We start from the raw sequence: 72,089 nt of genomic DNA, 5'->3' as shown, positions 1-72,089 counted from the left end.
TGGGAACGCCCTCGGAGGACCGAAGTGCACAGTGTTGGAGATCCAGGAACACGTTCATGATGCGTGTGTGCATGTGTGTCTTAGAGCGAGGGGACCTCCCTTGAGTCCAGGTGGCCTGGTCATTTTAGAAGCAACATCTACAAATGGAAACGAAGAGGAGTGCTCCCTGCTCTCCTTCCATTGAAGCTTAGTGCTGGGCTCTCCAAGCGAACATATCCCTTTAGCAGAGAGGGGCAGTCACCAGGTTATTGCTTTAGCCAGACAGGGGGGCTTGGGGAGGGAGGATAGGAGAGGGCCGGGGACCAGGTTATTTCTTTAGCCAGACAGGGGGGCTTGGGGAGGATAGGAGAGGGCCGGGGACCAGGTTATTTCTTTAGCCAGACAGGGGGGCTTGGGGAGGGAGGATAGGAGAGGGCCGGGGACCAGGTTATTGCTTTAGCCAGACAGCGGGGCTTGGGGAGGGAGGATAGGAGAGGGCCGGGGACCAGGTTATTGCTTTAGCCAAACAGCGGGGCTTGGGGAGGGAGGATAGGAGAGGGCCGGGGACCAGGTTATTCCTTTAGCCAGACAGGGGGGCTTGGGGAGGGAGGATAGGAGAGGGCCGGGGACCAGGTTATTGCTTTAGCCAGACAGCGGGGCTTGGGGAGGGAGAATAGGAGAGGGCCGGGGACCAGGTTATTCCTTTAGCCAGACAGGGGGGCTTGGGGAGGGAGGATAGGAGAGGGCCGGGGACCAGGTTATTGCTTTAGCCAGACAGGGGGGCTTGGGGAGGGAGGATAGGAGAGGGCCGGGGACCAGGTTATTGCTTTAGCCAGACAGCGGGGCTTGGGGAGGGAGGATAGGAGAGGGCCGGGGACCAGGTTATTGCTTTAGCCAGACAGCGGGGCTTGGGGAGGGAGGATAGGAGAGGGCCGGGGACCAGGTTATTGCTTTAGCCAGACAGCGGGGCTTGGGGAGGGAGGATAGGAGAGGGCCGGGGACCAGGTTATTGCTTTAGCCAGACAGCGGGGCTTGGGGAGGGAGGATAGGAGAGGGCCGGGGACCAGGTTATTGCTTTAGCCAGACAGGGGGGCTTGGGGAGGGAGGATAGGAGAGGGCCGGGGACCAGGTTATTGCTTTAGCCAGACAGGGGGGCTTGGGGAGGGAGGATAGGAGAGGGCCGGGGACCAGGTTATTGCTTTAGCCAGACAGCGGGGCTTGGGGAGGGAGGATAGGAGAGGGCCGGGGACCAGGTTATTGCTTTAGCCAGACAGCAGGGCTTGGGGAGGGAGGATAGGAGAGGGCCGGGGACCAGGTTATTGCTTTAGCCAGACAGCAGGGCTTGGGGAGGGAGGATAGCAGAGGGCCGGGGACCAGTTTATTGCTTTCGCCAGACAGCGGGGCTTGGGGAGGGAGGATAGGAGAGGGGCGGGACCAGGTTATTCCTTTAGCCAGACAGCGGGGCTTGGGGAGGGAGGATAGGAGAGGGGCGGGGCTCAGGTTATTCCTTTAGCCAGACAGCGGGGCTTGGGGAGGGAGGATAGGAGAGGGGCGGGTACCAGGTTATTGCTTTCGCCAGACAGCGTGGCTTGGGGAGGGAGGATAGGAGAGGGGCAGGACCAGGTTATTCCTTTAGCCAGACAGCAGTGCTTGGGGAGCGAGGATAGGAGAGGGGCAGGGACCAGGTTATTCCTTTAGCCAGACAGCAGGGCTTGAGGAGGGAGGATAGGAGAGAGGCAGGGACCAGGTTATTCCTTTAGCCAGACAGCAGTGCTTGGGGAGGGAGGATAGGAGAGGGGCAGAGACCAGGTTATTCCTTTAGCCAGACAGCAGAGCTTGAGGAGGGAGGATAGGAGAGGGGCAGGGACCAGGTTATTCCTTTAGCCAGACAGCAGTGCTTGGGGAGGGAGGATAGGAGAGGGGCAGGGACCAGGTTATTCCTTTAGCCAGACAGCAGAGCTTGAGGAGGGAGGATAGGAGAGGGGCAGGGACCAGGTTATTCCTTTAGCCAGACAGCAGGGCTTGGGGAGGGAGGATAGGAGAGGGGCAGGGACCAGGTTATTCCTTTAGCCAGACAGCAGGGCTTGGGGAGGGAGGATAGGAGAGAACTGTCAGCCCAAGACATCTCTTTTCTACTCTTCTTCTCACCGCACTCCATCGTTTGTACTTGTGTTTATTTGAAGACCAGGAATGTCAATTTCGAGCGGAAATGACTTACAATAACGCACTAACACATGGCGGAGGCATTCCCACAAGGGGTGCCTGTCCATTAGCACATACATGCGAACGAGTGGGGATCCAGTTTGATACTCCATCATTTCTAACTGACGGCCAGACTTCTCTCGCACCCCATTTCCCCTTCCTTACCACTCTAACATTAAAGCACATTGGTGTTCTCTTTCTTATCTCAAATAATCTTACTTTGTATTAATCGGCATGTCTTGCGTTTGTCAATCATTGCTTTTCTTCGTCTGCCCTTGTTTTCAATATATTGTATTTTATTTTTTGTATACTGAAATTTATTTCACAAAGCTCCATTAGCCATGGGTTAGGAAGTGCTTTACAAAATGTATAAATAGATTAGTTCCCACCTGGTCTTCCCAATAAGCACTTTAAAGCCATCTGAAGGCAGTGTTAAGCAATGCACATACAAATAGTACTTTGGCAAATAACTTCTTCCATTGTTATAATTGTATTTACACTCGGGTTTGAAGGCGCGTGTGCTCATCTCCAAACACAGGCGTCCTTGGCATATTCAAAGTACAGATTTAGGCAGGTGGCATTGTGAAATGTGACACCTGGATAACACCAGCTAAGGGGTAAATACCTGTGAGCAGGCCGGCCCCTAGAAACATCTGAGTAGTGATATAGCCACACAGTGGCCCCAAGATGATACCCGTTCAATGTTTAAAGACCTGCAAGCAGGCCTCATCTGCATGCTGCATGCGCCGAGCTTGGGAAAGTGAGTCCTAAACCAAGGTTTAAAGACCTGCGAGCAGGCCTCATCTTCATTATGCATGAGCCGAGTTTGGGAAAGTGGGTCCTATACCCCGGTTTAAATTCCTGCAAGCAGGCTTCATCTTCATACTGCATGCGCCGAGCTTGGGAAAGTGAGTCCTATACCAAGGTTTAAAGTCTTGCGAGCAGGCCTCATCTTCATACTGCATGCGCCGAGCTTGGGAAAGTGGGTCCTATACCAAGGTTTAAAGACCTACGAGCAGGCCTCATCTTCATACTGCATGCGCCGAGCTTGGGAAAGTGAGTCCGATACCAAGGTTTAAAGTCCTTTGAGCAGTCGTCCTCTTCATACTGCATGCGCCGAGCTTGGGAAAGTGGCTCCTATAACAAGGTTTAAAGACCTGCGAGCAGGCCTCATTTTCATACTGCATGTAGTAAGCCTGGGTAAGTGGGTCCTATATCATTGTTTAAAGATCTGCTAGCAGCCTCATCTTCATACTGCATGTGCCGAGCTTGGGAAAGTGGGTCCTATACCAAGGTTTAAAGACCTGCGAGCAGGCCTCATCTTCATACTGCATGCGCCGAGCTTGGGAAAGTGAGTCCGATACCAAGGTTTAAAGACATGCGAGCAGGCCTCATCTTCATACTGCATGAGCCGAGCTTTGGAAAGTGGGTCATATACCAAGGTTTAAAGACCTGCGATCAGGTCTCAACTTCATACTGCATGCGCTGAGCTTGGGAAAGTGGGTCCTATACCAAGGTTTAAAGTCCTGCGAGCAGTCCTCATCTTCATACTGCATGCGCCGAGCTTGGGAAAGGTTTAAAGACCTGCGAGCAGGCCTCATTTTCATACTGCATATAGTAAGCTTGGGTAATTGGGTCCTATATCAAGGTTTAAAGATCTACGAGCAGGCCTCATCTTCATACTGCATGTGCCGAGCTTGAGTAAGTGGGTTCTTTACCAAGGTTTAAAGACCTGAGATCAGGCCTCATTTCCATACTGTACGTAGCGAGCTTGGGTAAGTGGGTTCTATACTAAGGTTTAAAGACCTGCGAGCAGGCCTAATTTTCATACTGCATGTAGCGAGCTTGGGTAAGTGGGTCCTATACCAAGGTTTAAAGACCTGCGAGCAGGCCTCATCTTCATACTGCATGTGCCAAGCTTGAGTATGTGGGTCCTATACCAAGGTTTAAAGGCCTGGGAGCAGGCCTCATCTTCATTCTGCATTTGCCAAGCTTGGGAAAACTGGTCCTTTACCAAGGTTTAAAGACCTGGGAGCAGGTCTCATCTTCATACTGCATGTGCCGAGCTTGAGTAAGTGGGTCCTATACCAAGGTTTAAAGTCTTGCGAGCAGGCCTCATCTTCATACTGCATGCGCCGAGCTTGGGAAAGTGGGTCCTATACCAAGGTTTAAAGACCTATGAGCAGGCCTCATCTTCATACTGCATGCGCCGAGCTTGGGAAAGTGAGTCCGATACCAAGGTTTAAAGTCCTTTGAGCAGTCGTCCTCTTCATACTGCATGCGCCGAGCTTGGAAAAGTGGCTCCTATAACAAGGTTTAAAGACCTGCGAGCAGGCCTCATTTTCATACTGCATGTAGTAAGCCTGGGTAAGTGGGTCCTATATCAATGTTTAAAGATCTGCTAGCAGCCTCATCTTCATACTGCATGTGCCAAGCTTGGGAAAACTGGTCCTTTACCAAGGTTTAAAGACCTGGGAGCAGGTCTCATCTTCATACTGCATGTGCCGAGCTTGAGTAAGTGGGTCCTATACCAAGGTTTAAAGTCTTGCGAGCAGGCCTCATCTTCATACTGCATGCGCCAAGCTTGGGAAAGTGGGTCCTATACCAAGGTTTAAAGACCTACGAGCAGGCCTCATCTTCATACTGCATGCGCCGAGCTTGGGAAAGTGAGTCCGATACCAAGGTTTAAAGTCCTTTGAGCAGTCGTCCTCTTCATACTGCATGCGCCGAGCTTGGGAAAGTGGCTCCTATAACAAGGTTTAAAGACCTGTGAGCAGGCCTCATTTTCATACTGCATGTAGTAAGCCTGGGTAAGTGGGTCCTATATCAATGTTTAAAGATCTGCTAGCAGCCTCATCTTCATACTGCATGTGCCGAGCTTGGGAAAGTGGGTCCTATACCAAGGTTTAAAGACCTGCAAGCAGGCCTCATCTTCATACTGCATGCGCCGAGCTTGGGAAAGTGAGTCCGATACCAAGGTTTAAAGACATGCGAGCAGGCCTCATCTTCATACTGCATGAGCCGAGCTTTGGAAAGAGGGTCATATACCAAGGTTTAAAGACCTGCGATCAGGTCTCATCTTCATACTGCATGCGCTGAGCTTGGGAAAGTGGGTCCTATACCAAGGTTTAAAGTCCTGCGAGCAGTCCTCATCTTCATACTGCATGGGCCGAGCTTGGGAAAGTGGCTCCTATACCAAGGTTTAAAGACCTGCGAGCAGACCTCATTTTCATACTGCATATAGTAAGCTTGGGTAATTGGGTCCTATATCAAGGTTTAAAGATCTACGAGCAGGCCTCATCTTCATACTGCATGTGCCGAGCTTGAGTAAGTGGGTTCTTTACCAAGGTTTAAAGACCTGAGATCAGGCCTCATTTCCATACTGTACGTAGCGAGCTTGGGTAAGTGGGTCCTATACCAAGGTTTAAAGACCTGCGAGCAGGCCTAATTTTCATACTGCATGTAGCGAGCTTGGGTAAGTGGGTCCTATACCAAGGTTTAAAGACCTGCGAGCAGGCCTCATCTTCATACTGCATGTGCCAAGCTTGAGTATGTGGGTCCTATACCAAGGTTTAAAGGCCTGGGAGCAGGCCTCATCTTCATTCTGCATTTGCCAAGCTTGGGAAAACTGGTCCTTTACCAAGGTTTAAAGACCTGGGAGCAGGTCTCATCTTCATACTGCATGTGCCGAGCTTGAGTAAGTGGGTCCTTTACCAAGGTTTAAAGACCTGAGATCAGGCCTCATTTCCATACTGCATGTAATGAGCTTGGGTAAGTGGGCCCTATACCAAGGTTAGCAGGCTTCATTTTCATACTGCGTGTAGCGAGCTTGGGCAGGTGGGTCCTTTACCAAGGCTTGTAGGCCTCATCTTCATACTGAATATGATCAGGTAGGGTAAATGGATCCTACACCAAGGCTGAAAAATCAGTGGGCAGGCCTCTTCTTCATGCTGCATATGAGGAGCTGGGGTAAATGAATCCTACACCATGGCTGGAAGACCAGCCAGCAGGCCTCATCTTCATAATTCATATACCGAGCTGGAGTAAGTGGATCCTACCCCAAGGTTTAAAGACCTGCGAGCAGGCCTAATCCTCATATTAGATATACCTGGCTCCCGTCAGTTGGCGTAACCGTATGTTGCCACCAGATCATACACAGCCTAGGTTTAAAGAGCTATGAAACATACTGCTTATTCATATTACATGCACAGAGCTGGGGCATGTGATATAATACACTTCCACCAACAACCTACCTTGCCATGGTTTAAGGATCTGACAAGAGGCCTCCTTTCACATTGCGTATACAGAGCTTGGTCAGGTGACATTAACATATACTGTCATCTGGCTCATACACAGCCCGGGTTTAAGGACCTGCCAGCACGCCTCCTCTATAGAATTCATATCCAGAGCTTGGTCAGAGGAACAAACAGTGTACTGCCAACAGGATCCAACCCAGCCAAGGTTTATTGTACAAGTGACATATCCATATGCTGCCACCAGAGCCTTGATTTTGTATTTTATTTGAGTTTGATATAGCGCTTTACACCAAAGATGCAGATGCATTGAGCCCGGTGGAGACCAATTTGAAAAGGATGTTTGGGGTCCCCCTTACCTACAGTTGGGAAATCCTGTATACATTTGTGGTGCATAGGTTAGAACGGAGAGGCTTCCTAATGCAGTCTCCAATGAGCGATTCCCCGGGTGTTATCAATGAGGGGGTATACCATGACCCCCACCTTGAACTGCATACATCTCCACGCATTTACACTGCCCCGAACCAAAGAGCTGAAAGCAGGGTAAACATGTCTCTAATAAGTTAACACCTTTTAAAGAGATCTGTGTGGCAACATCCTAGATAGAACTGTGCAGGGCAGGGGTAAACTGTGATGTATATTATCACAGATATAAGGAATTTGGTAGAACCTCTTACTTGCTGTGCTAAAGGACTATTCTTCTATTGATTCTGTAAGTAGTTGATAGATTGTGCTTGCTGCCTTGGTACACTGGACACTCTACCCAATGTCCACTTAGGATAAGAAAAATGGACACATGTTTCGACGCTGGGTCTTTTTCAAGGCATACAATATTTGTTGTCCTGTGACTTCAACGATTGGACTGCATTTTTTTGAAAGTGCAAAATTGCTTCAATTTGTGCTGTATCATTTGAAACGTGGTAGCCCTGTGCATTATTTCACTAGTTCTGTTTATAAGAATTCTCATTGGAAATGAGGGTCAGTTCATCTTGATTTCTGTATTAGGGGGATGTATTTCATTGCAGCCGTGTTCAGTGTCTTTTTGGCATGCGGCACAGGACCACAAATATCGTATGCCTTGAAAAAGGACCCAGTGTCGAAACACGTGTTTTGTAACAAAGGATAGTGGGCAACTTGCAATAGGAGCAGATGATATGTGATGAATGATGGCAATCTGGAAAAGAATATGATATTTATTTATGTTTTAGTTCAAATCAGAACTTTTCATATATTAACATACATCCTCAACCATAAAAACACAAAACAGCAACAATGAGATAAAAAACACAATCTGTAATAGGACAAAATAACAGGCTTCATAAATAGAAAGACAACACTGCACCTGATTAGGATCACACACACAATGCATAAAACATTTCATAATAACCATCATTTTATGTATGTAGTCAAACAATCCATACAATTCCCTAACAATTCTTCAATTTCCGTCCATACCTCGTAGAGTGCCACATGTGTAGATATAGAATCCATGTTCAAGCAACAATTCCAAAGACCCTTGGTTTTTATGCTGTCATAATCATGGACTAGCTTCCCAAGAGAGGTCATATAGAGGGGGCCCGATTGAGGACAACCGGTGAAAACATGCCTTGCTGTCTCCACATTAGTGGGGCACAACAAGTGCGACAATATCTACCCTTTTCAGCAAGTCCCCATCTGGCTATCCAGATGGCCCGTGATGGTAGTAAATTACAGCGCATCAGAATGCGCAGCTGGTGGATGCCTGATGGGGACACTCCACACCATACTCCTGGGACTTTTCCAAAGTATGGGTAACAGTAGTGACCGCTTGGTAACCTTTTAATATCGCTAGGTGAGTGCAAGTACAACACCAGTCCCATCTGTTGAATTTCCTGCAAAAGACCCCTTTTACTGTTTCAAAGTCTTTGCAGCGATTTAGATCAGGATACCACTGCATTCGTTTGAATTGTTCATTGTTTAACTTCATGTAGTTTGTACCTCTCAGTAGGGGCTCTTTGTGTAAACTACTACTAACACCATTAGTAATGTACACTGTGTAGATAGCAGAGATTTCATGCAAAGCACTCCTCTTCTTAGCGCCCGACCCATCGCAGATATCAGACCTAATTCTAGGCGTATCTATTCCATTGGGGTCGAACTTGGCAACCCCAATACACTACGCCCAAAATGCCCCTCCAGTCTATTTAGCCAACTTAGATTGCGCATTGCGAGGGCCTCCAATCCATATAAGGCAGAAGGGCAAAACCACTGCTTGCGCAGCGTGACAATCCCAACAAGGGAATAGCGCGCATGCTGACGGACAATTCTACGGCAGAGGGCACTTTATTGCTTGGCTTTTCTGGTTTTTAAATTGATGATATTAGAGTAATTGGCCTGATATGAGATAGTAAGGCCCAGATATTTGTAAGAGTCGGTATATTGAATCCCTCCCAAAGTTGCAACCATAAACAGGACGATTAATTTTCCCTGAGGAGAACAACAATCTTAGTCTTACTCAAATTCACAGCCGGCCCGTTAGCATTAGCATATCTCCCACATTCATTTAGCATATCCTTGAATCCGGGGAAGGTCTGGTCAAATATGACCAGATCATCCGCATAAAGCATAGAGGAATATGGCTTAGTTCCAATATTAGGTGGACATCTAGCTCGACTTTCTAAGTAGTCAGGTAACGCAACCTTGCTCGACTTCCCTGTTGATTCTCACTGGCCTGGACAAACTACCATTATTCCCCCTGGCAAACACACGCATGGTGTTGCTATGGAAGGCAATATGAATTTCCACTAGCCACTCAGGGCAGTTCTTTTCCCTTAGTTTTCTCCACAACCGAGTGTGATCAACATAGTCAAATCCTGCACGGAAGTCCAGAAACGCCACATATAGACGAGCACTCTGTTTTACCCTAGCTCTCGGCAACAATGCATCTAAGAGTCTAATACTGTGCAATGTGCTAGAGCCAGGGTGAAAACCTGTCTGGAAGGGGCCCAGAATGCCCCCACTTTCTACCGAGGATTGTAATGGAGACAGCACCGAGGTGGCAAACAGTTTCCCAGAGACATCCAGCATGGAGAATAGCCTGTAATTCTCTGGTCTCGGTCTGTCGCCGACAAAAGTGGCCATTTACTAGCACCCTCTTCCAGAATGTTGTACCTCTTGACTGGGCCTTTGGGGAAAACCTTTTCCCTTGTATAAACCACAGAAAATCTTGGTCCGCTATTGAACTTATCTTGGGCTGCTCCTTTGCAGTTCTCACCAGCGTCAATACTTGCCACATTGTACACAAGTTTTTACTGCAGATAGCTGCCATCATATTTTGCCAATCCCTATTTAGCCCTGACATTTATGATGCTTTGGCCAATTTCTATTGCAGTTTTTAGCCTTTTTTGTTTCTTTCAAGGTTCCTACTATAGGTTCATCTGCAATTTTAATTTGACGCAGGTGTTTTCTGAGTTTGGCTTTAGCCCTTCTAATTTAAGGGTCATATCTATGGGGTTTCAATTTGTCAATCAAGAAAAGAAAAGTATATAAGATTTAATTTTCTTGGTGTTGGCACCCAATGGTATACGCATATTCCTTTTTTCTAATCACGAGATATATTTATTGGTCTGTAAACAGCATAACATAGAAAGGCTACCAGCGGGGAGCTGAAACCCTGAATGACCACTACTTATAGACGCAATAAAAGAATAGTCCTTTGGACTACTAGCAAGTAAGAGCTTCTACCAACATCCTTATATTTCGTGATAATCTACAGCTGCTATTAGGCTCTCTTTGTTAGTCACAGAGGAGCCGTCAAGGTGTGGTGGCCTGTTCCAATTGAAAAAGTTGAAAGGCCTTTATTTTTTATTTAAATTTTTTATTGTGTTATTGGCTGTCCATACTCAACCTTTCACATTTTACAGAGATTGAGATAATTATTTGACACTACAAACAGTGCATTTCAATACATTTCTAAAACAGGACCAAATGCAAATTGTAATCAATTGCAAAGTAATACTTTTAGTATCACAAAAAAAAAAACAGGATTCTGCATTGATAGAAAAAATTGAAAAAAAACGAAAAAAATCCTAATCCTTGAGAAAGAAATGAAGAAAAAAAAGATTATAATCAAATTTCCTACATGTTCAACTGAAGGTGCATATGATAAAATGATATGAGAATAGCACAGGCAGTGTCCAGATAAACTACCCAATTACCACCCTAGCCTAAGCAAACGTGCTTGATGTAATAGCTTAAGGACAAATTTAACGGGAGATCGATAGCTTAGGATAACACAACAGTTATAAGCATTAAACATCAACTGCTATTTATGACACATTTAATATTTTAATAAAGACATAAAAAGTAATTTTACAAATTTGTTGTAAATCACTAAATAAAACACTCTAAAACAGTGACAATATCGTACCCTAATGGGTAGGATTGACATCAATGTTAATCTGATCAATGATAGTGCAGAGTATCTAGCTTTTTAGTTCTCTGGTATTGTCCTTATTTCGACATTTCTCTTATTACTATGGTCAAAAAATTACCATTGTATAGTCTCGACCTGTTTCTGTTCGATGTCAATTAATACAGAACTTTCATCAGGAGTATAGTCACTAAGTTTAAAAAAACCACAATCTAAACTTTGAATCTGTTAAGCCGAAGAATCTTCTGGCTGGATGTGGAAAGTGTACACGACAAATCTGACGTATTTTCAAATGGTTGTAACGTGTCCCCTCTGTGGAGTTAATGCAGAAGCTGGCTTGGTTAAGGCATATTTAAGGCTTCTGTAGGTGAAGAGACCGTTAATAATGGATAAACATCCTGGAGGTTTAGGATGATAGTAGCTCTATAATCCTTACAAAGCAGTCAATTGGGAAAACTTTTTCTGCAGAAGCCTTAAATATGCCTTAACCACCTACTGGATTTTGCTTGCAGGTATGACCATTCTGTCCCTGAGCAGCAGCAGATCTGAGTCCCCAAAACGCTAATTCGTCTTGGACCCTCAATACCTGTTCCAACGTTGTGCGGTTATCCTGAGTCCTTTTGCCAAAGCCTTCCCGAATAGTCTTCCACTCCCCTTTTTGAAGGGCTCCGCGGAGTCTCGGGAGCATAGCTCAGGAAGCAAGACGACACGGAGCAACACAGGTTCGGTAACCGGGTCCAAGCGTAGATACCTCTGGGTATTAAGCGCGTTATAAATAACCTATCTTATCATATCAAGGCTAAAACATTAATCGACTCTCGCTCAAACTCTTGTGCCAGTACTGCCCTGAGGTCAAACAGACTATTTCCGATGGAAGGGATGGATCAAAGAACACCATTGTGTCTTCAGCGTGAGGGCCATCTTCATGTCATTGAATGTGGCTTGCTTGAGAGGATCCCACTGCCAGGTGGTATCTTTTCTTGTTAAGCTCCTCAATGGCTCAGATCGTGGGGCCTGGTTCCTTATAAATCAGCAGCAACATATTACCATTCCCAGGAAACAGCAAACCTCTGTTACTGTCTCCGGGGGTCTGGCATCCATGATGTCGTCCTTAGCTTTGTGGGGGTAGGGTGCTTTACTTTTTTCATCACAGCAGGTGAGCATGATCTATGTGCAACTACCACCATCTGCCACCACCCGACTCTGAAGTGCTCCAAGGCACCCTGCCGCACGAAGCCTCGCGGCTGCAGCCCCTCGGCATGCAAAAGGTTGCTTAAAATGGAGCCTGATGTTGTTATTTATGGTTGCTAGGCAACCCACCTAATTGAATTAGATGCGCATCCACCGCAAGGCGGAAACCGGCCCTCTCGCACTAAGGCCTGCGAGAGTAAGGCCCTGTTTGCCCCTGTTCGCCACAGGGCACTGAGGGCTCACGGTGGATATAACTGTCATTGTGTAAAGCCCATGCCGCCGCTACAACATCACCAGACTTGTATCTCAGCACAACAGCAAAGATTGGCTTCCCGCATAGCGGCTGTGAGTATCCATCCCCATGAACTCCTATCTTTGACCTCACAATTTGTAAACCTGTTTGCCCAATCAAACTCTAATACACAGTTACTGAGGAAGCGGTTCACTCCTCGGCCACATTGTATCTAACTGCTCGCCTGAGACCCATTGCTCCCAGCCTATAACCTATCTGTCAGCCACCACTTTAGCCCACGCAATATACCGCAGTGCCCGAGTGCATGCCACCTATGCCGCAGTGCCATGTCCTTGCCTCATGCTCTATCCAGATCCTCACTGCTAATGCTACTATCCCTATTGTCCTACTGGCAAATTGTATCAGCTGTCTAGCCTGCATACTTGACCCAACTGCTAAATTGTCAATGCCGTTGATTTACGTATCTAGCCTATTGTGCCTTATCACTTGACCTATGCATCTAGCCTATTGTGCCTTATCACTTGACCTATGCATCTAGCCTATTGTGCCATATCACTTGACCTATGCATCTAGCCTATTGTGCCTTATCACTTGACCTATGTATCTAGCCTATTGTGCCTTATCACTTGACCTATGCATCTAGCCTATTGTGCCTTATCACTTGACCTATGGATCTGGCCTATTGTGCCTTATCACTTGACCTATGCATCTAGCCTATTGTGCCTTATCACTTGACCTATGGATCTAGCCTATTGTGCCTTATCACTGATACACTGCATTTCTAGTATACATTGTGTTTTGTATTTAGGTGGACCTTGCTGCTAAATTGTTCCACCCATTCACACCCTGCTTTTAGCACACACAGCGTTCCTGAACTTAGATAAACCCTGCCGCCAACTGTTCCCGCCTACTGCCCAGTATGGTATTCTAGATAGTCCACTTTTATATACCTATGTATCTACCAGCTATCTGCACAGTCCTACTGAGGACTACCCTACACTTGCTCATCATTTTAGATGTTAACCTACCTCACATCCTGCCTCCCTTGGTGTCTGCGACACACCTGAACTGTAACACTCCTGGCCAATACTTACATCCTAGTTACAGGTCCCCTGAGACAGTTACCTTTGTATCACTACCATGTGCTACACTTAGCAGAAACTTTAGACTTTGTGCCAGACTAACCAAATTGCACGAACCTCTCCGCATGTCTCTTCCCCCTATCAACATCAAAACTAACTATCAACAGGTTAGTAAACCGAGCTATACTAGGCTACCATTGCCACTCCCTGCACCCAATTCTAATGCCTCCCCAATTCACAATAACAAGCCTAAGCCACCCAATAAGAGCCAAGCTACAGATGTCACTAAGACCCCACCCATCGCAGGAGCACTCCTTAATGTGAGATCGCTCGTCGCCCATGCCCTTGACATAGCCGATCACAGAAGGTAATCTTGATTTTCTCGCGATTACTGAGACATGGCTACATAGTGCCGCAGGACCTTCACTTATGCTAGCCATCCCCGACGGTTACACGATAGTCAGACAAGACCGAGAAGGTGCAAGAGGTGGTGGTATCACCATAATTTCCAAAACGAGCCACTCCCTCAGACTAGTCCCTACCCAATTGTTTGAATCTTGCGAAACCTTATCTGCCAAACTCCAGATAAATAATAATCAATCTCTCATTATTCACCTATTATATAGACTTCCAGGCCCTTTAGGCAACTTTGAAGAGGATCTCCATAACCTACTCACTAACAACCTCAAACCGTGTTCCCTTCTTGGGGACTTTAACCTAGGTTTCCAGGACATTACGGATACTAATGCCTCAGTGGTAGCCAATATGATTCACACACTAGGCCTAACTCAAAAAGTTGACAAGCCCACGCACTTGAAGGGGAGAACGCTAGATTGGATAGCAGACTGCAACTGCTCAGCCACTATTTCTTCAATAATGCCCCTACCCTGGACTGACCACTCATTGGTGTCCTTTTTTTTGTTATTTATTTTTACATTTTTTTTTTATTTGTTTATGACTCAATGAGTCTTTACAAAATATAACAAAACAGACCAACAAAACAGATTTATATACATTTGAATATAAAATAAGACATTAGTGTCCTTTAACTTAGCCACCTCCAGACCCAACCCTATGGCCCCTCTGCTAGCGCCAGCATGTTTAACTAGAAATAAAAAATGCATTACTGCAGAGAAAGTTATCCAAGCTATATTACCCACCCTCAACGCAAAATCTAAATCCTAGTACCTTAGTGCATGAATTCAATAACATTATGCTCTCTACTCTAGATAAACTGGCACCTCTCAAACTTAGATCAAGCAAACCTAAAGCTCATCTAAACAAATGGTTTACACCACAGCTAAGAGACCTACGTATCCTGAAAAGAAAAAGCGAAACCACTTGGAGGCTCTGCCCTTCAGTTGATAACAAAGCTAAATTAACTTCTCTCTCTGCACTATACAAAAAAGAGGTTTGCCAGGCAAAACACAACTCGTACGACGATCGTATAGCCAAATCCAATTCTAACATGAAAGAGCTCTTCTCCATTCTAAAAGAACTTGAGTCTCCAATCGCCACACAGGACACCTGTACCAAGGACAAATCCTGGTGCACAGATATCCAACAAGCCCTAGCAAATAGAATTATCACACTCCAAAATAAAATTCTGCAAAAAAAAGAAACACTGAAAATTCAGGATTCGCCTAAAATGCCTCACACCAATAAATTATTGGCGCACAGCAATACCTTCCACTTTTCCAAAATGACCACCCTGGAAGTAGAAAAAATCATCCTTTTGCTCAAACCTTCCAACTGCAAAGGTGACATCTGCCATGCACAACTAATAAAAGACGCTGCCAGAGAATTATCTCCCTTCATCACGAAACTGATTAACGCCTCCTTTGCCTCAGGCACCATCCCTGCCAACCTTAAACAGTCCTGGGTGCTCCCCCTCCTTAAAAAGCAGACCTTAAACCCCCTCAGCCCCACACATTACCGCCCCATTACTACGGTACCGTTTCTTCTCAAGATACTGGACAAAGCTGCATATAACCAAATTCAAAAGCACCTAGAACTACACAACCTCTTAGGAGAGAGTCAATCGGGCTTCCGTCCTTTACATGGAATTGATTTGAAATCCCAAATTGATTTAGTGGATCATAAAGTCCTCTGCAGTCACCTGGACTCCACCGCCCACTTCTCCCCAGAGGCTATCAGATGGATCGAGTCATTCCTGAGCGAGAGAACCATGAGAGTCTTCTCTCCCTCAGCAGCAGCAGATCCCACCCCTATCTTGTGCGGTGTCCCTCAGGGCTCTTGTGTCTCCCCAACTCTATATAACATCTTCACCAAGCCCCTGTTTGAGGATCTGGACCTTCTAGGTATCACCCACACTAACTATGCAGATGATACAGAGACCCTCCTCCCGCTTTCTGGGGATCACTTGAAGGACACGGAATTGGTGAACAAGGTATATCTTATCATCCAGGCATGGATGGCCACTCATGGCCTCTGTCTGAACGATGATAAGACTGAGTTGATAATCTTGGGCACCCAAGCCAATATTAAAAAACTAGGCCAGGAATTCTCCTCCTTCAATATAGGTGGGAATATCATCCAAGTGTCCAAGGATGCAAAAACCATTGGATTCTATCTTGACTCAACCTTATCATTTGACAAACAGGTAAAATCCCTTGCCTCCTCTACGGCTTACACCTGCAAATTGATGAGCCGGTAAACCATTCCTTTCTAATAACAGTTGCTTAATCCTGGCTGGAGCCTTAATACTCTCCAGAATTGCTTACTGTAATGCACTATATTCCGGAGCCAATAAAACAATAACTCAAAGACTGCAAACATTACATAATAATGCCCTGAGAGCAGCAGTAGGCATAAACAAAAGATCCCATATCTCCTCTACCAGACGCCATCACAAATGGCTGACCACTGACAACAAAATACAACTCAAGATGCTATCTCTGACCCATAAAGCCCTCAATAACTCCACCCCCAGATACTTGATAGACAACTTCCACAGGAGAACCTCTCTCAGACCGACCAGAGCTGTCAATTCTACCTGTCTGATAATACCTAACTTCAGACTCACCATGATCGGTGGAAATAGCTTCCATGTAAATGCTTCAAAAACTTGGAATTCACTGCCACAAGACCTGAGAGTGGACCTGCCCTTCCTTCGCTTCAGAAAAAATGTCATTCAACTCCTAACCTCTACTGACCTTAGCTGTCCTGTGTCACCTATCTCCCACTGTAATCATTTGTGTCAAACTTTACTGTATATTTCTGTAACTCCGATTGACCATACCTTGAACATTGTATATTTTGTAATTATCTGTGATTTAGAGACCCTTATTGCACACTGCATATCATTCTATGTTGTAACCATGTAAGCTTTGCATTTTCTTACTGTTGCGCCCTGCTACCCATGGGTCTGGCGTGCATAAAAAGTGAATAAAAGAAACAAACACACAAACAAACACACCTCCTCCCTTGAACACAAAACCAAAGAATTCAATGCTGGTTTTTAGCAACTCACACTTTTCCTTGTGGAGCGTGAGGCCAGTGCCTGGATGCGTTCAAGAATATTGACCAAATGTGCCACATGTTCCACCTCTGACCTTGCGAACACCAAGGATGTCATTGCTGATAGTTATGACCTCCTTCAAGTCAGCTAAAGCGCCCCTGATGATGTTTTGAAACACCTCGGCAGCCGACGACACACCAAAGCTGAGACATTTGTACCGGTACAGGCCTCAGTTTGTCATGAAGGTGGTAATATACCTGCATTCAGGGTTTAGCACAACCAGGTGTCAACCCGCCCTCAGGTCAAGCTTTAAGAAAATGTTGCACCTTGCAACTCGGCTATAATGTCATCAATTGAGGTGGTTAGATGTATTTCCCTCTGTATAACCTTGTTGGGCAGCCGCATGTCCACACAGATTCAGATGGAGTCAGGTTGTTTGGGCTTCTGAGCAATGACGTTGGGTGATACCCAAGGCGTTGATCCTTCGACCTTCTCGATGATGTCAAGGTTGATGAGATTCTCCAGCTCTTGGTCCACCAACTCCCTTAGGTGAAAAGGGACCCTATGATGTTTCGGGGAGACTGGTCGGATGGAATCATTTATGTGTAGCCTGATCAGCTAACCCACCATCTGTCCAATTCTGATTAATACCTCTACAAACCTCTCAAGCACCTTCTGTACATCTTCCATGTACACACTGTATGCAAAACTCACGATTCCCAGGGCCTCAGCTGCAGCCCAGATCAATTGGCTGTTGGCACTCACGTCTGTGACGAAAAACCTGGCTTTGATTGAAATGGTACCATGTTCCACCTGTGAAATGAATGAACACATTAGCGGGATCAGTTGGTCTCCTCCAAACGTGAAAATGCATGCTTTCAGGCGCTTCAGTACCAGGGGATCCTTCATTGTGTCATACTGTACTCTCGCCATGATGTTGACAGACACGTGTGTCCACCAACACCAGAATTCGTTTTCCATCTACCCGCACCATACACTTCGGCTGTCTTCTGGCATTCCCTTTCAGCAAACTCACGCTAGAGATGAAATTTTTTTCGAATCATCATCGTCTTCTTCTTCAACTTCTTGGCTTACTCCTTCCTCCTCCTGGTCAACGAGGGCTACATTTGGTGGCCGCTGCTGCCTGAAGAATCCTGCTCTAACAGGACCTCTCTGGATCACCACTGGAAGAGGTGCTCTACACATACGTGTGTAGTGGTCGACATTCCCACACCTCACTCCCACACCTCCCACACGCCTTGCCCTTTGCTGGACACTGTTGGGTGTGTGGAAGGGCGTACCCACACTTGAGACACGACTCTGGTGTTCTGGCGCCTTTTTCCTTTGACAGCGCCGTGGCCCGCTGAGTCCCTCAGACACCCTTGGCCACAATTTATTGCACATACCTCGTCATTCTTGAGCATCCATCTCGGAAGCACGTGTTTTCGCCACTTCATGGAACTGTCCAGGTTCCAGGATTCGGCCCAAAGTTAGGCCTGGTTCCCGCAGCAATTGACGACACCCCTGGATCAACTGATTGCGTATCATGGCCTGCTCCCTTTTGGCATGGTGCTCGTGCTCTCACCTGTGCGGTTCCACCAGCAGTACTTCCATAATCTTGATTATCCTGCATGTTGGTGGCACTCACGGGTATACTTTGTTGAGTGCACTGGCCTACACCCTATTCCCAGGTGTGATCCACCACGCATGTGGGGGCACGAGCACCCCTCTCTGGTTAGAGGCCACAACCCATGGAGCGTCCCCCACCACTGGCCACTTGGAGTTCTCTTGCACAGACAGTGCCTCCTACACACGAAGCAGAGAATATGCACACCAATGGGGCGCACTGAGAAGAATGTTGGAGAAAATACCAATATGGCTATCTTCCCACTACCCCTCCTCCAGGTGCCCCGAGAAAAATTTAAAAAGTGTCTTTCCTTTGTGCCAAAAACAAACTTAAAAGCCGTTTTGCAGTATCTCAGTCTTTTTTTTTCTATGAAATGATCTCAGAAGAAAAGGAGAAAAACAAACACACCAGAAATATGGAAATACCCACGTATCCATGGATGGCCCAAAAATGAGGCAGGGAGGCACACAAGCACTCCCGTAGGCAGCCGCAACCTCTCTGACTCGAGCAACAAAGATGGCGATCGTTACAATGCATACGTCAGCTCCACGGCCAGTGAAAGCTCTCCTCCCCGGGCTGTGACTCAGAATCACTGCTGCCTGGTCCAGCGGGTCCGTGCAATTGTAGACAACCTCCTCATCACCAATGTTGTATAGATTCCTGTGGGGTCGTCCACACTGCACTCCCCACCCGGCCCCACAGATAACTCGGGACAAGCAGTTCTCTGTCCGGCGCTGCGCCCGTGCTCAGCCACATTACGGGACACGCCCCATTTATTAAATCTCATACGTGACAGAGGTACATCACTCCGCCGCGTCTTTTTCTTATAGGAAGACCACAACTGGATCAAAAACAAAATTTTTGACAACAATTGGACTCTGAAGCTACAGAGGCCTCCGTTTCAGAGTATCTTTATCAGCAGCCGAGGTATTTCTGGACCGAGCAAAAATCTTGTTTACCGAGAGCACCCTGTACCAGCTCCCCAAACTCGATATCCGCTGTAAAAGGTGAAGGATCGAAACTCAGTTGGGTTACCTGGTTCAAAATAACGGTCACGCCCACAGACTGAGAACTCCCCTATGGCGCCAGCAAGCCTTGCAAACGGCGAATGTCGAGATATATAAAAGCCACCTACTAAGAAGTGTTGCAATATTTCAAACTGGTTTTAGCCTGACCGCCATTGATTACTTCCAGACGTTTTCGAATAGCCGCCCAAAGGATTAGTGCTTAGAGGCAGAAGAGGTACTGAAGCGGTGCCACACTGACACCTGCGAGTTCTAATTTTGGGGTCCTGACCCTATGTACTTCAGTGATGCAGGACGTTACTCATTCAACCTCGGATTAGGATATATACATGGTTCTGTAGTGAACGGGGGTGGCAGAGATGGAGTGTGGCGGGGAGGCACAAGTCACTATTGGATGGGTCACTAAAAAGTAAAGCCCCCACCTTTGAACGTTGGGCAGCACATAGAATCTAACCATTCTGTTTCGCATCCACGTTTGGGGAAATGCTCTGCACACCAGGGGCGTTGCTAGGGGGGGGCTAAGGGGGCTATAGCCCCTGATCTTTTAGTTGTAGCCCCGGATAGAATCTCAGGAGCTACAGCCAAAAGACTAGCTAGCCCCCAGCCCCAACAGTTCCGACAGCAGCTTAGCCCCGGGTATTTTCCAGACCTAGCAACTCCCCTGCTGCACACATAGTCATCGTGCCCCATATCTAGATAAATATTGTGAATATTAGGGAGTGCCACACTTAGACAGAATTACGTAGATCAGCAACTTAGACAGAACTGTGAATGTGAGCATGTTAAATGTAATATAACCCACGGACCCACGAATATAAGGTCAAACTCTCTGCATACTTATCTCACAAAACCTCACACAACCATCTCTCGCACAACAAGCTGCACACACTCCACCACACCGCAACAACACCTAAGCCGCACCAACAGCACGCGCGGACTGACACCGATCCAACATTCACACCAAAGCTCAGCACCTGGTGTCTACCGAGTTGAAGCTGCCAATAGTACACCACTCCCCTCACTATCCTACTCCCTCTTCATCTTACTAACCCTTGCCACCTTCTCGTTTACAGATCCACCAGAGCGCCTGGGGACCAATACCATTGTGACAGGGCGCTATATAATACCTTAACATAACATGTGCATGTCGTTCACCCTTCTTTGCGGAGATGGGGCTACATGTCGTCATACTCCGAGTACCTGGTGTAACAATGGGGTGTTTGCCAGCCTTGAAATATCGGTGACATGATGGCATACATGCCAACATTGCGACATACCTGGGAGGGAGATTTCGCCAAGGAAATCGGGAGACATGCATTTTCCCATAGGAATGCATTGGGGCTAAGGATATTTTAGGCGGGAGAGCGTGAAAAATAGCAATATTTTTCACTGAAATATCGGGACTCCCCCCGTCTAAATCGGGAGGGTTGGCATGTATGTGATGGGGGTGTGCTTAACTCTAGCACTGGACACCTGACCCACACAAAGCGACGTCCTTTTATATTTCCGAAGTCAACAGAAGAAGCAGAGCGAGTTAGGTGATGGCCGCACCTGTTTATTTCCGCTCTTAGAAACTGCGCATGCGTGTTCCAAAAACCTGTTCTGGAATCATGCTGTTAAAACTTTGGGAGACAATGCTCCTGCGATTTTTATTTTTTTTCGCATGTGAAATGCAACACAACTAAATATACAATAACAGGGTGTGACGGTGACTGAACTACGCGCTATTCGAATTAAAAACCGACGAACATCACGTTGGGGTTTGGGGCGTTTCCCATCGAATGCAAACCAAACCCAAAGACTGTTTTTTTTGGCATTATGATAACTGTGCTTTGGGTCACGAAGTAACGCTACACTAGTCTTCTTCAGTCTGTATTAAAGATATCCCAGCTCAGTGTAAGAGAGGTGCGTGTGGGGCGGCCCTGAGCTCCCAGGACATGTCCACCAGGCCCGAAAATACGTGAGTTTGGGGCTTTTGTGTGAGATGGGCCTCCCGCCGAGGGGCATGGATAGCCATTCATAGGCATAGTTCAAGGCGTGGCCTCCCGAATGGGCGCTTCCCAGTGATGGCCCACGGGCCTCTCCCGGGCCCTTTCAGCTCCCATAATGCCGCTATTGCTTTGGTAATGGCCCTCTGAAAGGCCCTGTCTGGAAGCTGAACATCCTACCCTGGTTTGTGTATTGGCTGTCTGGTTTTCAGGCCCAGAAAGGGGATTCCAGGGGATACGGACAGTAGCCAGTGGGCCCAAGTGCCCAGTTCTAAAGGAGGCTTGTGGGCTTTTGGAAGTTGAACTATAGTGTGCTTACAGTATGCACCATGACTATAGCAGGCTGGGCAGTCATCATGAAACTGGACCAACAGGGTGGCTGTCCGCCAACTTTTCAGACTCCTCCCCACTCAGCAAGGCTTGTAAAGGAGGACCACCTGCCCCAAATAGTGCAAAGTACCCTCCCTAAATCCTGACATCAGAGGCTCTCAACAAGGCAGGCAGAGGAAGCACAGCGAAGCCCGGCCACTCTGTTGGTCCTGTCTTCACCGACATCTCTGCTGAGACAAGCGGGCCAGAAGAAAGGATGGCTGCTGAAGGACCTGCCTATACGGCTTGGATTACTTACTGGTGATCTGCATTACTCATAGTCACGCTCTTCCTCGTCACAGTACTCACATACGAAGCTCTGCCTCCCATACACGAACTTTTTTTGTGTGGAGGTATATACGCCCAATTTTTTTTCAACAATTCATTGCAAGTCCAGACAGATCATAGACACACCACAGAGGGGTGTGGAGGGTCGGCAGTACTGTGAGGAGGAAGAGGAGGATTAGGAGTAATGCAGAACCATCTCTGGTACATTAAGCCGGTAGTGAGTGGTAAAGGTATTCGGTCCGCCCAACTAGCGTCCCAGCAAATCTTGGACAGAGGGGCAGCATGAGCATCAGCCCAACAAGCAGCCATACCCCTGGTGGACCTCCCCTGCACCCTCAGAGGAACCAGAAGCCCAGCAGAAAAATAGGCCATGGAGATAAGCGTCTTAATCCAGCGACTGATGGAAACCACAGATGCTTTCCTCCCCGCCCCACAATCCCCAAAGGACACCTGAAGTTTGTCAGACTGCCGGAAGGCCTCCGTCCTGGCAAGGTACACCAAGACATCAACACAGTGCCAAACCACCTCCTGCGGGGAAAGGGGTTCCGTAAAGAAAACGGGAAGATCACATTCTAAGACAAATGAAACTTTGAGGCAACTTTAGGCAAGAACCAGGGATCAGACCGCAAAATCAGAGTGCGGGAGAACCCTGAGAAAAGGGGGACGACTGAAGATTGATAATCTCGCCCAACCGGCGAAACGACGTAATCGCTAGCAGGAAGGTAGCTTTGAGCGTGAGAAGTTTGATACCTCTAGGACAAAAGGCTCAAAAGGAGCCAATTGAAGAAACTGCAAAACTAAGGGCAGATCCTCCAGGGGGACACCAAAACACTGCAGAAGCTGAGAGGAGAGCAGTCTTTTAAGTAACCGGCCCACCAATCCCACATCATGCACGGGAAACCCCAAACCTTCCTTGAGAGCCCTCACAGCCACCCACTGGGCCTGAAGAGTAGCAACCACCAACCCCTAATCAAACCCAACTTGCAAAAACTGCAGAACCTCCGGGATACCACAACGAGGGGTGGCAGTATCAGACTCCTCGCACCAGCGGAGGGAATGAGGGCAGTGGCTATCATAAGCCACAAAGGCAGCAGGTCGGAAGAAGATGCCAGAATGGTCAGCCAAACCCCATCCGGCTTTGAAAGTCATCGCGCTGTGTGGAAGCGGCAACCACAGGCCGGACAGGGCCCATGCCCCCCATATGGCCGCCCGATCTCCCTGCAGCAGCAGGGAGGGCATATTGAATCCCCCTGCTGAAACCACCAGGGCCAGTGTGTGCAGCAACAATACGCTGTGGCAAAACAAGGAGGGCCGCCTGCACCTCCCCACCTACACACGACCAGTCTGCCGCCCACGAACCTGCATGCCCCATAGGAGGGTCAAGGACATGGACACAAGCTCAACCAGACTCCAAGACCCACAGGGAGACCATGAGCCACCACCTCGCCAGATGACCACCGCAGCCCCGCTGGAGACGCCGCCCGGAATGGGTCCCAACGTCTCTGTCCAGAGCCCTCAGGCAAGTACCTGGGCCATTATGCAATATTCAGCCACATTACAGTTCAATTGCAAAAACTAATGAAGACACCCCTGGCTCTCAGGGTGGGACCGGCCCCTGAATGGAATGTTTTTTCTGTCAAAAGGGTGTTATTGAATGCGAGAGCAGCAAATGGGATAACGGCTCCTCAGAATAATAGAGGCGAACAACTCGAAAGAAAACGGCAGCTATTTAACTAACAAATAATATTGCCTGTTTCCCGGTTTCCTCAGCTGCTTATTCTTAACACTACGAACCATTTCAACCATAAGCGTGAAGATTTTAGTAATCTTCTTTACTCCTAGTCTTACTCTCCCTCGTCCCAGTATTAGTTTACCGGCTCCCTCCCCCACTGTGAAAGGGCTTTTCGGCAGTGCTATTTACTGTTGTGGCTCGGGGGAGGCGGGCTATTATGCCCAGAAGCAGGAGGAGGAGGGGACCCGGCTAAGGGAAATAAAAATAGAAAAGGGGTTCCTGAGGGAGGTGTGCCACCTCATACTTGAGTACTGGGACGAGGAAGAGTGGAAGTGGAGGTAATGCACCTGTTGTGCCCTTTTAGTTAACGGTTCCCTGGTTCAGGGCCTCTTCATTCTATTTTGGACTGCTCCAGCCTATGAGCTTCATCTGTCTACAGCCCCATTACCTCCATGTCCACTCTTCCTCGTCCCAGTCCTTACCTCATGAGGCACCCGCCTCCGACACAGGACCTTCTTCTATTTCTTCTTATTTCTATAACTCCTCCCCCACACCCACGTCACTTAGTTTAATTTTTCCTGCCTCCCGCAGGTTGGGCTTGTTTGTTTCTTCCCGACGCGGGGCGCTGGGGAGCTCCGAATGCGGGCCCCCTGGTGGGGCTGTGTGGCGGGGCCTTCGGCTCCTTCAGGTGTGGCAAGACTCCTGGGTTCCCTGCGGGGCTTGGGATCCGGTTGAGTCAGGCTGCCTTGCCTGGTTTCTGCTGGGCTTTGGCCAGCGCAGGGCATCGTGGCCCGGGTTCTGGGAGAACGGACCCGGGTTAAGGTAAGGAGAAGGGGGGGCATGTTTTTCCTGTTGCATGGCCATGCTGCATGGGCGGCTGTGCACGGATTGGCGGCTCCTTTTTCTTGTTTGATCCTCCTCTGGTGCTGCAGGCATGTTGCCATAGGAATTAATTGATGTTGTTCCTATTGGTTGTTGTTCTTTCTGGCCTCTATTTGAATGTGGGAGAGGCACGTTAGCAATTGTTTGTATGTGGAGCCTTGGTTCAGTGTGCAGGGGTCTTTGGTGAAGCAGGCTTCCTTGGTCACTGTTTTTGGGCATACTCGACATGGGAAAACATTCTGCAAAGAGCAGGCATCTGGTCCTGTCTTCTTCTTCTTCGTCTTCCTCTTCTCCTGATTTACACAGAAAGAGAAAGAAGGCTAAGCGTTTTTCCCTGACCAGAAAGGATTTGAAGAAGCTGCTTAAGCATACTCATGGACACAAGCGCAGGCGTCTGTCTTCCTCATCCTCCTCTTCTTCTGGCGCTGAGTCATCGGCCTCTTCTTGTTCCTCTTTGGCTGATGCTGAAGGGAAGTATCTGGACAGAGAGGGAGTGGAGGAGGTGCTGGCTCAAGTTGGAGATTGCATGGGATTTTCAGAGCCCCTGGTGCCGGTGGAGGGGGCCGACCCTTCTATTCGCCAGTATAGGCATACACCTAGGAAGGGGTTGCCATTGGTTTCCGATATCCGGGAAAAAATCCTCCGGGAATGGCATGACCCGGAGAAGATTGCAATGCCCCGCTTCATGTCCAAACTTTACCCTTTGAAGGGCGAGACTTTGCTGTCTGATCCAGTTGAGGTCGACGTTATCCTCGCCAGCCTGGTGGGTCGCTCCTCTATGTCGTCCGAGGAGGCGGCCGTCCGGGATCCAGTGGACCGCCGAGTTAATTCCGGCCTTAAGAAGGTTCATGCAGGGGTGCATCTGGCCCTTAGAGCAAATATCTATGGTTCCTACACAGCTGAAACAGTGTTGAATGGTTTCAGGGAGTTGAAAAAGGCTTTCAATGAAGGCTCTGATTGTGCCCTTTTGCTTACAGACATGCAGAGACAGGTTGAGTTTTTGGCCGATCTGGCTTTTGATGGGGTGCGTGGTTCAGCCATGGCCATGGGGGCTGGTATATCTGCCCGGAGGCATTTGCACCTAAGGGACTGGAAGACTGATGGGTCTCAGAAGGCGGCTGCCCTGAAACTTCCTTTCACTGGGTCCAGGCTTTTTGGTGATTGCCTTGAGGATAAGGTGCACAAAGTTTTTAGGGCGGACAAACATGCTGACAAACTTCGAGGCAAGCCTCCTTCAACGGCCAAGAAATCTTCCTCTGGAGCTGGTCCAGTGACCAGCAGGTCTTTTCCTGGCTCCTCATCACATTCTTTTCGGAGGGTTAGGGGGGTCGGGGTCCTCCACGCTCTTCACGTCCTGGCCCGGCACCTAAATCCTGACGGTTTGGAATTGCCGGTGGGCGGGCGGCTCCGGCAGTTTTTTCCAGTATGGGAAAGGTGGTGTTCCGACTCATGGGTTCTGGACACAGTACAATGGGGATATCGAGTGCATTTCCTGTCTCCTCCTGTCCAGCATTGCATGGTTCGGACTGTGGTTCCCAGGTCTCGGCTCAAGAGGTTGGCCATGGACGCCGCGCTCTCCGAATTAGTGTTGAAGGCGGCCATCATGCCCGTTCCTCTCCTTGTGCAGGGTCAGGGGTTCTACTCACGGGTGTTCCTGGTCCCCAAACCTTCGGGGAAGTACCGTCTAATTCTGGACCTCAAAGCCCTGAACTGCTTCGTCCAAAAGGAACACTTCAAGATGGAGACTTTACAGAACATTCTTCCGATGTTAATAAAGGGGGATTGGATGGCATCTCTGGATCTCCAGGACGCTTATTACCATGTGGCTCTCCGTCCCTGGCACATGCAGTTCTTCCGCTTTGCAGTGGGATCCCGACATTTTCAGTTCAGGGTGCTCCCGTTCGGACTGCGATCTGCCCCCAGAGTTTTCACCAAGCTGGTGGCTCCCCTGGTGGCACACTTACATCTGCGGGGCATTCAGATATTTCCCTACCTGGACGATTGGTTGGTCAAAGCGTCCTGCCGGCAGACCGTCATTTCTCATCTCCGATTGGTCTGCCAGGCATTACAGGACTGGGGTTTCCTGGTGAACTGGCAGAAGTCCCAACTGGAGGCTTCTCAGGATCTAGTTTTCATTGGTGCACAGGTTTGCACCAGGATGGGGAAGGTGTTCCTGTCCCTGGAGAGGGTCCGTCGCTTGCTGACTGTTCTGGGCAGGGTTCTCTGGAGGCAGTATGTCCCGGCCCGCCTATTGCTGAAATTGCAGGGGCACATGGCTTCTTGCGTGATTCTAGTTCCCTGGGCCCGTCTTCATCTACGCCCCCTGGTGTCCTACCTTCTCTCCCACTGGCTCCCTTCATCTCAAACTTTCGAGGCTTTGATTCCGGTGTCTCTGGCGTTGCGGGTCTCCCTGCAGTGGTGGTAGAGGGTTCCGAAACTACGGGCTGGGGTGTCCCTGATCATTCCTCCTGTGACCACACTTACTACCGACGCCAGTGGAAGGGGCTGGGGAGCTACGTTGGGAGTCCTCTCTGCTCAGGGGTTGTGGGATCCGGAAGAGAGCCATCGGACATCCAATTGGCGAGAGTTGTGTGCCATTCTCCGGGCTCTGGTGTACTTCAGGAGGTTGCTGATGGGCCGGGCAGTTTTGGTCCGGACGGACAATACGACAGCTTTGGCTTACGTCAATCGCCAAGGGGGTTCCGGCCGCTCCTTGAATGCCCTGGCAGCTCAGATAGGTGCTTGGGGGGAATCACATCTGGTGTCCCTGGTGGCTTCACATATCAGGGGGGTGGACAATGTTCGGGCGGATCTACTCAGCCGCCGGTTTCCCTCCTCGGTGGAACTGGTCCTCTCGACCCAGGTTTTTGCAGAGATCTGTGTCAGGTTCGGGACCCCTATTCTGGACCTGTTTGCGTCTCCAGCCTCAGCAAAAGTTCCCCTCTTCTGCTCTCGTTTTCAGACAGAGGGTGCGTGGGGGGTGGACGCCATCTCTGTGCAGTGGCCTCAGGGTCTCCTTTATGCTTTTCCACCTATTCCTCTTCTGCCTCGGGTGGTTCAGCGCATCAGAATATCCAGGGTGACTGTATTGTTGTTCGCTCCGTACTGGCCCCGCCGGAGTTGGTTCCCCTCTCTGTTGGAGCTTCGGTGCCAGGAGCCTTGGCTGGTTCCGAAGTGACCTTGTCCCCTTCTGGGGGATCTACGGTTAGGGGTCCGCCAGATACAATGGGCAGTGTGGATATTGCACGGGCTAGGCTGATATCTCAGGGCTTTTCTGGTCCTGTGGTGGATTCCATAATGAATGCTCTTAGACCCTCCACTCTGAAGGCTTACGGCAGACATTGGAGCCATTTCCGGGACTGGTGTGGGCGGTCTGGGATTCCCCCCCTGCGTTCTGGCCTCCCCGCTATCCTTCAATTCCTCCGGGATGGGTTTGACAAGGGCCTGGCGGTTTCCACGCTTCGCTCTCAGTGGGCCTCCATAAAATTCCTTTTGGGGGACTCTGATGGGCTCTTGGATGGGGAGGTGTTGGTGGGGAAGTTGCTCAGGGGTTTTTCTTCTTCCCGTCCTTGTACTTATAAGGGGCTTCCTCCTTGGGATCTCCCTCTTGTCTTAAAGTTTCTTCAAGGGCCTCCCTTTGAGCCCATTTCCGAAATTGATATGAAACATCTGATGCTGAAGACTGCTTTTCTGATTGCCATAACTTCTGCCCGTAGGCTTGGGGAGATTGGGGCTCTGTTATGTCACCCCCCTTTCCTGAGGGTTCTGCCAGACTCGGTGGTGCTGAGGTGTGATCCGGAGTTTCTCCCTAAAGTTGTTTCTCGTTTTCACACCTCTCAGGATCTGGTTCTCCCTGCCTTTTTTCAAAATCCGCAAACGCCAGAGGAAGTGGCTTGGCATAGCATTGATGTGCGGCGGGCGGTGTTGGAGTAGTTGGCTAGAACTACACCTTTCCGCCGCTCTGACAGTCTTCTGATTACTTTTGGCCCGGCTGGGGCTGGGCGTAAGGCATCTGTAGTGTCCATTAGCCGATGGATCCGTCTTGTGGTCTCCATGGCCTATGTGGCTTCGGGCCTGCCTGCGCACGTTCAGGGGCGGTCCACCAGAGGTTTGGCGGCCTCATGGGCCGATGCTAGGGGGGCTTCTCTACAGGAGATATGTAGAGCTGCCACTTGGGCTGATCAGAGCACCTTCATCAACCACTATAGGTTGAATGTCTCCCACTCGGGGGTTGGTTCCTTTGGGGTTGGAGTTTTGTCTGTGGGGATGTAAAATTCGAGTTATTAAAGGTGTGTGTTTCTGCACTGTTTTGACTCTGTGTCTCATTGGGACCTTTTTCCCCGTTTGTTGCTTTGGTATACCTCATGAGGTAAGTACTGGGACGAGGAAGAGTGGACGTGGAGGTAATGTTCTGATTACTTACCGGTAATCTTCATTACTCCTAGTCCTACTCTTCGTCGACACAGTACTGACGACCCTCCTCACCCTCCCTGCGGGGAAGGTCCCATGCTATGGCTTGGTAATATGAAACTAAGTGATGTGGGTGTGGGGGAGGAGTTATAGAAATAAGAAGAAATAGAAGAAGGTCCTGTGTCGGAGGCGGGTGCCTCATGAGGTAAGTACTGTGACGAGGAAGAGTAGGACTAGGAGTAATGAAGATTACCGGTAAGTAATCAGAACATCATTCGCTGACTTCATGTCATAGCGGACCGGATATAGGAAGGAAGACAGACATACAGCTGTAAACTAGACATAATAGACATAGAAAAAAGATGTTGAACGCTGACCTATGGAGCTGTTCTTGAGCATCCATTGGTTGCGTGTGGAGTCGTATAAAACCCCAAATGAAGAAAATAAACAGAAAGGCCAATCCCACAGCTGCGCGAGGGAAAAATGACCGCTGAGGAAGAGGAATAGGCAAAATTAGTCCAAAAGCGGTGTTCAACCCAGTTATGGCACTTTCGTGCACAATCGCTTTTTTGTGCCTTTTCGCTTATGGGGCACACATATTGTCCACTTAGTGTTGATACATTCGTATGGTGGCACACTTGAAACAATACTGGGCTACTGGACGGGCATTCATTTGTATCGACTTTTCTGTAGCCAGTCCTTCTCCTTTGCACCAGTCCCTCCTTTCTTTTGCTGGCCTTCTATTCTATCGCCTCTCTGCATTACACAGAGTCGAGCCCATCACTTCTGCGCACTGGGCCTCGGTGTCTTCGCTCTCCAGCTCCTGGGACATTTGACTTTCTCTCACTAAAGAGGAGTAGTTGTTCCCTTTACACTGCCCCTGTCATACAAGGCTTCCCCCGCTGCTGTAACCGGCCCAACAATCCTTCTTCACGAGGGAAGTGTTCTGACAAATAGCTTCCGAGCCTACTCTAACAAGCATTGCCCACGCCAGAAGTTTTTACTTTTGTGTAGGCAAGGGATAGGCCTTGTCAGACACTGCAACTATAGTACTACCAAATCAGTTGGGAAACTGTGATTAGCTAAGCATATGACAGCAACGCCTGGAAAATGGCAGTCTAATACCTATACAGACAGCAAAACCGTCTCGTTGCCTGTGCTTGTTTCTAAACAGCCTTCAGTGGAAAGAGCAGCTATACTTCAAGTCGATGAAGGCACACTTGGTTAAGATGTTTGTTACACCAGTAGCCCAATGAAGTGTTTCACTCGTAACAGACAGTTCTGGTTGCATAAACTCCTTTTTAAAAAAAGTCTTCACATTTTTCCACTTATTTCTGGAACGAGTGTGGCATTAAACCAGGCTGAGCTAAGTGTTATGTTGCAACGTTTTTATACTGTGCAAAATCACCGTTCCCTGCAGGTTGGTGTTAGAACACAACTGCAGGTCTACTGACACACCATAGAATGTACCCATCCGTTTACTCTGCTGCTCTAGGCCAATTGGTTCGGTTGAAGACAGCGAAGACTACAACTCCCAGAATGCATCACGCATGAAAGCTCATTCTTGAAAACATGGCGTTCCATCAGTCATGCATTCACTTACGACCGTATTCCACATTTCTCTGGTACCAAGATATGCAGGCTGGATGCTGGTAATCTAGTGTTTTAATAAATTGTACGTTATCTGAAAACCTGTGGTTGGAATGGTTCGTGGAGTTAAGACTAAGCAGCTGAGGAAGCCGGGAAACGGGCAATATGATTTGTTGTTCGTAAAATAGTTGCCGTTTTCTTTCGAGTTGTTCGCCTTTATTAATTCTGCAGAGCCATTCTCCCATTTGCCGCTCTCGCCTTCAATAACACCCTTTTGAGAGCACAAACATTCCATTAGGCGGCCGGTCCCACCCTGAGAGCCGGGGGTGTCTTCATTAGTTTCTGCAATTGAACTGTAATGTAGCAGAGTATTGCATAATGGCCCAGGTACTTGCCAGAGTGCTGAGGCCCCTTGAGGTGTGGGAGGAGAAGGCCCGCCATTGTTATTGATAAGGTTCGGCCCAGTGGGGGGGTTACTAATTAATAACAATGCGAGTCATTAGCAAGTCAATCCCTCCCTGTGCCTGGACCCCCCTGCGGAGTGTCTGGAAGTGGACTGCTCCCAGCCTGGATGTGTATTGGCCGTCTGGATCTGATACACAGAACGTGGGAGCGGGAAGGCACCCCAGCCTCTTACCAGGGCGCAAGAGGGGTGACACTGCTTGTACTGGGTAAGCCCATTACCACATGGCTTTATCTAATAAACTGGGCACATCCATGCCAACATTATTCATTCGGGAGAGGCCGGGCCAGTCCTGGTTTTCACTTTGCATTGTGGGTCTTGTAGTCCGGGAGTTCCCCATTATAAATCCAGGATTACATGACCCAGAATGCTGAACGAAACCAGGGCTGGACTACTGTCTCCCAAATGGAATGGACAATGTTGGCATATCTCAACAACCAGGCCTCGGTGAATCTGCCACACGGTAACGCCCATGGGAGACGGGCGCCATCAGGTTTCAGACTGGTCAGTCCCCTGGAACCTTGATATTTCTGTGACTAATGTGCATTGTTTAAGCTCAGGCACCTCAGTTCGAAGTTAGCTCCCCACGGTGACATTAGCTACCCCCCTTTTCCCCTGGCCCCCCGAAACCTGAGGGCCACCAGGGCTGATTTTAAAGTGTGCTCGTTGATAACTAAACGAGAGCCTGGAGTCCTGTGGGAGTGAATGTTTACGGTGCTTAGACACGTTTCCATCTGCAGCTTGAGGACCCCCTGTGTTGACATTAAATGAGTATAAGTCAGGGCCCCTGAACCTGGGGCCCCATTTCCCGATGCCGAAGTTAAAGTGCCAGAGCTCTCAATTGTCCCTTAGAAAGCCGCTGCCACTCAGTCCTAATTTTTCCCTTTCAATTCCCGGATTTGTCTTTTTTCTTTCCTATTCGAAATTTAGAAAAACTGCAAGTCCCATAACTCAAGCAAAAACAGGACAGGATGGTCGTCTGACCTGCGGCTACGGGAAACGTGAGAGCTCTGACGTGTGGTCATACAAGTCTGGGACTTGTAGTCAAGAGTTTTATCATGGGAAAAGCAGAACTACAGGTATGCAAAGGGAAAAAAACAGGCCTGTTTAAGCACCTAGAGATTGGAATGGATAATGTTAGCAACTATGCATTACGCTATGAATTGTGAGAGTTTTGAAGCCCCCCCTTCTGCCCTCGCTTTGGTGGGCATAGGCTCTACAAAAATGATAGTCTACCCAAAGGCCAGTGGTTTACCTTTCCAATCTCCTATACCCACCCTCTGTTTAAAGTAACCTCTTTGGTTTCAGGCTGGTGTGTGCTATGAACTTATGAGCACTAGGCATGGGTTATGTGTGGTATGGCCAGGGTTATGTATGGCCAGCAGCACCATCATCAATAGAGCGTTTCCCATGGGCATGTGTGAGAAGAAGGCAAACCAGGTTTTGTTTTGCTTGATATTCAGGGACCTGTGGTTTACCTACATTTCAAACGGGAAAGAAAAAACTACAAGTCCCAGAATACAAAGGAAAACGGGCCTCTACGACCTTCTCACCTTGGCCATGGGAAACTCGAGAGTCCTGCATCAACAGAGCTTGCGAGCCTATGGAATCCCGTCTGCTTTTGAGCTGGCATTGGAGCTAGTCAGCGAGCCTAGACCATCCCTTCTGCTTTTGGACTGGCACTGGGGTTAGTCAGCGAGCCCAGGCCATCCCTTCTGCCTTTGAGCTGGCACTGGGGCTAGTCAACGAGCCTATGGAATCCCTTCTGCTTTTGGACTGGCACTGGGGCTAGTCAGTGAGCCTAGGCCATCAATTCTGCTTTTGAGCTGGCACTGGGGTTAGTCAGCGAGCCTAGGCATCTCAATTCTGCTTTTGGACTGGCTCTGGGGTTAGTCAGCGAGCCTCGGCCATCAGTTCTGCTTTTGGACTGGCACTGGGGCTAGTCAGCGAGCCTCGGCCATCAATTCTGCTTTTGGACTGGCACTGGGGCTAGTCGGCGAGCCTAGGCCATCAATTCTGCCTTTGAGCTGGCTCTGGAGTTAGTCAGCGAGCCTAGGATTCTCAATTCTGCTTTTGGACTGGCTCTGGGGTTAGTCAGCGAGCCTCGGCCATCAATTCTGCTTTTGGACTGGCACTGGGGCTAGTCAGCGAGCCTCGGCCATCAATTCTGCTTTTGGACTGGCACTGGGGCTAGTCAGCGAGCCTAGGCCATCCCTTCTGCTTTTGGACTGGCACTGGGGCTAGTCAGCAAGCCTCGGCCATCAATTCTGCTTTTGGGCTGGCACGGGAGGGGTTTGGGGCTAGTCGGCTTGAACTCATGTTCTCCCTGTAAATATCAACCCTGATTCTCTTGCTGACTTTAAATGGGGCTGTTCATTGCATCCACGTTTGAGAAACACGCTGATCTGTGATGTTACATTATATGTAACTCCCAGAAATCCTCCTGCAAGCTTACATCACTCACGGTACTGGTGGTTGACAGGGGCCTGTTACCCAGTTGGGCACCTTCGACCCAGCGGTGCCCATTACGGGAACAGCAGGACGCATCACCTCGATGCTCTATTGACAGAGCACCCTGTCCAGCACTCTGGAGAGGAAGTGCCTCTGTGTACAGCTCCCCCTGTTTGCTATTCACACTGGAGAGGGAAGCGCCCTCCTCAAAGCGCTGCTTGTTATCCTCTCGTTAAGCGATCCCGTGTAAGCCAGGAGTGCCCTTCCTCCTTTACCGAGTTAAGAGTTTAAAGTCCTGTGTGGTTTTGGTGCACTCTCCTATCCAGGTAGGGCGAGGGAGGCAAGGCACTGGAAAGCTGGAGGTATTTAGATGCCAAGTGATCCCATGTTATATGTGTGACACCCTCATCCAGTCCTGGTTTTTGCACATTGCATGCTGGTACTTGTATGCCAAAATTTGAAACGGCAACTAAACTACAAGTCCCATCATGCAGCGCTTTAAACGAGGGCTGTCTGAAGGCATTACACATGATCTGGCATGGCATTGCTTGGCAGCTATGCGTGTGGTTTGGAAATATGTATTAGACCTGTAACGAAGCTTCATATCGGTAACACGCGCCACAATACCTTTGGGCTGTTGCGCGCTCTATAAATGTGAATAAATAAATAAATGATTTGGGAGTGAGCGGGTGAAGAGCCAGTGGTTTTCGGAATGAAGGTGAATGAAAGATCAACTCTTGGGGTGATTCAAATGACAAAGAGGGGATGGATGACCTGTGAGACCCCAGTGTGGAGCCAGAATGCGCAGGTATGCAGTAGCACCCATGAATTCAACACTGTGCCACTAGAATGCCTTAAAACCTCCTCTTATGCTCACACTACTAAGATAGTTCAGTAAGTCAATGTATCTGCTCAAGAGATTTGTGCCTACACTGCAGAAGGGGCAGTTTTAGATTTTTATTTTCTTTAGGGTGATAAAATGAGGGTTGCCTAATGATATGATATGGCATTTATAACGGGCCTATACACAAGTGTTTCAGGGCGCGAAAACCGTGTAAGGAACAGATACATTGGCACAACCGCAGGTTCTGAAAGATTGGCACAAGGAGAACAACGAGAAGGCACTGGGGCAGGCAGTAGAGACATGGCCTGCCTACGATAGCTGGAATACCTCTTCTCTGGCACTGCTTCCCACCCCCCTTTCTTAAAAATAAAAAGAACAGCTTTCAGCTACAGCTTCCCACAGGCCCTACTTGCTTTTGACCCAAACATCTAGCCGGGTATAAAACTCGGTGCCTGTAGGAAAAAAAATCGAATACAAAAGTAGAAATGAGCACATTTTTTTGGTCGTACTTTTTTGATTTTAAAAATATTTTTATTTAAAAATAGGTGAGGGGTGGGGTAAGATTATAAATTAAGGTAGGGGGAAGTTGTGGTGGAGTCTGAGGGATCCCCCCCCACATGTTTTTTTTTTAAAAAAAGGGGCAAAATCCCAAAATTATATTTTTCGATAAAAAAGAAATTTCGGTCATTTTTAATTAGGTATTTTATTTTCGGTTATTTCATGAACAACCATAAAACTCAGCCACACTCCTGCCATCAACCAACCCAGACCACTGGACAACAAGTCAAGCTACCCATGACCTTCAACAAAGTTGGTCTTCCAAGCTGCTCTCTGGCTAACATCAAGCAGCCCTCCTGCCGTAATCGGAGCACCTCGGTGCGGTCAACGCAAAATGCTTAACCTGTCCTTACACGAGCAGCACACAACCAGAACTAAACCCAAGCAGACAATAGGCCCAACCCTCAACTCGAGCAGCCCACCAGCACTAAATCCAAGCAGACAATAGGCCCAACCCTCAACTCGAGCAGCCCACCAGCACTAAATCCAAGCAGACAATAGGCCCAACCCTCAACTCGAGCAGCCCACAAGAACTAAACCCAAGCAGACAATAGGCCCAACCCTCAACTCGAGCAGCCCACCAGAACTAAACCCAAGCAGACAATAGGCCCAACCCTCAACTCAAGCAGCCCACCAGAGCTAAACCCAAGCAGACAATAGGCCCAATCCTCAACTCAAGCAGCCCACCAGAGCTAAACCCAAGCAGACAATAGGCCCAACCCTCAACTGAAGCAGCCCACCAGAGCTAAACCCAAGCAGACAATAGGCCCAACCCTCAACTCAAGCAGCCCACCAGAGCTAAACCCAAGCAGACAATAGGCCCAACCCTCCACTCAAGCAGCCCACCAGAGCTAAACCCAAGCAGACAATAGGCCCAACCCTCAACTCAAGCAGCCCACCAGAGCTAAACCCAAGCAGACAATGGGCCCAACCCTCAACACAAGCAGCCCACCAGAACTAAACCCAAGCAGACAATGGGCCCAACCCTCAACTCAAGCAACCCACCAGAACTAAAGCCAAGCAGACAATGGGCCCAACCCTCCACTCAAGCAGCCCACCAGAGCTAAACCCAAGCAGACAATAGGCCCAACCCTCAACTCAAGCAGCCCACCAGAGCTAAACCCAAGCAGACAATAGGCCCAACCCTCAACACAAGCAGCCCACCAGAACTAAACCCAAGCAGACAATGGGCCCAACCCTCAACTCAAGCAACCCACCAGAACTAAACCCAAGCAGACAATGGGCCCAACCCTCAACTCAAGCAGCCCACCAGCACTAAACCCAAGCAGACAATAGGCCCAACCCTCAACTCAAGCAGCCCACCAGCACTAAACCCAAGCAGACAATAGGCCCAACCCTCAACTCAAGCAGCCCACCAGAACTAAACCCAAGCAGACAATAGGCCCAACCCTCAACTCAAGCAGCCCACCAGAACTAAACCCAAGCAGACAATAGGCCCAACCCTCAACTGAAGCAGCCCACCAGAAATAAACCCAAGCAGACAATAGGCCCAACCCTCAACTCAAGCAGCCCACAAGAACTAAACCCAAGCAGACAATAGGCCCAACCCTCAACTCAAGCAGCCCACCAGAACTAAACCCAAGCAGACAATAGGCCCAACCCTCAACTCAAGCAGCCAACCACAACGAAGCCCTAGCAGACAATAGGCCCTCAACCCAAACAGCCCACTGGACCATCAACCGAAACAGACAAACTGTCCTGAACCCAAGCAGTTCTCTCGGGAGCGATTGACTAATGGAGACATTTCGGCATCAGGTGGCGTAATGACGTCATCATTAAATGCTGCAGTGCAGTCGCAGAAGTTCCCCAATTGAGCACTTGTCTTGAGGTGAAGGGGCTATAGGAGGGGGCGGGCGTACCTCTCAACTCACATGCTTTTGACGAGTGTCAACCACCATCTAATCAGCTCACTTGCACGCTAAACCTCTTACACACACATATAAGTCAGCGGGCTCTGTCTCACCTGCCAAAAAACCGAAAGATCAACGTCTACAAGGCGATCATCAGACCTTCCCCGGTGTATGCCTCCCCAGCATGGATGACCTGCCATGAGCAACACCGGAAGAGTCTTCAGAAAGTCCAGAACCATGCCATGCGGTCTGGATTGCGGCCGGGGCTCCACTCTTCACAAGTCCAGCTGACCTTCACAGAGAACTGGACATCTGAAATGTTGGACGAACATCTAGTGAAGCTGAGCAAGAACATCTGCCAAGGCCTGGATCAGAACCCGAACCCCATACCTGCCTAACCTCTGCAATCTTTCCCGAGACTCCGGAATTTTAAGCATTTCTCCGGTCTCTGGAAAAGTCCCTTGAATCTCAGGAATTTTGAGATTCTTTCCGGTCCCGTCATATTCTCCATCTGATTGGCTGTGATGGGACCGGAAACGGCGCAAAATGTTCGTGCGCACTGCCTGCGCCACTATAATAATAGTGCTTTCAATCCATGCCATTGGATTGAAAGCAGTATTATTACGGCGGCTGTGCCACGTTCATTTTGCTTACCATAGCACTGAAAATAATTAATTCAATGCTATAGTAAGCACACTGAGGGCGCCGTCGCCGCAATAATAGTGCTTTCAATCCAATGACATGGATTGAAAGCACTATTATTTCGGCGGCGGCGATGCTTACTACGACCCATAAATGCCTCAGTTTTAGCAGCCCAACCTATCTGTCATCCCGTATAGGCATCAAACCCAACGTGAGGAACCTTCGTTCTTCTTTGGCGGTCACTCTCAATTATCCCAAATTCAGGACAGCCAAATTTGGAGGCACAGCACTGGATGCTCAGGGTCCCCTTTTGTGGAACACACTTCCAGCAGGTATACGGCAGATCCAGAGTTACACCGCGTTCAAACGTGCCGTCAAGATTCACTTATTCAACTTGGAATAATGTCCTGACTCATTTCTCCTCTGCCACTTTGTTTGTCCTCGTCTTGTTTTGTTCTATGTGCGCCCTGAGGCCCACGGGCATGTTGGCGTGTTACAAAAATTAAAATAAATTAAATAAATAAATACATTTTGCTTACTACAGCATTGAATTATTTATTTTCAATGCTATAGTAAGCAAACTGAAGGCTACAACAACCAAGTTTACCTTTTTGGCAGGTGGGCGGGGCATAAATCTCAGGAATTTAAATTTTCAAATGTAGGCAGGTATGCCGAACCCTCTGATCAGAAGACTCGCTGCCACCACGGCCAACCCTTTTGACTGCTAACCGCGGCCCATCAGGGTGAAGGCCACTTGACAAGTCGGGACACAGACCATGAAGAAACCCAACCCACGACACGACATAGTCACAGATGATGGATACAATCTGTTGGCAACTAGAAAGAAGCCTGCCAAAAATCTAATTGGGTGTTTCCCCCTGCCCTGGGGTCACAAAAGGTTGAGAGCTTATGGTGCTCTCTCAGACTCAGTACCTCCAGTGGGCACTGTTGCTGCTGTCCTCGTGTTCCTGGCCCGCTAGGTTTGAGTATGGTTCAGTGGTGCACATTCTTGGCAGGTGTTTAGCATACTGGAGATTTGCCAAGACTTGGCTCAGTACAGTGAACTTGCCATGTGGGCACTCATCAACCAGTTCCCGGTAGATGCACCAGGGGCAGGGGGTTGTCGCTTTACATGGGGTCACCTTATTTCTCTCAGGGCCGTTCATGGGGTAGTGCAAGATCACCTGCACTCGCCCCACGCCCATTTTGTAGTTTATATAGCGCTTTTCCAAAGCGCTTGACAAAGACCATATAGATAAAGTGTATTATTTCCCCAATCGAAATAGGTATTTACTTTATCGACCTCGGGGATAACTCGACCTTGCCGGGATTTGAACCTGCGACCTGCAGATCAAACACAGATCACTGCTACAGGCGCTGAACCCGCTGATCTGTCTTGCTGGCCTTTTATGCTGCATTTCAAGACCGATTGTCTCAGGGTGTCCCCGACTTGTAATGTATGCATTTAAGTGCTGTTATTTCGTGGTTTGGCAATTATACGTTTCCATGATGTCATCCATTTAAATGTTGCATTTTGTAAAGTAATTGTGGCCGTATGCCTCCCTAAAGCATGACGTTTGCTGTTTCTCTCCTTGCCCTTCCCGCATGCGACTTCAATCCAAGAAGCCCGCGAGGCTATGAAGCAGTCAGGTCACCTGCTTACATACTAATGTGTCTCGGGAAGATAGCTCAGCGGCAACGCGCTCGCCTTGGAAGCAAGATTTCAAGGAGCAACACAGGTTCGATCCCTGGGTCCGCGCTTAGAAACCTCTGGGTATGAACCGCGATATCATATCCTAACCCATTCCAGTCGGGAGATGCCTTGCAGTCCGGCTTTGAACTTTGCCTTCAGCGATTGTAGTCTTAGATTTATATAATAGGGAAATCGGGGGCTGCAAGTCCCAAAATGCAAACTTTAAACCAGGACTGAAATAACATCTCCCGACTGGAACGGCCATGTGAGCTGTATGCACCCGTCTGTTGACAGAAGGCACCAGCTTTCCACAGGAGCAAGTTTTCAACGCAAACAGGTTTGCTGTTTTTAATAGGAGCAACCTGCTACCCACCAGCTTCCAACCCAAGCAACTAACACGCGGAGCTGAATAGGTCCCTTCAGCCCCCACCCCAAGCAGCCCTCCAGGTTTAACCCGGCTGGATGTGTGTGGTCACGCTGGCACCATGTTTTGCACATGTTTCAGTAATTTGATCTCTGACTCCCTCTTGCCCCCGTTTGTCATTTTGTGCGTCCTGAGGCACTTGGCCGTTTGGCGCTTTATAAAAAATAAAATAAATTTCATTTCGTTGAAGGCAAAATAGGCACATTTATTTCACTTGACAGAAGGTACTCGTTTTATTTATGTTTTACAAAGGAAGCAAAGACTTTTGAACAACACACACCAGTTCTTCGAGTACCAAAGTTTGCAGGGTACTTTTGGCTAAAAAAACAAGACTTGAAAAGAAAGGGTAACTCGTTGACAATGGGTCCAGGTGACAGTTCTTGCCCCCTCCCCACCGAAAACCCGCGTCTTTAAATGCTTTGTAACTTTTGAGCTGAAGGTCACAGCGCCTCGAGGCGAGTTTGCATACATGGAGCAGCGCTGGTGTGAAGCAGGTGAGAGCAGAAGGTTTGAGAGCCCGATGGCCCCCTCGGGCCAGATGTCAGCGGCAGGACATTATCATCGGCCTGTAATTGGGTGTGCGTGCACGGCTCTTAATTACCTGACAAGCGCCGTGTAATGTGTTAACGATGTCCTCTTAATGAATAGGGCCTCTCGGTTCAAAGGTGGCGCTTTTTGCAGCCCAAAGAGCTGACCGTCCCCAGGAGGGGCCATTAATGCATAATAGAAACACGGAATAAGAAAAGAAACCCGCGGCTATTGTCAGGGTCCGGGGGACAATGGGGCGCTCCTCAAAAGGCAGAATGCGGTGCCATTACCAAGGCCATCGCCCACTGAAACTGCAGCTCGCGGGCATGTCTAGAGCGGGGGGGCCCTGCTGGGCCCTGTGTATCGGCTGTCTCGTTTCAATCCACAAACGGCCGGGCCTGGGCTGGAGCCGCATCACGGCTAGCAGGTATGGCTCATTTTATTTACAGTACCACATTTTTTGTAAAACCATTTTTTTTTTAAACAGTGGCTAATATAGCGCGAAGGCGTCCTCGTGCCTACTTCATGGCGCTGGGAGGGGCGTTATACAGGAGGCCAAGTAATGTTCGGTATGGGGTACGAAGGGAACATTTTGAGGAGCAGAAGTTTCGTGCAGTGGGGCAAAGTCGCGTGGGGTGAAGCTTTGTGAGTAAAGGAACCGCCGACCCGCTCCCCAACCATTTACTGCCTGTACCTCACCTGGTAGATGAAACATCTATAATGGGGGGCCGACCCAAGGCAGACGTTGATAGGGCAGTGATAGCTTGGTAGTTATGTGATACTAAATTGTGCCACGACGGACACCGTCTTGGTAGTTTCTTTGCTGTTTGGCGCGTGACGTATTCGTTTTAATAACGCTTAGACATATGTGATGGGAGATGCTCGACCTCACCTAGCCCCCCCACACCCCCTTTTTGATTATCCAATAAAACCGTGCACGCCCAGAGTCTGGGTGATGTAAAATAAACTGTCCAGAGACCCTGGAAGGCCGCTACACCGTGAATGATAAACGCACCGCGACAAACGAATTGATTTTGGTAGTAGATTCTTTTTTTTAGGAACTAACAGGTGGGTGTCACGCCTTTGCAGGGTTCACCTATTTGCACCCTGTGCCAGGAGCAAACATTCTGGGGGTCTGCATGGTTCTCAAAATGGAGTGGGTGCGTGTAGCCCTTCCAGCACCAATTTTCTCTTTGAATCCTGGGACTTGTTGCAGTCCTGCATTTCCAATGCAAAAGCAAAACTACAAGCACCAGAATGCAAACGGCGGATCTGTTGCACCCGCTACACCAGGGTTCTGCACCTTCTGGCGCTGCGGGTAATCTAGACTACAACTCCCATCAGTCTTAGCCAGCAGAGGCAATTCATGATAAGAAAGCATGTGGGTGGAGCAGGCAGGAGGGCCACTGAGGGGGAACAACCAGACACAAATATTCTTTGGGAGGCAAAAGGCTGTATTTATTATATCGACAAAGCCATGCATGAATCACACCAACCAAAAACGGTTACATCATCAATCACGTCATCATTATGTCATAGTTACAACACCAATTGCGTCATTACACACTTGAGCGTGGGGGAGTGGCATTATGCATGGGGACATTATGGGCCATCACCCCCATGCTCCGGAATGGGTCTGAGGGAAATATGTGGCCCCCTAAACCGACCAGACCCGCTCCCTTCCCTTATACGGATCGGTGAGGACCGCTCCATGAGCCTCTGGCATGACACCTCACTGCTCCGCGCCAAAGCTAGGACCATAACTAAAGACATAACTGTCTGCCTAAATTGTTGTTCTTAAGTCTGCTTTGATTCACTGTCTGTATACATAAGCTGCCTGCGAGTAACTGGTATCTTTAACAGCGCCTTGATGCCCCAGGGTTTAGTGCGCTTTATAAATGTAAAAATAAATAAATAACCGAATTCAGCAATAAATTGCTCTTCCAGTGAACCACAGGGTTGAGCCCCCAGCTCGATTCAATGCAATGTGCCCCAACGTCTACTGCCAGAGGGCCTCAGGCCTACCGTCCAGGGGCTGTCCCCCTTTTCCTGAAACAATACCTCTGCTCGGCCGGAAATACTTGGATGCTTCCTCCGGATTGGGCTGACCATTGTACACCTCTTCACTTCCGAGCAGTCCGCAGACGTTACCACTACCCAAAGCAGTGCCCTTACTTGCGCTGATGGCCAGTCGATCAGTCATGATGCCCGGTGTCATTCCCCCCGTCATTGGGTGTCATCTCGGGATGAGCACAAATTACTCTTCCTTTATCATAGATGGGAACTGCATACAAGTTGCTAAAGAAGTTAAAACATTAGGGATCTACCTTGATTCTACCTTATCATTTTCCAAACAGGTAAATTCCCTAGCTTCCTCAACAGCCTACACATGTAAGCTCATTAGAGCAGGAAAACAATTCCTATCCCAGCACAGTTGTCTAACACTAGCCAGAGCCCTTATCATCTCTAAACTAGATTATTGTAACGCACTGTACATAGGAGCCACTAAATCCATCATCAACAAAATCCAGATACAGCAAAACAAGGCCCTCCGAGCGGCTTTGGACATCCCCAGGAGAGAACACATTACAGAAACAAGAAGGAAACACAAATGGCTCTCCACCCATGAGAAAATCAAACTTAAAACTGCATCTCTCACATACAAATCTCTACACAACAAAGCCCCTCAATACCTTAAGGACAGATTCACCAGATCACACTCCACAAGACAAACCAGACTTGCCTACACCAATCGCCTCCAAGTACCTCGCTTTAAACTGACCACCATAGGCGGAGCTAGCTTCCCAGTCAAAGCTGCTCAATTGTGGAACGAATTACCCACTACCGCGAGGCTAGAACATTCTCTTTCCAAATTCAGGCAAATTGTAATTAACTGGCTGACGACAGCTATTGCTAATTGAAATTATGATAATGCTCACGCCTGTTTTGCTACACAGCATCTATACCATATGATTGTAAACTTGTATTGTAAACCTGCATCTGTAACTTGTAATTATCTGTAACATGTAACTGTAACCTGTAATTTATGCTCTAAGCTGTACATCTTCTTACTTCCTGCGCCCTTATACCCCAGGGTCCGGTGCGCATAATAAATACCAAACAAACAAACAAACAAACAAGAACAAGACAGGTTAACACATCATATGCTAGACTCACAAACACACAGACCAGATAGCCGCCACTCGCCAGGTAGTGTTAGCCAGACCCCCCTTGCCAACCAGTGGTACATCCCGGAAGCCCACTCACCTCCGAATGGAAACCTCACCAGCCCCACACCAACCACTGGTGTAACAGGCCCCACACTGTGTGCTTCCTCTCACCTCCGAGGCTACCCGCTGGGAGGTGCTAACCAGACCCGTATGCCCAACCCGTGCCAACCAATGGTGCGTCCCGGAATCCCACTCGCCATCCAACAGCAACCTCACCAGCCTCTGGAGTGCCCAGCAAAACTTTGTGTGCTCCCGTGCACCAACGAGGTTAACTGCCAGTCAGTGCTAGCCAGACCCACACGCTTGACCCACGTCAACCAGCAGAGCATCCTGGAAGCCCACTAACCAACAATGGCGACCTCACTGACCACTGGTGTGCCAGGCAACACACTGAGCGCTCCAGCGCACCTACTTCACTTTGCATGCTTGGACTTTTAGGTCCATAGTTACCATGGGGAAAACTGAACTACAAGTCCCAGCATACAGTGAAAAGCCACCCAGCCCTCTAACCAGGACACTCATCAGGCAACGGAGTAGATCACACATCCAAGGTGAGATGGTATGCCGGCTTAGAACTCCAAGTCAGCCACCATCAGTTAGGACAGTGGGGTGTTCTGTACGTACCATCGTGCCATAGGTATCGGGTAAGAATGTCCCCATACATGTCACTGGGAAAAGCCATTGGCCACATTATTTATGGTGACATTGTGTATGGGAAAGGTTGCGGGGAAGTCCCCTGCTCCCCCTGTAAAAAAAAAAAAAATGGGGTTGCAGTGGTGTCTCCCGCATGTTCAATGTAATAATGTCCCTGCAATAATAATTGTCAGGAGAGGTTTTTGCGGGGACATTATTACATGGAACCGTGCCATAGAGGGAGAGCAAATCAGAGTGCACACCGGACAAGGAGCTTTCTACTACATGTATGTTTGCAGGGATCTGCAACCTGTGGCTCTTCAGAGGTTTGAGACTACTACTCCCAAGAGAAGCCCTGGCGTGTAGCCAATCATAGAGTCCACTATAGTGCACAATAGGGATATAGCCGCAAAAACATGACGTAATCCAACCGTGACAGAGAATCATGAGGAAGGGAATGACAAGTCAAGTCAGATGAGAATGTCTCCATGTATCAACCAGACCCACTTCAGAAATACGAGTGAACGCCTATGGGACCTGGAGCCTTTTAAAGATAGATTTGGATCTCCTATCCATAAATGGATCGATAATATTATTCAAATCTCCACAGAGAATAAGATTAATAAGGTTAGATTGCAGGATAATTCACTAATTTTCCAAAACCCAGGGTTAGGCTTGGTTGGACTGTACATTTGGAAGATAGTAAAAATACTATGTCCAATCTGTAATTTGACCCACACTCATCTCCCTTCGTTATCAGCAGATTGACATAACATTTTATGATGCAAAGTCTTATTAACTAATATAGCTACACAATTTTCCTACCCCATAGCAGGACTAGCAATGACTTCTTGAACCCAGAATAATTAAGTTGCATGGATTCTGCCATGGATAGGTGGGTTTCCTGAATGCAGGCCACTGAGGGGTTGGATTTCTTAAGATGAGAGATACATTTATGTCTTTTAATTGGGTTATTGATACCTTTGACGTTCCAAGAGACACATGTAAATGGTATCCGTTCATTGCATCGACAACCAAAGCATCGACAGCCATACCATTTTAAAAAAAACAAAAAACAAAACAAAAATCTCAAAAAAATGCATCTAATGCTTTTTTTGAGATGTTAAAGGGTTTAGTTTAATAAAAATGGCTTTTAAAGGTTGAAAAAAGGGAGAGTTGGTGGGGAGACCCCCCATTACAATTTTTTTTAAAAATGCATTAGATGCTTTTCTTTTAGACACTTTTTTTTAGATGGTATGGCATTAGATGCTTTGGCTGTCGCTGGAATGACTATAAACCAGGAGAGATAGCTACCCCCTACTCTCTGCTTAGAGAAGCGCCTGATCTGCAGAGAGTTGAAGCTAGAAGTCCGAAGGGCTCTAGCAGGTAGGTATTTAGGCAGAGAGAGTTGGATGTAGCAGGGTCCCAAGCCCCAGAAAGCCTTGTGGATGATGCAGATGGTCTTGAACGTGATCCTAGCATTTACCGGGAGCCAGTGGAGAGATTTTAGGGCTGAAGAGATGCAGTCCTATTCTGGATTAGTTGAAGGGGTGAACAGGGAGCTCTCTTCCCATCAAGCTTTCTGGCATCCATGAACTCTGGCTCAGAGACAGGAACAAAAGAAATCAGGCACCCAGATGGTTTTCTCAGAATTCTTTATTAGATGAGATTATAAGACCCTCTAGAAAAGCACACAGGACGTTTTGCCTTCAACCTGCTTATATTGGCTTATTTTGATGATGTAACACCCTCATGCAAATTACCACTTGGTCAAAGTATGCTTCTGATAGGTTCTCTTAGCCAGAGGAAAAAAACCTACTTCTCTGTGATAGGGTGACTTATCCTGTGCACCCCAAGCCCACATTGGCATACTTGGCATTAACACTTGCTGTCTGACGCATAGACTGATAGTCTATTTTAGACCCAGCTGAACACAATTACGACATTCTTCAACTTCTGCTAAAAACAGTTTTAAACGCATCACTGTCAATTCTTATCCACTCTTCGAGGTTCAGCATAGTTAAATGCCCTTCTCAATTAAGTGGTACCAAGTAATCCAGATGGTCTGTTCAAATTGGTATTTTCCCTTGCCTTTATCTCACTCCATCATCAATCTTGTCTGCTTTTCCTGCCAAGTTCCCAATTTAACCTCCCAGACGTAATTATCTCACAGCGAGATGCTGCCAAATATCATTGCTTATCAGTATGAGTCAGGAATTCCACCGTTTTGGCTTGGGCATCCATTTTGAAATATCTCTGTCTGCCACTGTGCTACCCTTCAGAGAGTCATTAATTATTTATTTAAGCATTTCTCACTTTGTATCTATTTTTCATAATATATTTTTATGTATTCATGATATATGTGCGATATTTAAAGCACCCTTCACTTCCTGGGTCAATTTAACCCAGATATTGCAGCGCCATGTGCACTTTTTTACCTTTTAATAAATTAGTTATAACATTGATTTCTACAATAATAGAACCACTGATCTGCCTATAATGTTATCTGTGCTCAGTTGAAGGGGGGCGTCGATACCCCTATACAGGGGCGAGGGAAGATGAAGGATGTTTGAGGAAGAGGTTGTTGCAGTAGTCCAGGATAGAGAGTACCAGAGCTCTGGAGACATTGAGTTGGGGGAAGTTGCGGAAAGGGAGTATGCCTCTGAGGAGGTGCAGCTGATAGTGGTCCTTCTTGTCAAGGTCTGTGATGTAAGGAGAGAGACCAGTCAAAGACGACACCAAGGTTTATTGCCTCACAAGAGGGTTAGGAGAGTGAACCCATACAGGACGACCAGAGTGTAGGAGGGAAGGAGGGAGCAGGGGTCCCAATGAGAAGGATGTCAAACTTACTGGCATTAAGGCAGAGACTATTGGCAGGACACCATGCCTGAATATAAGCCAGACAGACAGGGATGAGACGGGAGGAAAAGGAGGCAGTGGAGGGAAGCTTGAATGACAGCTACATGTCGTCTGCATAACACTGGAAGTGTGGAGAGAAGGAGGAGATCAGGTGGGCCAAAGGGACAAGGTAGATGTTGAAGAGCTACGGCAAGAGGATAGAGACTTGAGGGACAGCGCAGGTGGAGAGTGTGATAGGGGAGAGAAAAGGGTTCAGTTAAACTATAGTTATATTAAGACACGTGAAAGATGGAAAAGATAATAGTACACAAGTTTACAAGAGGAACAAGCAAAAAGAAGTCAAGGAGACTAGGTGGCACCAGAAAGGGCATAAAACAGACCCACTGTGAATATGGGTGCCTCAATAAAACACCCGCCCAACGTTATAAGAATAACCACAACAATCTGCAAAGTTTACATCAGAAGAGGACAAAATATTATAACATCAGAGACAAGGACTCAAGAGCTAATGGTTAGAGAATTAGAAGGTATCCAAGTATCCATACTGTCTACTTTAAGTGACCTGAATAAAGTTCTGGCGTTGGTAGGATCATCAAAAACCGACATTTTTCCGTTGATGGATGGTAAATTTAAATGAGCAAGGATGATATAGGCCATGTCTATCGTTGAGTTGTTTCAAAGTGGGGTGAAAAGACAACAATTATCTGCTACATTGCACATGTCTTGGGTAATATAAATTCGCAAGCCATGCCAAAACAAGGGTACTCTTTTCATTGGCCTTAGATATAATGAGCTGTATTTGGGTGTTTTCCAACAAAAGGAAGATCTATGTACGTGGTGCTGAAGGCCAAGGTTGAGTGCTCTTTATAGTCCCAATATGGTGTTCCAGTTCAATGTTAAGAACATTTTCAGTTAGAATATGGAGAAATGCTGGTAACATTATCTTTAAGAAAGCGATAACTTTATTCACCTCACATCCCTCTGGAAGGGCATAAGTATGAAGATGCTTACGTCTCCCTCTGCTTTCCAGCTCCTCGTTAGGCTTTTCCAAATCTTTCACAGCTTTTTCTAAGTGAACATACTGGAACATAAATCCTCCGCAAGACTTATTCTGGCTTCCACCCTTTCCATCATATTTTCAAAGGCACTCCATCTGTCAAGTTACTGCAGTTTTTGATTTGTAGTTTCTATCCAAGGCTCAAGAAACCTTAGTTCCGGCAAAAGTACATCCATGCCTGGAACAGACTATGAAGGCGGGTGAGGGGGATTCACTTTTTACAGCCTTTTATGGGTGCTGAGGGGGCAAGTGCTAGAGTATCTTTGGTACCAGGGAGGACTTTCTGCCCACTTCTGCCGGATGACATAATTAAGCAGTGGGAGAAGTGGACCAATCAAAGTAGTGGAGCTGTGGTCTCGACGGGGGAGAGGGTAGGCAGAAGCATGGTGCAACAGGTCACTAGGTGTTGCAGCCAGGGCATTGCACTAGTCTAAGCTCCTATTACAACTTTACACTTGCACAAGAACAAATCCTCTGTATATGATGCTGACCATGGTCGTAAATAACAGAGGAATGCAAAACAGAAAAAAATAAAAGTAGTGGAACGCCGCTCCTGACCGTTCCCGCTCATTTCAATCACTGTAATTAATAATTAAATCTAAATTGCCATACATCAAAAGGCTGTGCACCCTGAACATTAAGAGTACAAACTCGGCCTCACATGCTTACTTTTCAACACAGAAACAAACATCTTGTTAAATGAAAAACGCAACATGTGATGAACAAAAGGGTAGGCTGTCAGTTTCAGCTGCCTCCTTTAAAAATACTGGAAGTGCAAATTTGGAAAAGACAGTGATGCATAAGGGCCTTGCATGTAGTTGATTAGGACAAGGCAAAGGAAAAGGATGATTTTGCATGAAACACAGAGTTTTTCTAACACTGAATCTACAATGTCCAGGCAGCCAGTCACTGCGGCAGAAGGGGGCGTTAGCAGGGGAAAGGGAGGGGGAAGGAAGAAGAGAAAAGGAAGGTCTTGAGGAGCTTCTGGAACTTAAGGAGATCTGACTCAAGCCTGAGAGGGGCAGGGAGATCATTCCACAGGAAGGCTTCTGCAGAGGAAAGAGATCTAACCCCCAATCTCTGCTTAGAGAAGCGTCTGATCTGCAGAGAGTTGGAGCTAGAAGACCAAAGGGCTCTAGTGGGTAGGCATTTAGGGAGAGAGAGTTGGATATAGCAGGGTCTCTGCCCCAGAAAGCCTTTGAAGCCAGAAGCAGAAGGACTTGGCTCATTCATAATAGGTATTTATGACAAACTGATCAAAAACAGAGCCATCCTGGGTGGGTGAAGCTCTTAAAAATAAAAACTTTAGATCTGAAACACGGTGGACTCCACAGCGGAAACAACAAATGACAGTGTTGCCTCATGATGTTCAGGTAGCCGATCTGAAGCCATGTGACCTGAAGGATAAAAATCTCTGCAGTATCCATTCGCTCTAGGGTTGTACCGAATAGTAGATTTAAGTATTCAGCCAAATGCCGAATAGTTGGACAAGTATTCGGCCGTAGCCGAATGAAGAGCCGAATAGTTGCATTTTTTAATAAATAAAGTTATGTAGACAAGAAAAACACTTTGTAAATCAAAAACACACTTTAAAATATGTATATCCATTCTTAATTGCATTTCTTTTCTTTGTTGTCTGCAGAAGATGTTTCTACAATACCCAAAAGGAATACATTATCAAAAAATAAACTGTTCAATAAGAGCACAGTTTGTATTCTATTAAAAGGTATTGCCTATTCGGCAGGGCCCAAGTAACTAAGACTAGCCCAAAAGTATAGTATTCATGTATGCAATCACTGTGAGGGGAGACTGGGATGTGTACTTGTAGTTTCAAATGTAGCTTTGGACCTGCTCATCCTTAGTCTGCTGGCTCTAGCAGGGCACTGAAAAACAAAAGGAGTTATCACAACTTCACTTACTTAAACATTTACATTTTAGAATAGGCCCTGCTAATAATAAAGAAACAACCGTAAAAACTCATTTCCCGGTCAATCTCTAATTACAAAGGCTGTGCCTTTTCTTTGTAGTCAAAGCTGATGTCAACAGAAGGGAGCAGGGACATTTACACCTCAATCATGTGGCAATTAGCCAAGAAGCTCCCCTGACCTTCCCCCTGGGATAAGAACCCAAGCCAGCCCCTGTCCGGCTGCATTCCTGCTGTGGGCACAAGTTTGTCACCAGGAAGGCCCTCTAGTCTAGAGATGGCATAGTCGCTGTTTGTGCAATGTCACTGTGATGCATCCACGTGAAACGGGTGTGACCTCCACTGCACTAGTGAACGCAGCTGAATGGGGAGCATCTGCCAAATCGTGTGGGAAGAAAATGCCCATCCTTGTCCAAGTGCTACTTTCTGTGAATTGTGTCCAGGGGGCCACACCACAAGTCGCCACGTCTTCTGTATCTATACAAGCGAACCCGCAAGCCAACACAAGGCACTACGTTCTGCGAAATGAATACATTGAACCCACATAATGAGGCGCTACATTCACTGGATGATTTACAGTGAGGGAGCCAGGCTACAAAGTGCTATGCGCTGCAGATCATGTAACATGAGCCCACATAACAGGGCACTACATTCTCTCTCCGGACCAATGACAGTGAGGCCAGCAGCCCGCCAAACACTGCATTCTGTTAACCAGTTACTGTGAGGCCATGAACGAGGTGCAACATTCTGCGGGTCGCGTACAGTGAGATGTTGCAAGGAAGCAATTTGTCTATTACTCCAGGTGCTACAGTCTGATAATGGACATAATGGGGTTGCACTTCTTCTGACTCTCGCAGTTGGGAGGCAAACTTGCACCATGGAGAGGTTACAAACCAACGATGTTGTGCGCTGCACTGAGGAAAGTAACATCTTGTGAAATCTTTCAGATCCAATGGTCAGGCAAATGAACAATGGTCCATTTCAGAAATACATTTACATTGTGCCAATATCCCAAATTATTCACTCTGTGTCGTGTATTGTTTTTCGTATTGTGCCTACAGCTAACAGAATGCAAGGAATTAAGCAGCACTGGGATTAGGGATGTAACTTCGGGTTTGTGTAGGGATTTGTGTAAGTATTTGGCTGAATCCGTATACCTGGTTTTCAGCCACACTTTGGCCGAATACTTACTCGAAGCCGAAGTTCGCTACCCCCTAATTAGCTCAGCTTTTGACTTCACAAGAATGATTGATTAGTTTATTGTAGGCAAAGTCAATAAGGAGAGAGCAGAGAGGCTGATCGCATGTTTCAAGAGGAATGAAACCAAAGGACCCAGGAACTGAAAATAAATGCATATGATTAAGATATACCAATATGAGTGCATGCAGAATCATACTTTCGGGATTTACTCAGCAACAATAAGATGCACAAAGTTAATTCTGGTGTAATTTTAAAGCTTGTTCTGAGGACATCATGTTGATGTCAAGTGCATCTACATTTGATTTTTGGGACTTCAGTTATAATCGAAAATGTATTTCTAGCTTCCCCGAAAATGTTCTGAATGCTGGGGAGCTGGTGCCTTATTAAATTAGATAACTGGGTAGAACATTTCACATTCCTAATATATTTTGTGTAAAGGGTGAAAAACCGTAGCCAGCACGTGCAATACCCTGCTGAAATGAAAATAAGTTCCACAGACTTGTCATGATGATGGGAACATAAATATCTAGGTACTATGATGTTTTGTTTATAAATGGTCCATTTTTGCCATGAAGTGGCTTTTTGAGTGCGAAAACGGACAGTTTAAAAACAATGTAAATGGCAGGAGGTTATCACTTCCATCACAGAACTTCAATGACCTATCAACAGAGAGGGGTTGGACCTTAGGGGAGGAAAAGCGGATGGGCCGCCAATGAAAAGGCAGATTGGGTCATGATCAGACAAGTATTGTACTGGTTTCAGTTATGGACAACAAAGGGCGTTGAATGCTATTTATTTATTTATTTATTTATTTATTTATTTATGTATTTATATAGCACGCCTAACAGTTGAGTATCTGGGCGCATTACTTAATCATACAGTATACTTACAATATAGTTTACAGGCAAAAGGCAAACATAACAGTTTATTTATTTTATTTATTTTTGTATTTGTAAAGCGCCTACAGCCCCAAGGCATCGAGGCGCTGTTTCAAGAAGATGTCTTAGTTGCGTGAACAAAAGGAATTGCAAAGGTTACAGGGAGCAAGTGCCTTAAGGAATACAGTCATATTCATATACATACAGAGGATGTCTTAGTTGCGAGAACAGTAGTCATTGCTTGGTTACAGAGAGAGCATATGTCTTGAGAGGTACAGTTATATATATATGATACATATCAGGAGGCTGGGAAATAGGCAATGATTCTACACAGACTACAGTGTTTTAATTGCTTTCCTGAAAGCTGTATGTGACTCGATGCTCCTGAGTAGGGGGGCGGGGGGGTACACGGTTCCAGTTGGTGGCCATGATGACTGGGAAACTTGATCCCCCTGCTTTTGTCCTGATGCTTTTGGGTATGGCTAAACGGTTAGTGTAGGCTGTTCTTGTGGGTCTGTCGGTGTGTGGTAGGGTGAATCTCTGAGAGAGGTAGCGGGGTGCTGAGTCATGGAGACATTTGTGGGTGAGTGCCAGAGTCTTAAAAATGATACGCTCCTTGATGGGGAGCCAGTGAACAGATTCTCTAGTGGCCGGAATGTGGTCTCTTCTTGAGATGCTAGTGGTTACTCAGAGGGCATTGATTTGTACCATCTGGAGTTTCCTAATGTTTCTAGCAGAGGTACCTAGTAGCAGTGCATTACAATAGTCGAGTCGGGACCCAATTATTGCTCTGGAGATGGTGAGGTAGTTTTGTTGCGTCAGAAATGGTCTGGCTGCCGTGATTAGTTTCGAGTGATAGGCTGATGCAGAAGAGATAGCGTTAACCTGCCTGATCATAGTGCAGTTAGAGTCTAAGTAGACACCCAGAGGTTTTACTGCCTGTGATACAAGTATAGGGGTGTTGTAGATCAAGAAGGAGTTGTATTTTTCATCCAGTTTCTTGATTGTTTCCGGTGAGCCAATGAGTAGAAGTTCTGTTTTTTCACTGTTTAGACACAACCAGTTTTCGGCCATCCAAGTTTGGATTGTGGCGTAAATATTGTGAAGGGATTTTTTGTCAGCCTCATACTCTCCTGTAAGGGGTATGAGGACCTGTGTATCATCCGCATAATTAGTATATGTGATGCCTAAGGAGTCCAGATAATTAAACAGCGACCTCATGATCAGGTTGTAAAGAGTGGGCGAGATACAAGATCCTTGTGGTACTCTGCCTTTGATTAGTACAGGCTGTGCACTGGCTTGGTCTGAGAAGATCTTCATTGCTCTTTCGAAGGATGAGATCTAGGCAGTGGCATTTGGTGAAAAGTTGGCAGCTGTGGAAGGTGGTGCCATAGAGTATCATGGTCAACCAGGTCAAAGGCCGTGGATAAGTCCAGGAGTAGCAGGAGGGCGGGTTTGCCTACATCTCTGAGGTAATCGATCTGGTTTTTAAGGTCCAACAATGCCGCTTCCATTCCGTAGTTGGGACGGAAGCCTGACTGTCGGAGACCTAGTAGGTGATGAGTCTCCAAGTATTTGTGGACCTGGAGGTAGGCTGCCTTATCCAGAATCTTCAGTATAAAAGGGACCCTTGTGATAGGTCTATAGTTTCCAGGGATGTTAGGGTCCAGTGTGGGTTTTTTCAGCTTCTTTGAGGCAAGAAGGGACATAGTTGGTTTTGAAGGAGGCGTTGATGAACGCTCTGATAAAAGGTGCCAGGGTGGGTGCACTGTCTTTGATGAGCTGTGCTGGGCAGGAGTCACCCTTACAGTTAGATGGCTTGATAGAGTTGAGGATTGCCAGGACGTCATGTTCCTTCATCTCTTTGAATGAGAAGGCTGGGATTTCGCATTCGGGATCCAGGTGTAGGTTGGATAGTTGTTGTTTTAGAGCTTTTTGGTGGCTGACGAGTTTGTCTTGTAGGGTGATCAGTTTGTCGAACATAGCCAGTCCTCGTCTTTGGTTAGGGAGGGCAGGGTGGGCACGGGAGCTTCCAGATCCCTGAAGATAGCAAACATTTCTCTGGATCCTGATTTAGCATTGGCTATCCTGGAGTTGAAGGAATTGGCTTTGGTTGCAATAATGGCGGCTTTATATTCTTTAGCTATGTTTTTGAAGACAAGTTTGGTGGTGTCACTCGGTTTGGCCATCCATGTTGCGAGGCCTGTCCTTTTCTTGGTGCGTAGCTCGAGAAGTTCAGGTGAGAACCATGAGTTGGTATGTTTGGCGATCTTGGCTTTTCTCTGGGTGAGTGGGGCAATGGTGTCCACAGCTTGCGAGATGATAGAGTTGTAGGTGGCAGTGAGGGCGTCTGGGTTATTGGTAAATGGTGGCCTGAGTTCGGGAACCAGGAGTTGTGGTAATAGTCTTTCCTTGCTGAGTTGCTTGGAGCTTCTGGTGAGAGCAGGCAGCAGTGCTATAGGGCTGGCGGTGGGCTTTTTAGCAACGTTAAGGTCAAAGTGGATAGCGGAGTGATCGGACCAATGATAGTGATAGTATAATACAGGTAGACGGGCACATCACAATAATAGTATGATACAAGTAGATGGGCATTTTTATAGTGAACATTTGCAGTTGTGTATCAGCGGGATATTATTGATCCTGTGCAAAGAGCCAAGTTTTCACTTTTTTATGGAAGGTCCAGAAGGAGGGTCCTGTTCTGATAGCTATAGGCAAGGAGTTCCACAGTTTAGCTGCTAGTATTGGGAAGCTGTTGCCGCTAATTTTTGTAGCTTAAATCTAGTATTTTTAATTTTATTTACATTTTAGATTAGTAATTGATTTAGTTGAGACTTCAACTTTTTCAATATAACTTTACAGTACAATACAGAGCACGATGGCTAACAGATGGCTAACAGATTACACTACTTTAAATAAAATTAACGTTGAACAAGTTGTGATACACTAGATAGTTAACATTGATTGATTACAAATTGATTCAAGTATTGCAAGCACCAGAATGAGATACCATGGAGACAATATGCATGCTTATTTAATTTGAGAATCATAGAAGTGAAAATACTAAGGACATATGATAATTTACTTCTCTGTTACATGAACATTATAGTAGAAGTGGTGCAGTGTCCAGATGATGCTTTCATCACAATTTTCAAGTATAACTTTAAAATGAATGGGTTTACATTGGAGTAATTATATGTATTCATTATTAATTAGTTTTACTAGGCCAGTACAAATGTAAAATGTAGGTTGAAAACATAATATAAAACCAATTTCATTAAAACCACAATAAAATTAATCCAACAAGTAAAATCATAGAACCGTAACTTTTAGCAGCATTTTGATATAAAATAAATATGACCCATAACACCTACTCAAGGACTCATTATTTCATTGTTTGAAGTAAATGTTGACTAAAAGAAAGGATGGGAGTCAATCTCCAAGAGCTTTCTTGGGGCTGATTCAGTGAAATAAGGTTCAAGGGTAGTAGATAATAACAATTGAACAGTGGCAATGTTCAGCGTGATTTTAGTAGCATTAAAACCTGCAACCCAAAGTTGTTCCTTTTGTTAGTAACGTTATGTGCTTGAGATGTTTATGGAGAAATCGAACAAGGGCGGGCAATTCTGTCATTAAATGTTGAAGAGTTTCTGGAGATTCCTCTATTTTGCATAATCGCCAGACAATGTAGGGAGAGATTGATTTTGGTATAGTTCGCTACTTTAACTTTCTTTGGCCAGATGTAGGATTTAACCTATAGGGATGCACTGAACCATCTACTGGCACAGGAGGAGGGTATCCTCCCATAGGTCATCAACACTCGGGAGGCTCGAACTGCCGGGAATGGGGGATGACCCCAGTGTACTGGCACGAGCATCAAGGACAAGCCTTAAAGATGCTATCCTACAAGAATCCAGGCGGGCTATGGGGTATTCGTGCCAGAGATTAAGCCTGGGGCCATGCTACATCGAAGCCAAGGGGGATTTGGGGTATGAGGAGTACTTGGATGCCATCCCCCCGGCCTTTGTGAGATCCCTATATTTAGAGTTCAGAATGGGTCCTTGCAGGATTTATGAGCACATGGCGGGCCGGCCAGCTGCCTTGCGGAGAAACTCAGCATCTCCGGTGAACACAGCACCACCAGAAGCCAGGAGATGTGCAGACTGGAAATCCACTGCTGCAAAAAGAAAGGACCAGAAAAACGAGCCTTCTCTGCCTACGTCCCAAGACTATGGACTCTCATCCACATCAGCATTAGACGCGCCCCCACGCTCCTACAGTTCAGAAATGAACTCAATCACCACCTCGTCAAGGAATCTCTCTGCCTCAATACCTAGGCCATCACATCGCCCCTCGCACCACCTGACTCGCTAGACACAGCCCACCCCTCTCCTCCCAGATGTAGCTCTGTGCCCCTCTGTATCCCACACCTTGCTGTATATCTGTTCTGTTACCTCTGAAAAATGCTTCATTATGCATCTGCACTGTTGTATACCTCTGTAAAGTTCTCCGTTATGTATCAGTATTGTTGAATACCTTTGCAAAGCGCTCCGTTGCTTTTCGAAGATTAGTCCGCACTCAATAAATATCATAATAATAAAAAAGCGTTGTCAAGTGAAACCGAGGGTAATTGTCATTGTCTATTGAAAAATATTCACTCTTTCCTGAGAGTGAGTACTCTGATAGCAGAACGATTTTGTATGGCTTTTGGGTGAAAAGGAAGAAGGGTTCTATTTATCAAAAGTATTTTTTTTAAAGTCTGGGTGATTTCAACACTGCTACCCTTTTTAAGTGGGCAGGACAATTGAACATACCCAGTACATGTGAAATTGTTTGAAACCAAAACTGTGCATTTGATTTTAAATCTGAACCTTATCAAGTAATATGTACCCATTTATTACCGAAAGGAATAAGTGCGTTTTGCAATGAAGCTTTGTTTTGTGCCACAGAGAAGGTGTCGTGTGTGTAACCATTTAGTGAAATATTGATAGAACTTCTACTTTAAATACATATATATTCTCTCTATAGCCCAGCCTGGTTCTTGGCTCATTGTTAGGATTTGTGTTTTGTATTTTGTTTATTTGTAGTGCGCACCCTACCCAGGGGCATCTGAGCACATGTTTAGATGGGCAGTTACAGGTTACAGTAATAGGTACATTTACATTTTATACATATTTACAACATGAATAAGAACATTGCAAAGAAGAGCAGAGCGGACCTGCATATACAGTATATACCATGTGCAGCCAGTTTGCTGGTAACTACTGCATGGATTACAGTGAGGTGGCCAGGGCATCCCGTTCGTGAATCCAGTTGGTTTTATTTTTGAACGATTGGATGGATGGGACATTTCTGAGAGCATTGGGTAGAGAGTTCCAGTGCTTAGCCGCAAGGACTGGGAAACACGAGCCTCTGGCTGTCTGAAGCTTGAAACTGGGAATAGTTACTGTGTGAGCCTGTGCAGATCTCAAGGGTCGGTTGCTGTATGTTGTGTGAAGCGCGTGGACAAGTAGGCAGGTGCTGCATTGTCTGGGCCTTGTGAGTAGGAATGAGTGCTTTGATGGATATGCGATGTGTGACGGGTAGCCAATGCAAATTGCGTCTGGTGGAGGAGATGTGGGAGCGCCTGGGAATGTTGAGAGCTGCATTGTTCTGAGTGACCTGAAGTTTATCAAGATTTCTTTGACTAGTCCCTAAGTAGAGGGCGTTGCAATAGTCGATTTTGGACATGAGGGTTCTGGCGAGGATCAAACAGTTGTCCGTTGTCAAGAAAGGACGGCACGCTGTGAGAGGTTTACAAGTATACGATGATGCTGAAACTACTGAATTGGTTTGTCTATTGAGAGAAAGAGTATAGTCTAGGTAAATTCCAAGTGTTTTGGTGACGTTAGTGACTTTTATAACGTTCCCATCAATAATGAGTGATTTGTATTCGGGGTCAAGTTTAGTGAGTTTGGAATGAGAACCTAGGATGAGTAACTCTGTTTTCTCATCATTAAAGCAGAGCCCATGATGTGCCTTCCAGGCCTGGATGACAGTGTAGACTGCATTGAGTGCTTTGACATCGGTTACATAGTCGCCAGCGATAGGGGATGAGTATCTGGGTGACATCCGCATAATTGGTGTATGAGACATCCAGCTAGTCAAGTATATCAAAGAGCGGTTTAGTGAAAACATTGTAAAGCGTGGGAGAGACACAAGAGCCTTATGGGACTCCGTACGGGACATGTGCTGGGTCAGCTGCGGCTAAGGGAGAGAAGACCCTCCTGGATCTATTTGCCAAGAAAGAGCTGATCCAGGATGTAGCTGCGTCAGAGAAGTGAGCAGCAATCTTGAGGTGATGGCAGTGGATTTGATAATCGACCAGATCAAAGGCTGCTGAAAGATCAAGGAGGAGCAGGAGCGCTTGTTTGCCCTTGTCTTTCAGGTCCTTGGTTTGGGTTTTCAGATCGATCAGGGCTATCTCCGTGCCGTGTCTGGGACGGAAACCAGATTGTCTGAGCCCTAATAGGTTGTTGGTATCAAGGTAGTCCTGTATTTGGAGATAAGCTGCTCGATCCTGGATTTTGAGTAGGTAAAGCACCGTGGTGATGGGCCTGTAGTTGGAAGGATTGCTGGGATCGAGATTAGGTTTTTTAATTAGAGGGATGACCCACGCATCCTTGAGGTTGTCAGGTACAGTGCCCGATTTGAAGGGGGCATTAATGAAATTGGTAATGAATGGGGCGAGATCATGCTCCGCTTCCTTTATGACCGGAGCAGGTAGGTGTCACCTTGGCAATTGGAAGGCTTGAGCTTCATGATGATATTTTGGACTTCCTTAATGGTAAGGGGTGAGAAGCTAAAAGGTTTGAAGGAGTGCTTAGGAGAGGGGGTTTTGTAAGACGGGGGGGTTACACGCTAAGTCAGAAAGGTGGCTTTTTTTAATATTGATTTTGGCTTGGAGCAAGGCAATTTTGTCTAATAGTGCCTTTTGTATATTGAAACACCACTCAGTATCAGGGGTGCACGTATCAAGTGGGGCAACTGGAGACTCTAGTTCCTTGAGGATCTTAAAGAGTTACTTGGTGTTTGATTGTGCTTGTGTGATCCCTTTGTTGTACACTTCTTTTTTTGGCAGCTAGAATAGCTTCTTTGTAGGTAAGGAAGGCTGTGGTAAGGTTATTTTTGTTGACTAGAGAGGGTGAGCCTTCCCTTTAGGCCTCAGCTTTTCTTTTTTCTTTACGCAGTTCGCGTAAGTGTGGGGTGAACCAGGAATTAAGGTGGTTGCAAGGTTTTTGTTTGCGCAGTTTGAGAGGGGCAATGGTGTTGAGGGCTTTTAGCATGGCACGGTTGTAGGTATCTACTACGACAGTGGGGTTCGAGCAAGTGGAAGAAGCCGTGTTCAGTAGCGGGAGGATAAGTGGGAGTAGTTTCTCAGCCGTAATATCCTTCTTGTTACGTGTATAAGTGGGCGGGGCAAGGTTGGGTTTGTCTGTAGGTGGACTGGAGTTAATGGAGAATAATATTTTATGATGATCAGACCACGCACATGGAGACACAGAGGTTACATTAAGTGCACAGTTCATGTCTGAGACCCATTCAAGGGTGCAACCCTTTATATGGGTAGGTTCTCTGATAGTTGGGTAAGGCCAAAGTCAGCCAGAACACTAGCTAAGTCACTGGCTTTGGCATCATTTGTGTCCTGGTAACCTAGGTTGAGGTCGCCAAGTAAAATGATTTGAGGGTTGGGCTTGGTGCTAGTAGGTAAAATAGATGAGATGTCTGACGTAATCAAAGTACTCCTGCTCCGGTAGAGCGTTTCCACCTAACATACCAGCACCGACCGTAGATTCAGAAACATCCCAATTCCCAGGGACCACTAAAAGCAAACATTAGTGACCAAATGTGTCCCAACATTTGTCCCAAGTGTTTATACCCCAGACCGTAAAACCGTCATGAACCCATCCAAAGTTCCAGGGCAGTCCTTACCCGAACCCATGCCTGAAAAGAAAACAGCACATTTAATGCAGTATGACGTTACATTTTAATTAAAAACAGGACCTAACACCGGCGGCTACAACATAAACATCAGATCCACACGACAACAGCCGCCAAACTAGCCCCACAAACCCTGGGACTAAAACACCTAACCCCTAAACAGACGGGCCACACACAAACATAAATGCACACACAGTAAAACATTCCAAGCATATCAACATAACCAAGGCCCAAACAACACCTACTTCCCCGGAGTCACTTGAGGAATCATATTGCAATAATGCCTCCTCCAGGATCCTCACGCAGCCCTTGTACGTCACCAAAACCATTCCATAAACACGGATTTCCACCATCTTCAGGGTACCATTGGACCAAAAACTTGCGATCCAAACCACCATTGACAACCTCTCCCCTGCACCAACGCCTTCTTTACGACCTGCTCTCCGACCCGTGCACAGACCATTGACCAGCACCTCCGCACCTCCATTGCTCCAACGTCCCTTCGCCATCATGGTGACCATATTTCGCATGGATCAATTCCCATACGCACCACACCGCCCATGACCTCCGTTGAGGTTAACAATGCCCTCCATAGCCAGCAACATTATAATCAGGCACTGCGCACTCTGTGTTCCTTCACAGTACCGTTAATTAGTGCGCGCCTGACTGGGACTGTCCTGGGTACTGCAAGTCCCAAGATGCACTGAAGCAAACCAACTTCTGGAAACAAATGGGGCCGCTCTTAAGAACCCCTTGACGAACGATTTTCCTCCGCCAATCAGGAGCCATGAGCGTTGCCTCCCCGCCCCTTAGCACCATGGGTGGTACACCGACCTGTCAAGTGAACAAAGCCTCCTGGCCGTTTGCCAAAACAGAGTCATAACTTGCCTGTCGAGTAAACCAAAGTACCGCTTTGCTACCAGGTTCTGCTCTACCTGCTGGACAGCGACTCCAATTTGTCCCAGTCTCCGTCACCTTCCCTCCTGAGCCTGACCACGTAGAACGTTGACCGCCGTCACTTGCAGGCAACCGCCAACCACCTTGGCTGACAGCGGCACGATATGTAGCAGCACCGCAGCTGCCTCTAAAACAACCAGGGGTGTGGGGAATGCTAACGGGGGTCGTGTCCTGTCCCAGCTGCACCCCCCCCACAGCAGCGGTCGAGATGGTTACACACGTGTCTCCTTTTAACTCCTCGTCGCCAGTGACGTAATCAAAGTACTCCTGCTCAGGTAGTAAGTTATTACGTTTATTGTCTCAGGTTCAGTTAACACACCAGGTGAACACAAGACACGATGGGACGACAGGAACACCAGCTCCCCACACCCCTGCAGCCACCTCCGCTCACTCAAGCTCCAACTGTCACCCTGAGTATCGCACTGCAGTCCGGATCACGTCACCATCACCTGCACGCACATCACACACGTGCCCAACCCCATGCACGCGATTATGACAATGAAGAGGTAGGGCCAGGTGGCCTGTAGATGAGATGCACTGAGGCGGCGTGATTGGGTGAGATCGGCAGTTTAATAGAAAGTAGTTCCGCTGATGGCAGCTGTAGGCTGTTGGCAGCTCTGAGATTAAGCAAACTCTTAAATATGAAGGCTAGGGGGCGTGGCCTGGAGCTGCTTTGTCTGGCATGGCTGCCTGAGAGCTCCCGCCTGGCCCCATGCGCTTTCTAGGATAAATGCCATTCCCCGACCCCGTTTTGGTTCGGAATTGAAGCCACCGGTGGGGGTTCCCCTCCAGCACCTCCCGCTCGAGTGGGTCCCGGCTCCGATTCCAAACGGCCTGTCGTGGCCCCTCGCCAGCTCCGGGACCCACTCGGCGGCAAGATGGCCGCCGCTTCTCCGCGACCCGGAGGCTTCACAGGAGGGGGCGGAGCGGGCATGACTGCAACGCCGATTGACCGTCGAGTTGCATAAAGCAACCCCAGCTTACTAGCTGTCCGCCTCCGTGCTACAGATGCACCGGCTCCACGGACCAACTGCCTTTATCTCGGCCGGCTGAAGCAGAGCTACGCTGCGAACCGCCGCAGTTGCCCGGCGCTCCGCTACTTCCCCTTCCCTTTGGAACTGGCCCGCTGTCTACTCCTCGGCTCCTTCCTGCTTGGCCCGTGAGGGGGGTTCTCTCTCACCTAGCTAGCAGCTCCGCTCCAGCTCTTCCTGCCGGGCGAGCCCTCTGGACATCCCGCCGGCACCGCAACGCAAGCACCAGCCCCTCCGGACCCACCTACGCTGCTCGGGGCGGCATCTGCCCGGGAAGGGCTCCCATCGCGCGGCCTCTCATCCCCGAGGTTCGCTGCCGGATAATCTCTGCGCCTCACGGCGCCGGACTTCAACTCTTCCCTGGCACTGCAATAGATCCTGCTTGCGGTCTCCACCTCGACTCTCTCGTGAAGAGGGGCAGTGGGCTCTCTCACCCAGGTTGCTGCGGTCCACCGAGGTGCCTCATTACGCCCTGATCGAACCCGGCTGCTCTGGCTCAGAACTGCCTGTCCGCCACGCGAGCCCCCGAACATCCCGCGGACATCACAATTGAAGCTCCGACCCGTTCTCTCCCCCCCCCGGGCCCTCCTATACTGCCCTGGATCATGTCCGTCCGGGAGGGGCTCCCAACGTACGGTGGCCCTTCGCTGCCCGCCAGGCCTAAAATCCACTGCGCCACATTGCTCCTCTCGCCCCCAGTACAGTAGCAGAACTTGCTGCCCTTTCCCATCTGCTCCAGTGGGAGCTCTCTTCACCAGCCATCCCTGCCATGGTCTCCTTCTCAGCCCCCTCCGGGGACAATCGAATCCTCCATCTACGTCCGGGGAGGGCCTACTGGCCACGCAGCTGCCTTCCCTCAGTGGTATACGCCCCGTATTGCTGCACTGTCTGGCCCTTGGCACTGGGGACCCCCGAGCTGCAGGCCTGCAGGGTCTGGAAGATTATCATCGGCCCGGGTGGCCCGGAATCTAGAGGTGAGGGGGGGGGGGAAGGAGTGTGGCTATTCCTGAACTGAGCGGGCTCCTGGGGCTAACGCCTGTGGTCGCAGCAGCCCGATCTCCCATCAGCAGTCGATTGTTCACCCAAGCCTGTAGCCCACCTTCCTCCCACAATCCTTAAGTTCCCTATCAACGTCTGGCTCTAATTGGTTCCCCCACACGAAAACTTTGCCTCTCCAACCTCCTTACCTATAATATGTCTAGAAGCGGGAAGCCAGCAAAACAAACTGACATTGCCACCCTCATGGCCTTGTCAGCCGCTGATAGGGCCAAGAAAACCGATCCGCCGGGAGATAACAGCATGAGCAGCTCCCCCGCTTCTGCGAGTCCAGACCCCAACACCACACAAGCTGCAACCAAAGCCGACTTGCAAGATTTACTATCAGCCCTAACCAAGGAAATCCAAAGAAGCACTGAGGAGGTTACCAAGAAACTCAATTCCTTAGACAAGATAGTGGGAGAGGTAGAAAGTTGGGCTGCCGAAATAGAATCCGAGATCTGCGACAAAAGATTTGAACTGGAACACGACAAGGACAGAATAGCCGCCCTCGAGTCAAGATGCTACACCCTGGAAGCAAAACAGGAGGATTTGGAAAACCGATCCCGGAGGAATAACATCAGGGTACGAGGTATCCCAACCTCTATTCCAGATACAGAAGTGAGAGCTTTCATCTCAGACCTCTTCAGATTCATTATCACTCTTCGCCTCTTCAGGGTCGAAAAAACGGGGAGTGGCAATACTACTCAGCGACGACATCCCACTATCCAAGATCACAATAAGGCGAGATCCAGAGGGCTGATATCTCCTACTCAATTTTGAGGAACTACCCATCACGATCGCGACAATCTACAGCTCCAACACTACCCAAGTTAGCTTCATAGCGGAGTTCCTCCCGATCATCCTGGCCTTCCGTGAAGGCCACCTGATCATCGGCGGAGATTTCAATTCCATACCTAGCCAATCTATTTAGAGAAATGGAGACTGTAGACGTCTGGAGATTACACAAAGATACCGAACGGTACTATACTCACTATTCCAATGTTCACAAGGGTTTCTCAAGAATAGACCTCATTCTCATCTCTGGTATCCTATTCCCATGCGTTAACATGGCAGAAATCCACACCTGCATGATCTCCGAACACGCTCCAGTCTCCGTAAACCTAGCCATCTCGGGCCAAAGAAACCCTATCCAGAGGTACTGGAAGTTAAATGACTCACTCTTACTAGACATCAGCATAAGGGCCGAAGTGGAGGACGCAATATCCAACTACTTCAAAGAAAACACATCGGAGTCTACCTCCAGCAACATAATCTGGGACGCAATGAAGGCGGTGATTAGAGGAGTGCTGATCGGGGCAGGAGCGGAACAACAAAGGGTCTCGCAAATAGCTATAACCAAGTTGGAAAATGAGGTGCTCCAACATGAAGCACCTCAAAACCCTCCTCTTTGCTTCTGCTTTCTCTCTCCCCTGCTAAATCACTGAAACTGTACTGAATCAGCAACTGGGCCACTCACCAATCTCGGTCCTTGGCCCAGCCACTCTCCCCTGCACTGCCTTCCTGGCAACCCCTGCACTGCGGGACTGTCTCTGTATCCCTACAGCCCCCCTTCCCAGCACTTGTCTGCACTTATCTTGCACTTGCCACCAGCTGGCCCTTATTATTTATCTTGTTCATTACTAACCCTGTACTGCACTTTCCCCTCTCCCTTTCCCCCGTGCACTTTTCCCGTCCCCCCTACCCATGCACTTGCGCGATCTGAATGACACCTGGCCTAGTAGGATCGTTGTCTGTCTCCCCTTGTTCCCCCCTCCCTGCCTCGTCGCGCCTTGAAACACTTGTGTATAGGCGCGTTACAAATGCCATATCATATCATATCATATCATGAAGCACTACTAAAAACACGCTATTCCAGAAAAACCGAACGTGCCTTGAGGAAGGCGAAGGTTGCCCTGGAAATGCATTGCGCCGCCGAACGGCTAAATCCCTAGCCTATACAAAACAGTTCTATTACAACAAAGGGAACAAAGCAAATAGGATTTTAGGTCAGAAGCTAAGGGCGATCCGAACTCGAAACAATATCCTCAAGCTGCGAGGGGAAAATGGCACGCTGCTTTACTCTGAGACTGACAAAATCAATGAACTCATGAGATATCATAATGCAATTATGACCGGGGATCCCACAGCCCTAGATGGACTACCAGACTATCTGAGGGCGCTACCACCTCACAACTCATCTCAACTAGATCATCTGGAGACCACTATTGATAACAGAGAAGTCCTTAAAGCTATCAAAACCCTCAAGTCTTCTGCCCCAGGCCCGGACGGCCTTTCCGCAAACTTCTACAAAACGTTCGCCAGCGTTCTAGCTCCCGAACTAGCTGCTTTATTTAACCTCTTCCTTTCCACCAAAACAGTATCGAAATCAATGGCTGAATCAATCACGGTACTACTACACAAACCCGGGAAGGATACCGAACTGCCGAAGTCCTACCGCCCGATATCACTCTTAAACAACGATGGCAAGATCTTCGCCAAAGTATTGGCTAGTAGACTGGGGCCCGTCCTCCCAAGGCTAATTGATCAAGATCAGACAGGGTTTATTCCCGGAAGAGGGATCCACGACAACATCAGACGAACGATAAATCTAATTGAATGTGCCCACAAACCAAAGACAGGGATGGCTGTGATCTCATTAGATGCCCATAAGGCCTTTGACCGGGTGGACTGGGGCTATATCAATGCGATCCTTAAACACTTTGGCTTGGCCCCAACCTCTTCACTTGGGTCATGTCTAACTACCAAACTCCCACTACACCACTTCGAATTAACGGCGCTAGATCAGACCACATACACATATCGAGAGGTACCAGGCAGGGCTGCCCACTATCTCCCGTAGTCTTAGCCCTGTCCATGGAACCCTTCGCCACTAGAATTAGACAAAATGAGGGCATTAGGGGACTACAGGTAGGTGACCAAGTATATAAAATAGCGTTTTATGCTGATGACGTGCTAGTCACCGCCACAGACCTAGCATCCTCCCTGGGGGCGCTATGGAGCGAGATCGAGGAATTTGGGGCCCTGTCAGGATTCAAGGTCAATCTGTCTAAATCCTCAGCACTACCAGTTAACCTCTCCACCAAGGAAAGGGACTCCCTTACCCCACTCTCTCCAATCCCCTGGGCTAATGGTGCAATGGAATGCCTTGGGATTCAGATCACCAAAGATCTGAACCGACTGTACTCGAACAACATCCCGCAATTAATTAGCGTCCTGCAGAACGACCTCAAAAGGTGGAAACAGAAGGAAATCTCCTGGTTCGGGCGAATTTCCACCATTAAAATGAACCTGATCCCTAGGTGGTTATACCAATGCGTAGCACTTCCTGTACAGATCCCGGGCCTTGCCAAAAAGGCTTTACAAAAGAAAATCCTAGATTTCCTTTGGGGGGGGGGAAACCTTGAATTAACAAACAAATCATGCTTAAAGGGAAATCGCAGGGGGGGCTGGGCGTCCCTGACTTGGCCAGATATTTCCTAGCCGCCCAACTATCACACTCCTTCTCCTGGGTGCAAGAAGCAGACCCCCCGAAATGGCGACAAATCGAAGAGTCCTGGTGCCCGGTCCCTCTACCTGATCTCCCGCACCTACCACATATAAAACCGCAGGCAAACAGCGGGCACCTATCAGCCACAAATATAAAGACCCATTGCTGGAAATCCGCAGCACGGAAATGGGGAGTACGTTGCACCCTGGGGCCCCTATCTCCCATCTGGAACAACCCAGAATTCTCTCCAGGTAACCCCCCGAGGGACTTCCAAGCCTGGGTAGCAGGGGGTCTGTCGAAAACTTGCCACTTTTTAGAAGAGGGTGTGCCCATTACTTTGAAAGATGCAAAATAAAATTCGGAGTGGGAGAACGAGAAAGATTCCGCTACTCCCAAATCAGGCACTGGCTATCTCGCAAGAAAACACGTGAAAAATGCGCCAGAGAACCAACAGCGCTGGAACTCACGCTAACGTTGGCAACCAGCAGTGGCAGGACGTCCACCATCTACCGGCTCCTGGACAGATCAGACCCTACAAAAAAAGAAAGATATATGACAGAATGGGAAAAGGATCTTGGTCGTGAAATAGCGATAGACGAATGGGGGAAAATATGGGCCAGATTGCACAAAAGCTCACAATGTATCACGAACAGGGAAGGGGGTTACAAACTGTGCTACAGATACTATATCAACCCCCCCAAATCCACAAAGCTAACCCAGATTTTCCTGACACATGCTGGCGCGGTTGTCCGGTGCCCGGGTCCCTATTCCACCTGCTGAGGTCGTGTCCAAAGGCGGAGGCATATTGGAAGGAAGTTCTCAAACACATCAAAGATATCTCCGGCCTCTCCATTCCTTAGGATCCAGGGATCGTCCTTATATGGGAAACCGGAGACGGAGCATTACCGATCTCAGGTCACATACCCCGGCCATGCAATCACCTACTACTTGCTGCTGAAATCGCAATGGCCCGACTTTGGAAAGACGAAAAGTGTCCCTCGATTGCCATATGGTGGGCCAAATGTTGGGACATAGCAGTAGCGGAAAAAATCACAGCGATACAAACTGACTCCCTACATAGAACCCTGAATGTCTGGGACCCATTCCTGGATTACGCGGCCAGATTCCCAGCCCTCACGAGGAGACCTACACTCACCAGATGGCTTCAATGCAGCCCACTGTACTAGGACCCGGAGTTCCCTTTCTCGCGCTTGAATTAATTCGGACAAGCATCAGGGACCAAGAAATCCCCGCTCCCACCGGACAATATTCCAGCTCTACCCTCACTCCCAACCTACAATCCCTTTGAGTGACTCTTGCTCATGATGCACCTTATGCCTTTACTGCATTGGTGTAATGAATATATTTTGTTGTAAAAATCAATAAAATGTTGTGTTAAAAAAAATATCAAGGCTAATCCACCCCCCTTAGTTTGATTAGTGTCCCTGTCGCACCTAATGATGGAATAGTTGTCAGGGATGGCCAGGGTCAGGTGCAGGACCCGAAGCCGCACGCAGCCACGTTTCCGTGATTGCAATAAAGTCAAGGTTTTATGAGGCGATGAAATCCGCAATATCTAAGGCATGCGCGGGGGCAGAGCATGCGTTAATGAGCGCACCTTTGAGTTTGGTGACAATGTTGGAGTTATGAGCGGGGGGGGGCGGGTCAATTTTAGGAGCCGACGGGGCCGTAGCGTTATTCTTGTTAGGGTTGGTGATTTTGCCAATAATGGGTTTGTTTAGGTGATAGGACCAGTGGTGACATCTGGATGCTAATCTTTGGTTTCTAACTGAGGTGACACATGGTTGACTGGGTAGGTTAGGAGATGTCAATCTGGTCAGGAGAGACAGTGGGGGTTTATTGGCAATGGTATATACCTGAGAAGGAGAGGAGTGAAAACTCACAACGAGATTCAGTATGCCCGCGTCAGACATAGTGTGATGACAGAAGGGTGTAGTTATGTTATTGAGTGTTGTAGATTGTAGGCATGGTGGGTGGTACAGGCGAGAGCCGAGCCTGGAGTTCCTGATGAGAGTAGGGCATGGTTGATTGGGGGTCGGTTTGGGGGGTAAGTGTTGTAGCCAAAGGGCTGGCGTGTTTAGATAAGGATTGGGACCTGTCATGCTGAATAAAGGAGGTGGTTTGTGAGGTAATAGTGTGCACATTGTACAGAGCGGTGGCCCGGTTGTGGCCTGAAAGGTGAGCAGTACGTAAGTGGCGAGATGTTGGGTAGGCAGGTGTGCGTGCTTTAAGGTACTAGCATAAGAGGTTAAGTAGTGTGGGTGTGTACCAAGGGTACAATGCATTTTAGTAGATAAGGTGGGCTATGTACTTCAATTGACTAGCAGGGAACATATGCAACAGGCATCGAGTGGCAACCTATAGCGGCACAATGAATGTACTAACAGGGAACATATGCAACCTATAAAGAATGACAGCCTGTAGCGGCACAATGAATGGGCTATGCACTTCAATTGACTAGCAGGGAACATATGCAACATGCAAAGAATGGCAGCCTGTAGCGGCACAATGAATGGGCTATGCACTTCAATTGACTAGCAGGGAGAATATGCAACATGCAAAGAATGGCAGCCTGTAGCGGCACAATGAATGGGCTATGCACTTCAATTGACTAGCAGGGAGCATATGCAACATGCAAAGAATGGCAGCCTGTAGCGGCACAATGAATGGGCTATGCACTTCAATTGACTAGCAGGGAGCATATGCAACATGCAAAGAATGGCAGCCTGTAGCGGCACAATGAATGGGCTATGCACTTCAATTGACTAGCAGGGCGCATATGCAACATACAAAGAATGGCAGCCTGTAGCGGCACAATGAATGGGCTATGCACTTCAATTGACTAGCAGGGCGCATATGCAACATACAAAGAATGGCAGCCTGTAGCGGCACAATGAATGGGCTATGCACTTCAATTGACTAGCAGGGAGCATATGCAAAATACAAAGAATGGCAGCCTGTAGCGGCACAATGAATGGGCTATGCACTTCACTTGACTAGCAGGGAACATATGCAACATACAAAGAATGGCAGCCTGTAGCGGCACAATGAATGGGCTATGCACTTCACTTGACTAGCAGGGAACATATGCAACATACAAAGAATGGCAGCCTGTAGCGGCACAATGAATGGGCTATGCACTTCAATTGACTAGCAGGGCACATATGCAGCAGACATAGAATGGCAACCTGAAGAGGCACAGTGAATCGGCGGTGCAGGTACACAAGTTAGGTGCTGCAGCACAATATGCTATTTGCAAGATCTAGGTACTGGGACACAATATGCTAAAAGGCAATATGCAATATGCTAAAAGAGGCAAGATGAATGGGCTAAGCACTTCAAGGATTAGCAGGGAACATATGCAGCAGACAAAGGGTGGCAACCTATGGGGGCACAGTAAATGGGTGGTGCAAGGTACACAAGTTAGGTGCTGCAGCACAGTATGTTATTTGCAAGATCTAGGTACTGGGACACAATATGCTAAAAGGCAATATGCAATATGCTAAAAGAGGCACAATGAGTAAGCTAAGCACTTCAAGGATTAGGAGGGAGTGTATGCAACAGGCATAGGCATCCGGCTTAGAATGGCAACCTGAGGAGGCACCATGAAAGGGCAATGCACTACAAATGACTAGCAAGGAACATACGTAGCAGACATAGAATGGTCGCCTGTGGAGGCACAGTGAATGGGCGGTGCAAGGTACACACGTTAGGTGCTGCAGCACAATATGCTAGTTGCACATTCTGGGTACTGGGACACGATATGCTAAAAGGCCGTTTTTCAGACAGTGCATAATAAGCTGGGGGCACATGCATTTCATGGATAGGTGGTCGTATCATACAGCAACTAATGGGGAAATAGTGATTGATTAGTGCCCCAGGTTATTCCAGATGGTATATTCATAAGCGGATAATCGTCTTGCGACGTGCATGTTGCAGCAGGATCAACGTTCGTCAAGCCGGGGAGGTTGCATAAGAGGGGATAGTACATGCGGCGAGAGTCACGTGAGTGGCCGATGCTCGTAAAGTTCCAGCGATGTTACGCGCACGTGTAAAAAGTCAGTAGTGGAATCTGCAAGGCGCAGGGCTGCCACTTACTAGGATAAATGCACATGGGTGGGGGTGGATCTACATGGCTCTATATGAGTCATAGATGGGGTTAACTGAAGCAAAACAATAGTTGTGCTTTGGGTCTTCTCGAGAAGAGTGGGGAAGGAACACTGCATGTTAAGAGGGGTCTCCATGTTTATCATTACACAGTTTAAGGAAACGTGTGGTTGAATAAAAAATAAAAGTGTGCAAGGAAAGAAGACGCAACATTCCCCAGACCCCAGTTCCAGGAAAAGGGTCATCCTGTCGGTTGCAGTTCTGAGTGCCCGGGGCCAGAATATGTGGGTACATGTCATTGAGGGGTGCAGAGGGCTCCTCTAACATCAGGTGATGCTGGGAAGCAGGAGGGTAAAGACTAGTGGCCACGTTTGCCAGTGGATGCCCTGGTGGTTGGTGGCAAGGTGAACTGGGCCTCCTTGTTTAATCTGGGCTTATTTGAAGGGTTCATGATTTATTTATTTTTCTTATTATTGTTTTTTATTTATACTTGAGTAAAAAAAAACTTGAACCTTTACAAAATACAGTTATTACATGGACACTTCAAAAGATAAAATCATCGTAATTTAGCTAATGTCGTTTTATCCTTGTAAAATAAATGAAAGTATTTACACATCCTAAAATAAAGACAAACCGCCTTACACAGCACATAATAAATCGTGTACCTCCTGATTTCTTTTTTGGTGCACGTGAGTATTAGACACCACAGTTGACCTGTCGACACACCACACATATACTTTACAAATGCAAAAATAAATAAATCTTGTGGATTCTGCCTCTAGCTGGACTCTGGCTCAGAAGCAGCGGAGGGGTGCGGTTTCCTGAGAAGGCTCCATCGCCATTGGCAGTTTGGTCTCTTCTGTGGCTTGCTGGTCATCAAGACTCTTGAACTGGCTGGCCGTGAATGGGGACATGGTGCCCTGTGCAGCAGTTTCCCCCCAGGATATCCATCGGCAGGCTCGGATACTGGTCTGTGTACCTCGGAAAGGCATCTTTTCTTTGGGTCCGAACCGCCAACTCTACTGAGGCCGGCCCTCTCCACGCTTCGGATCCCGCCCCATGTAGCGGCACCGCGCACCTGCACCAGCCCAGCAGGTAAGTAAAATGTATCACATGCAGCCGAATCACCTCTGGGCACCACAACCTGGCTGGTGTTGACCCTCACCTTGCCCCCCCCTCACGTCTGCTTCAATACTGCCTGCAATGAGGCCATCTGTACAGTTCTCGACCGCTACTCCATGGCACCCCCTCAAAATCTCGTCCAGCCCTACTCTGGGCTGCCTCCTGCATTGGTAACCCCACTATGCCCTCCCTACCCAGAGGTGCCCCCACCTCCGCATTCGGACTACCCCTCCCGTTGCCTTTTATTCACAAACCGTGCCTCGCTCCAAAGGTAGTGCTGCTCTGGGTTGCTGAGCTGAGCCAAACCATT

Source organism: Ambystoma mexicanum, chromosome 6q (assembly GCF_040938575.1).
Source record: "Ambystoma mexicanum isolate Mex_15411 chromosome 6q, UKY_AmexF1_1, whole genome shotgun sequence".
Lineage (NCBI taxonomy): Eukaryota > Metazoa > Chordata > Amphibia > Caudata > Ambystomatidae > Ambystoma > Ambystoma mexicanum.
This window is presented reverse-complemented; position numbering follows the sequence as displayed.